The sequence below is a fragment of the Enhydra lutris genome, unplaced genomic scaffold (assembly GCF_002288905.1).
Source record: "Enhydra lutris kenyoni isolate GAN:26980312 unplaced genomic scaffold, ASM228890v2 scaffoldscaffold28, whole genome shotgun sequence".
NCBI lineage: Eukaryota > Metazoa > Chordata > Mammalia > Carnivora > Mustelidae > Enhydra > Enhydra lutris.
In genome coordinates, this window is record NW_019154112.1 from 13,775,963 (window position 1) to 13,848,051 (window position 72,089).

Here is a 72,089-nt window from a genome sequence, read left to right on the forward strand (position 1 = left end):
TGTGCTCAATGCAGAGTCTGCTTGGGATTGTCTTCCTCCCTCCACCTCTGCCTCTCCGCCCACTCTCTCTCTTTTTCTTTCTCTCTCTTGTATTTTCTTCCTCTCTTTTGGTAGTGGTTTTTCACTTCTGCCTAATACTGTTGACCTGTCAGTTCCATCTGTGCTACTGACCTCCAAAAGCTAGTGATACTGTGTTGGGTATTTTCTGGATTTCAGGAGACTCTTCAGACTCCACATCCATGCAGATACCTGATGTGAGGGATCCAGTCAAGCTGCAGCTTCACCTTCCATAGTAGCATCCCCAGTGTATGATCCCCCTCACATCATAGGCTCTAAACGCAATATTTTGCCCCTATAGTGGTTGGTCTTTTTGAACAATTGAAGATATTTTGATGTCTTGATATCTCTGATAGATTCTTCTCAATCTACATGAACTCATATAACTTTACTACAACAAATGAGATATTGCTTGCTTCATACATAAATGTTTCTGCTTTACTCTATATAACTTATCTTTATGTCTTATAGATATTGAGATGAGGGACCAAATAAACTGTAACTCAGAAGAGAGTAGGAAAACATTCCTATCCTCTGACAAGATGTCTTGCTCTTTTCTGGTTACATTTATATAGATGAGGGAACGAGGGCAGATAGTGAGAAGTCATCAGTTCTCCCAGACTGACACTGCTTTGAAATCTACTGAGACCATTGACAGTCTTTCATATTAGAAACTGAAGCCTATCCCATTTCATAGCTATGAACTAACTGCACACATGTTTCTATACTATTCTTTAGGAAGAAAAGTTAGGAATATTTACAAAGTAAGGAAGGCAATGATATATTCAAGTTTTTGAATACAACGTAACCCTTCCATCACCACATTGCAAAGGTCAACAAAATCTTTGTTCACCATGTTCTGAAGTAAACTGTAGACTTAAAATAGAGAATGAGTTTCTACTCATAAAATGTAATAGAAATTTATTTATGTATTTGAACATCTTAAGGACTGTTTTGACTACAGATTTTGAAGATACTGACTAAAGAAACAAAAACAGTGTTAGATTAGAACAAATTTACCCTTATAGGTGCACTTATAAGACATTCTGCAGTTCTTCAGATGACTCAGTTTTCAGGTGAATGAAGTTTGGTGCCCAAAGGACATTGAACAGACAGAAATCACATGGTATTTGAAGATACTGAGATTCAAAGATATTAGATACTAGATTCAAAAAGATCTTTAAATGCTGGATATATTTTAGCAAATTAATTGAAAAATATTGCCTAATTACATTCTCTGAGAGGTACTAGAATGAATTTTCTTCACCGAGATTTTAAGGAAGAGATTTCCAAGAGAAATATAGGTTTCAAAAAATGTGTCCATGAATGTTTTAGTAAGGAGTTCCAATTGAAATGGGCTGTCTGATTGTAGTATGGTTGGATAGATTACAGACATCAGAATCCAGGTATAAGAAACCAAGGAAAGTTTTAAAAAGAAGTAAATTTGATGTGATTAACATTTGGCTCTAAGGACAGACAAACTAATCCAATCTCCAAGAGTAATCTAACTTTAGAAATCTCTGAGAGTATTTAATTAATCACGAATCTATAAAAAATAAATTTTTAGGCCACCCCCTAAGGAATTAGTTGCCTTATATGTCAAATTAACAACTATAATAATTTTATTATTATGATTATTATTATATTTTATTATATAACATAGTTAAAGGCCTGATTTGATATATTACATTACAGAGTCACAGTGCTTCCCTCAATTCATGTATCTGAGTCATGGCATATTTCCAAGTCCTGAAATGAAGAGGAAATAACTGTTCTCAAAACCACATGTTATCCTTTCTTCAAGACTTTTCCAAAAGGACAGTGATCTTACATTTATTTACCTGCCTAATTAAGCTTTGGGGAAAGGAAACATAGGCAGAATTATTATGAATTATTAGACATTAAGTATAATCTAACATTAATTATTGGGGTTGAAGAACTACACTGAGGTCTACTGGTGTGAATGGAACTTATGAATCTCAAGAGATATACTGAATTTACATAAGTTCTACGTGATTGGCACAGGTGAATTCAAAGCTCCATGGTGGTAACGTTTCCAGATCTTAAGTTCGTAATTAAAATTGATATATTCTCAATTGGTAAAAGCTATAATAAGTTTCCTGATTTTTGGATAAGATTTATATTTATAGGAAGGGTCAAATGCTATTTATATTACTCTTCCTTAAAAATAGTTAACTGGGCTCCTGGGTTGGCTCAGTGGGTTGAGCATCTGCCTTCTGCTCAGGTCATGATCCCGGGGTCCCGGGATTGGGTCCAAATTGGGTTCCCTGCTCCACAGGGAGACTGTTCTCTCTCTGACCTTCCTCCTATTTATTCTCTCAATCCCTCTGTCTGTCAAATAAATAAATAAAATCTTTTAAAAATAAAAAATAAAAAAAATAGTTAACTAAAGACCATATTTCATTCCTAAAAGAATTGATCAAATATTCAACCATTAGAGCTATATGAAAGATTGATTCTGTCATACCACTTTTTTTTTTTTAAAGATTTTATTTATTTGACAGAGAGAGATCACAAGTAGGCAGAGAGGCAGGCAGAGAGAGAGAGGGGAGGAAACAGGCTCCCCGCGGAGCAGAGAGCCCGATGTGGGATCATGACCTGAACTGAAGGCAGAGGCTTTAACCCACTGAGCCACCCAGGTGCCCCCATACCACTTTTTTTTAATTCTGTTGTAGATCGAGTCAAAAAATCTGATAGTTTTGGGAAAATGGCGTGTGTTTATCATAAGCTTACTCAGATTTTGACCCTAGTTGGAATATGTGTTAAAGAAAAAAGTATTTTAGAGAAAAACTTATGAAAATATATTTTATCAAATTATTTTATTATCCTTCTGAGCACACAGAAAATTGGCTCTGCCCCATGTTGCTTGTATCCAGGTTGGACCATGTGGCTGAGTTTTGACCAACTGAGGGAATAAATGAAGCACAATATGATTAGGCCTGAATGTAAGATAATCATTACAGTCTGTCACATTATTTTCTTGGCATGACTAGAAGTAAAGTACTCCAAAAGTGGTGGGGTCACTTGATGAAAAACTCCAGATCCCCGAGTATGTCAGTGGGAATATAGCTACTCAATAAATCCACCAAATTTCTTGTTTGAGCAAGAAATATACCTTTATCATGTTAAGTCCCAGGAATTTGAGGGTGTTGATTGTATTAGCTTATGCTGACACATGTAGACCTACTTTCCATTTCCTTGCTGTAGTTACTCAGTTCCTCTCCTAGTGGCTTTTTGCTTCTATTAATTTTTCAGTCTATTCAACTGAAGATGGAAAATATTAGAAGTTTATAGTCTTTTATCAGAGACATTTTCATCTTGTCTGAAAGGTACATCAGCTCTCTGGTTTGTTACATACAATATATTCATCCACGAACATGGTCATCTTACAATTTTAGTGGGACATCACACTAGTCCACTGAAGAAGTCATGTTGACAGTTCATATAGATTGGGAAATAATAGATATTTTATATTTCTCAGTAAGACACAGAGCTTTCAGAAGGTAGGGGATAATCCTCCCCAACACACAGTCTCTGATACTTGCCACTTTAGTGGAGGGAGTTTCTCATACTGCAATTATGTGGAATTTTAAGAAAGTGCTACTGGATTGAGGAATTTTCTATAGTTTTGGACCTAAATTATTATATGGGGCACACTTGATGAAGTCGTTAGACACTGTAGAAAGCAAATGCACATTTTGATTTTCTTGTTTTATCTCTTTTATCAGACAAATTTAAAAAAAATTAAGTTTTGTACAACCAAACATAAGGGCTATGCTTTTGACAGGTTAGTGGATGTGTCTCTTGACTGGTTAGATCCAGGAGCCATGGTAAGAACTTAGAGAAAATTCTCATCACTTGTGCACTTTCTGCCTAGTAAAGCTTTATTTAGGTGTTCCTCTCCATGCTATCAGTTCTGCCTTGGCTGGCCTACTGTGGTGAAAGTTGCTCAGATTAACGCACCATTTTTTTCAAAGTACCAGCTTCAACACCAGAACTTGCATTTATTTCAGTGTGAGTCTACTTTACAACTACAGAGAAAATATAGGGAAAACAAGTACGTGGGAAGTTGTCTCACAGTCATGTTCCTTACTGTCAGTCTTGAAATGGTTTATATCTCAGGGAATGGGAATGTACATGAAGTAATATATTTGTGTTGCATAGTCTATTCCAAAGACTACATTATTGCTCATTAAATTTGAAAATACTAATGAAAGTTGTCACAATTTTCTTGTTATTTTTTTAGACCACATATTTGTATCTATAAAATATTCATGCTCTGGATGTATTCACTTATTCAATATCTACCTTCCCCAATGGAAAATAAAAACATTTGAAGAGCGTCCCAATTTGTCTTTTTTACAGTTTTGCTCACTGTCCCTAGAACTGTGCTATGGTATATGACATATAATAGGGACCAACTGATATTTGGTGAATGAAGATTAATTAATCTTCTGTGTTTCTGGAAGATATTTTTATAATTGACTACACATAAGAAATATGCTCCAATTTAAATGCTTTTGAGTGATTTTCTTTACTTTTCATATATTTTCTTTTTTTCCCTTTCATTCTTCCATCCTTCCTCTTTTCACATCTCCCCTGTGTATCCACTACTAATATGAAACTGTTCCCTACTTGCAGAGTATACTAATAAACATCCATACTAATTGATCATTACCCAAGATACACCAATGGCTAAATAATTTTTACATTCTTCCTATACAAAATCCAAACACTTTTACTCTACATTCACTATATGGAGGTTTGCATAGGCAGCTCAAAATTAGCATACCCTAACAGAACTCATCATAGTTCTTCCAGTAATCTCATTTGGCTTACATCCTCAAAAAATAACACTGTAGAAGTCCACACTTTTCAACTCTTTCACAACCAGCAATACTGAATATTCTATCCTCTTAAAGCACTTTCCTCTACTGCTGCATACTATCTAGCCATGGCTTCCTCTAAGTTTAGGCACTGACCCCTTCCTACCTGAAATATTCCAATAACATTCTGACTGGTTACCCTGTTCACTGTCCTACAGATGTTTAAACAAGCATTTCTCAATTGAGTTTTTCAGAACTATGTTCCTAGAAAATGGTCTAAAAAAAGAAAAAAAAATATCAGTGTATTAAAGACTGACATAAACTACAATGAAGAACATGTATAGAATAGGATTAAAGAATGGGTACTTTCTAGTCAGACCCTCCTGGATTCAAATTTTAGCATGTTCCAGTACCTAAAATGATGTTTGGTACATCTGTGGTAAATATATATTTTCAGAATTGAAAATAGATTCAAATTAATAGATAAATATTATGAGAATGTTAGTTAACATTCTCAAGTGTCATTTTCTAAACTTATAATCAACTAGCTCTGTGGTAGGTCTCCCCCAACAATTTCCCCCAACTCACTTCTCCTCTCCAACTCCCAATGTCCTCCTTGTTATTCCTTATGCTCCACAAGTAAGTGAAACCATATGATACTTGATTCTCTCTGCTTGACTTATTTCACTCAGCATAATCTCTTTCAGTCCCATCCATGTTGATACAAAAGTTGGGTATTCATCCTTTCTGATGGAAGCATAATACTCCATTGCATATATGGACCCCATTTTCTTTATCCATTCGTCCATTGAAGGGCATCTTGGTTCTTTCCACAGTTTGGCAACTGTGACCATTGCTGCTATGAACATTGGAGTACAGGTGGCCCTTCTTTTCATTACATCTGTATCTTTGGGATAAATACCCAATAGTACAATTGCAGGGTCATAGGGTGGCTCTATTTTTAATTTCTTAAGGAATCTTCACACTGTTTTCTAAAGTGGCTGCCCCAACTTGCATTCCTACCAACAGTGTAAGAGGCTTCCCCTTTCTCCACATCCTCTCCAACACTTGTTTACTTTCTTGTTAATTTTGGCCATTCTAACTGGTGTAAGGTGGTATCTCAACGTGGTTTTGATTTGAATCTCCCTGATTGTTAATGATGATGAACATTTTTTTATGTGCCTGTTAGCTATTTGTATGTCTTCTTTGGAAAAGTGTCTGGTCATGTCTTCTCCCACTTTTTGATGTGATTATCTGTTTTGTGTGTGTTGAGTTTGAGGAGTTCTTTATAGATCTTGGGTATCAGCCCTTTGAGGTGTCATTTGTGAGTAATCAAGATTAGAGCAGAGATCAATAAGATAGAAACTAGAGATACAGTGGACCATATCAATGAAACTAGAAGCTCGTTTTTTGAAAGAATAAATAAGATTGATAAACCATTGGCCAATCTAATCTAAAAGGAAAGAGAAAGGACTGAAATTAATAAAATTGTGAATGAAAAGGGAGATATCATGACTAACACCATGGAAATAGAAACAATCATCAGAAATTATTATCAACAGTTACATGCCAATAATTTAAGCAACCTAGATGAAATGGATGTATTCCTGGAAGCTTATAAACTTCCAAAACTGAATCAGGAAGAAATTGACAACCTGAATAGACCAATATCTACTAACGAGATGAAGCAGTGATCAAAAACCTCCCAAAAAACAAGAGCCAGGAACTGATGGATTTCCTGGAGAATTATATCAAACATTCAAAATAATAATAATAATAATAATAATAATAATAATAATGATAATGCCTATTCTCCTGAAGCTGTTTTAAAAAAAAAGAAAAAAAAAGAAACAGAAGGAAAACTTCCAGACTCTTTGTGAAGCCAGCATTACCCTGATCCCCAAACCAGGCAAAGACCCATCATAAAGGAGAATTTCAGACCAATATCCCCAATGAATATGGATTCTAAGATTCTCAACAAGATCCTAGCTAATAGGATCCAACAGTATATTAAAAAGGTTTTCCACCATAACCAGGTGGGATTTATTCATGGGGTGCGAGAGTGGTTCAACATTCACAAATCAATCCATGTGATAGAACAAATCAATGAGAGAAGAGAGAAGAACCACATGGTCCTCTCAATTGATGCAGAAAAAACATTTGACAAGATACAGCATCTGTTCCTGATTAAAACACTTCAAAGTATAGGGATAGAGGGAACATTCCTCAACTTCATAAAATCTATCTATGAAAAACCTACAGTGAATATCATCCTCAATGGGGAAAAGCTGACAGCCTTCCTTTGAGATCTGGTACACAACAAGTATGCCCACTCTAGCCACTCTTGTTCAGTCCTAGCAACAGCAATCAAACAACAAAAAGAAATAAAAGGTATTCAAATTGGCAAAGAAGTCAAACTCTCCTCTTCGCAGATGACATGATACTTTATATGGAAAACCCAAAAGACTCCACCCCCAAACTACTAGAACTCATACAGCACTTCAGTAATGTGGCAGAATACAAAATCAATGTACAGAAATCAGTGGCTTTCTTATACATTAACCATGAAAATATAGAAAGGGAAATTAGAGAATCCATTCCATTTACTAAAACCAAAAATTACCAAAAACTGTAAGATACCTAGGAATAAACCTAACCAAAGAGGTAAAGGATTTGTACTTGAGGAACTACAGAACACTCATGAAAGAAATTGAAGAAGGCATAAAAGGATGGAAGAGCATTCCACACTCATGGATCAGATGAATAAACATTATTAAAATCTATACCGCCTAGAGCAATCTATACTTTCACTGCCATCCCCATAAAAATTCCACCAGCATTTTTCAAAGAGCTGGAACAAACAATCCTAAAACTTGTATGAGAACCAGAAGGACCCTGAATTGCTAAGGAAATATTCAAAAAGAAAAACAAAATTCGGGGCATCACCTTGCCTGATTTCAAGCTTTACTACAAAGCAGTAATCACCAAGACAGCATGGTATTGGCACAAAAACAGACACGTAGACCAGTGGAACAGAGTAGAGAGCCCAGATATGGACCCTCAATTCTATGGTCAAATAATCTTCGACAAAGCAGGAAAAAATGTCCAGTGGAAAAAAGACAGTCTCTTCAATAAATGGTGCTGGGAAAATTGGACAGCTATGTGTAGAAGAATGAAGCTCAACCATTCTCTTATACTATACACAAAGATAAACTTCAAATGGATAAAAGACCTCAACATGAGGCAAGAATCCATCAGAATCCTAGAGGAGAACATAGGCAGTAACCTCTTTGATATCGGCCACAGCAACTTCTTTCAAGCTATGTCTCCAAAGGCAAAGGAAACAAAAGCAAAAATGAACTTTTGGGTCTTCATTAAGATCAAAAGCTTCTGCACAGCAAAGGAAACAGTCAATAAAACAAAGAAGCAACCCATGCAACGGGAGGAGATATTCACAAATGACACCACTTTTATCATGTTAAAAATTATTCTGGATGTAAACACTTTGAGGTTTGATATAACTGGGTAATCATAAAGACAAGCTTCTTCCTCTTTTCCCTCTTTTCTATCCAAAAACATGCAATATCTCATTTTTTTATGAGATCTTGGTTCATGTTCTGATGTATCATCTACTTCCCAGACAGAAAGAAGTCAGATGGAGAAAAGAATAAGACACATCCTTTTATACTAGGAAATCAATAACCTTCTTGGATTCCTTGCCTATTTATCTCTGTTTGTATCTTATAATTCAGATCTGGGGCAGTTAGCTATGCCCAAGTTTAAGGAATCAAGGGAAATAGTATTTTTAAAATATATGTTTGGATATTTTGCTACAAAATTGTTTTTTTGTAAGTTAGGAGAGAATATATATATATAGATATATCAGCTTTTTTAAATGATTAAATGAACCCAAACATTAGAAATTTACACAATAATCATTTATCGACTGCTCACATGTCTATGTGTCAGTTGAATTCTGCTTATCTGAAATAGGCACTGTTGAATTCTGATCATTTCATGTGTTCTGAGGCTTGGATGATCAGGCAAATGGCTCACTGTCACCTCTGATTGTGAGGGGTGAGGGTGATGTCTGGGCCACATATATCTTTTTATACAGCAGGCTAGCCTAGGCTTGTTCACAAGGAAGTTTGCAGCATGGTTCTAGGCATAGCAAGAAGGCAAGACCAATGTGCAATTCATTTTCACATCTTGGCTTACATAAGTTTGCTACTGTACCTTTGGCCAAATTGAGTCACAAAGTAAAACCCATAGTCAATGTAGAAATATATTACCAAACAGGACAGCTACAGAGAGGCAAGAACAGACTTGGACCATTGCTATAAGCAATTCAACACAGTGGCTACCTATGTCTACCTCTAGATAACCCATAAATTATCTAGAAAGAAAAATATTACTCATTTGGTATTTGGAAGAAATAAATAAGATTACTGAAAGTATTTAGCACAGTGTTTTTTTTTTTTTCTTTTTCTGGAAAAACAAGACATTTTAAAAATCAGCAATGTTTCAAACAAAAAGTAGTAATAATTATAATCATCATTAGTTCATTTAGTCCCATGTAGTTAGTTCTTGTTGATCTTGATCTCTCTCTTTTTTTTTCTAATTAAATTTTTTTCAGTGTTCCAAAATTCATTGTTTATACACCACATCCAGCGCTCCATGTAATATGTGCCCTCCATAATGCTCACCACCCAAGCACCCCACCCCCTGTAACCCCCTCCAAAATCTTCAGTTTGTTTCTCAGAGTTCACAGTCTCTCATGGTAGGTCTCCCCCTCCAATTTCCCCCAACACACCTTTCCTTGCCATCTCCTAATGTCTTCCGTGTTATTCCTTATGCTCCACAAGTGAAACCATGTGATACTTGACTCTCTCTGCTTGACTTATTTCACTCAGCATAATCTCTTTCAGTCATGTCCATGTTGATACAAAAGTTGGGTATCAATCCTTTCTGATGGAGGCATAATACTCCATTGCATATATGGACCCCATTTTCTTTATTTTCTTTGTCTATCTATCTATCTATCTATCTATATGTAATTCATTGAAATTATCTATAATTCTCCTGGTTAAATCTTTTATAATATATATTGATTATATTTATATAATTGGTTATATATTTGTTGATCATATTTATATAATTCATATTGATGACTGGACACTATTTTCATCCAATTTATACATGCTTTCTTCAGTCTTTCATAGTGAGCTATCTTAACCTAATAGCTATCTGTTTTGGAGAAGCACAAACACAGCATTCATGCAATAGTTCTTTGGACAAATGTTGAATATGTTCCACATTCAGCAGTCTCTTACCTACAACTTGAAAGTGAAAAATAACACAAGGAAAATGTATGTACATGCATATATGTCAAAGAAAATAAACATAAAAACTAGGATTATAGCATAACTGAAATAAATATGTGTTGACGTTTTTTACAAAGAAATTGTTTTATAATATATCTGACACAACTGTAAAAATTAACTAGATGGATTAAATTAAAAATAGCTAGATGAAACACTTAAAATTATTTCAAAATTAAACATTATGTTTACTATATAATTATCAATTTTTAGATATATTGTCATCTAAATCAACTAATGCAACCATGTATTCAGAAAAATGCAAGCATGTATTCAGAAAAAAAAAGTATAGTTAGGTTTGTTTTATTTTGGGTGGTATTTTGGCTAGGTGCAGAAATCTGGGGTTCTTTCAAATTATTCCTCTGCCTCATCTCTGAAGCCAATCTTAAATATTTAGTTTCAGTTCCAAATTTTCCTTTACATCACCTTAAATGAATCTAATAATATCCCACTCTAGACTTGTAAGAATGTTGAAATTGGTATCAGCTTTAGCCATCCACCATTTTCCACACATGTTCGTACATGCACATATAATATATATTATAATAGTATGAATTGTCTTTCTAGCAAGCATTTTAAATTAAATATCAAGTCTTTGCTTAAACCCATTCAATGGCATTACTTTGAATCTTAGTTAAAAAACAAACCTTATCCATAACATGGTCTTGGAATTAATAAGATAATGTAGCCACTATCTAAAAACACCACCACCACCACCCACCCACACACACACACACACACACACAGATTTTTGTGGTTTAATGTAGTAAAAATGTATTTATCATGTTCATAACTGAGGCCAGTGAAGGCCCAGATGGTTAATACTAGTAAGAAGGAGAAGTATATTCTTTTCCGCACTAGCATGTGGGGTACTGGTTGCAGGTGCCTCTTTCATCTTTAATACATGTGACTAAGACCCTAGAGCATTGACATCTAACATGGCAGGTATATAAAAGACATGGTGAATTAAGTGTGATTTTTTTTTATGATTTTATTTATTTATTTGACAGAGATCACAAGTAGGAAGAGAGGCAGACAGAGAGAGAGAGAGGGAAGCAGTCTCCCTGCTGAGCAGAGAACCCGATGCGGGGCTCGATCCCAGGACCCTGGGATCATGACAGGAGCTGAAAGCAGAGGCTTTAGCCCACTGAGCCACCCAGGCGCCCCTAAGTGTGATATTTTTATGTTCAGTCTTAAAAGTAGTACACATCACATTGCCATCTATTCATCCCCTACCCCCATATTTCATTGGACAGACTTCAATCACATGGTCACACCTAACTGCAAATGAGATCAGGAAATAATCTAGATGTGTTCTCAAAAGATGAAAACATGGTTGGGGTGAACAGCTAGGTGGTTTGTGTCACAGCAAAGACCTATATTATTTGGTCCCTGTCTATTTCTCCGTCATCAACTCACATTTTTTCTCTCTGTTTGCCCCTAGTTTCCAGCATTTTAGTGTTTAAATTTATCTTCTAGGCCCACTGTCACCATAGGTATTGGTACATTCTGTTGGTTGGGCCTTAACACATTTCCCTACCTTCCTCCCTTTAGCTCTTAAATCAAATAGTGTTTACTGAGGTAACTCAACCCTATCTATCAACAGATCAGTTCATTCTAAAACATGCTTGCATAGCACTTTATATTTTTATACCAATTGTTATTACAGTAGATAATCATATATTTTTTGTAATTGACTTATAGTATCCTTCTGCCTTTATTAGAGGATATTATCTTACTTGTGCTGCCATTAAAAAACACCACTAAGTAGGTTGCTTAAACAACAGAAATATATTTTCTCATAGCTCTGGAAGCTGGAATTCCAAGATCAAGGTGTTAGGAGGTTTGATTTCTTCTGGAGCCTCTTTCCTTGGCCTGCATATGACCACCTTCTTTCTTTGCATGTACACTCCTGGTTTGCTCTGTGTGTTCTAATTTTCTCTTCTGATAAGGACACCAGTCAGAGTAGAGTAGGGCCCACTCTTACAGCATCATTTTAACTTAATCATTTCTTTATGGCCCTATTTTCAAATACAGTCACATTCTGAGGTACTTGGAATCAGAACTTCAAAATATAAATTGGGGGGGGGCATAAGTCCATCCATATGAGATGGTAAACATCATGATTGTTGAATCTGACTGGCTTGCAATTATGTCTTCAGTACTAAGACAGAACTCATTATATAGTAGTTACTATAAATGTGTTGAATTAATGAATGATTTGCTAAATAAATATTTGTTCACCTTTTGTAATGTTGGCTTTTTTTTTCTTCTTATGTAGCCACCAAAGTCAATAACGAGAATTCCTATTACAGTGTACATAGAAAATAATGTTAATATGTTTTGCAAAGTGCAAAGAACATAAAATTTAGTCATTAAGTTGCTATGACAAGCCAGAATACATATAGATAAAATACTATATTGGGATACATAGATTATTTTCATTACAACTGATAGCATAAGAGCTCCTGGCAGAGTGGAAACTACAAGGGAAAATAAGAAGTTAGTGTGAGTAATGCAGTCTATGTGGCACAACTGTAGCCAGTAGGGGCAACAAATTTACTCCTGGAATACATGAAGAAAGCATCTATGAAAATTAAAATGTAATGTATGGAGGGTGCCTGGGTGCCTCAGTTGTTTGAACAACTGCCTTCAGTTCAGGTTATGATTCTGGAGTCCTGGGATCCAGTTCTGTACTGGGCTCCCTGCTCAGCAGGGGGGTTTGCTTCTCTCTCTGACCTTCCCCCTGTCATGCTCACTCTTTCTCATTCTCTCTCTCTCAAATAAATAAAAGAAATAAATTTTATGATATAGAAATATAAAATATATATAACGAGTTCCTGTATAATGAAGAACTGATGTATTGATAGTGGAAATTGCTCTTATTCCTGATCATGAGGATAATTTTCAATATTTACCACTTAGTATAATGTTTTTTGAAAGTTCTTTTTTTTTTCCCTTGTAGACAGTTTTATTTTTAAAAAGATACTTTTTCGAATTACTGACAATTTTTTGAAAATTTTTAAACCTTGAACAGATGTTTACTTTTAGCCAATGCTTTTCCAGGTAGGATGAATTTTTGTTTGTTTACTTTCATTCTGTTAATACAATGTATAACATTGTTTTTTATTTCCAATATTAGGCAAAATTGGATTCCTTGAGTAATCCTGACTTGGACTGGGACATTATCATGTTGGAAGGTATCTGAATCTGAGTTTTCCTTGGGTTAAACTGCTTAATGAAAACCCACTTAATATGTATAAGAATGCTCAAATTTTATTTCTTTCTAGTTCAATTTTTCTATAGTTGGTTAATAAAGGGATTTGTTCATTTAACGTGAAATGGTTTTGTTGATATCTTAAATATTATTTTTTGCTGTCTATAGAGACTTCCCTTCTTATTTTTTAATTTATAATTGATAATTGATATATTCTGACTTATTTTAGTAGTCATTCTTAGGGTGTATATAACACAAACACATGTATTTATAAATGTAAGGAAGAAAACTTTTAGTTTTCTTAAATTGCTTAATTGTATCTCTGTTTTCTATTTTATCATTATCCCTTTCATAATTACTTGACTTAATTTGTTCTCCATTGTCTAGGTTTTTCTTATTGTATTATCATTCCAAAGTATTTTTAAATTTAATTTTTAATTGACTTACAAGGTTTTTTTTTTAATAAATGCATGGGTTAATATCAAACATTTTGGGCATTTTAATTTGGGAATTTTATAATTAATTTTTACTTATTAACATACATATAACTACATAAGATTTTAATCAAATTGTTGAGACATATTGTTCAAGCTCATCTGTTGTTAATTTCATCACACTAGTGCACTTGAAAATATATATAAGCTTCAGCTGTTACATGTAATGTTTTATATGCATCATTTAAGTTAAGTTTATTAATTGGTTTTCCAAATTTTCAGTATTTCTGTTGATTTTGGTTTTTGCATTTGTAACTGAAATAACTCTTTCAAAATAACCCTCCACAGTTACTAAATTTGTCAATATGCAGTTTCTCTTACATGTATTTTGAGACTATGTTATTCAGTATGAAAACTAAGACTATTGCATCATTCTTTAGAATGACCTTTTTTTCATTATGAAATAGTCCTTTATAACTCTTATTCTTAATTTATTAAAGGCAACCTGGCACAATGATTTTTAGGACTGGTATTTGCTTGATATGGACCTCTCCATATTTTCTTTTCCTTTTTTTTTTCTAAGATTTTACTTATTTATGAATGTATGTATGTATGTATTTAGATTGAGAGAGAGAACATGAGCAGGGAGAGGGGAAGAAGGAGAAGAGGGAGAGAGAGATAGCATTTTAAGCAGACTCCACACTGAGTGTGGAGCCCATTTGGATGACCCACATGGCTCTATCTCAGGACCCTGGGATCATGACCTGAGCCAAAATCAAGAGTTGGACACTTAAGCAACTGAGTCACCCAGTCACTCCCATATTTTATCCTCCAATTTTCTCCATCTTTACATTCAAGGATTTTGTAATTTATAAGGAGAATGTATAATTTACTATTGATAACCAACACATCTTAGTAGCTGAAAGCAACACACATTTATTATCTCACACTTTCTGTGGGACATGAATCTAGATATGGCTCAGCTGATTTCTCTACTTAAGACTCACTAGACTGATGTTAAGATTTTTGCCTGGGCTATATTCTAAAGGTTCGACTGGGAAAGAATACACTGCCAAGCTCATTCAGGTTGTTGGCAGAATTCATTTCCTTGTAGCTGTAGGTTGCAGACCTTAGATACTACCTTGTTGGCTGAAGGCTACGATCAACTTCTTAAGGCCACCTGTACTTTCTAGAGGCTGTCCACAATTCCCTGCTACATTGGCTTTTCCAACATGCTTGCTTACTTCATAAGGCCAGTGAAAAGGTTGTCTAGAGTGAGTCTGATAGGACAATGGAGATTTATATAATGAATATAATGCAACCTGGGAATGATATTCATCAACTTTGTAATAATCTAATGTTTAGAAATAAAACAGGTCCTCACTGCACTTATAGGTAAGGATGTACTGGAAAGAATTACTTGAGAGAATAAAAATTAGAAGGTGTGGAACAGGAGAGACACATAACATCTGTCACATAACATATGATTCATTTTTCTTTTAAAACCTAGTTTGTTGATCGTTTGGATTTAATGCAATAATTGATACATTTAGAAAGTGATATGCCATGTTTCCAGTTTTTTAGGCCAAGTTACTTATTTTTTTCTTGTCATGTTTTATTTTAGTTCTACTTTTAAGTTATTCTAGTGTCCCCATCTTTATCTTGTTAACTGACCATTCTAAGTCCCTTAATAGATATTCTAAGGATTATAACAGGCATACTTGACTTACTAGAGTCTACCATATATTAGAACTTTTCTGCTACTTTGACAAATCAATGAACTTACAACATTTCAAATATATCATATTCTATTTTTGTGGATTTTTCAGTCATATTTTTATGTCTACATAAATCTTATATATCACAAAATGATATTATGCATGTTGATACTCCCTTTAATTTGCCCATATATTTATCTTTCCATTTCTGTTTTAAGGTGATTTTATCCAGATTACTTTCTTTCTGCATGGGCAGAATTATCCTTGGTATTTGCTTTTCTGCAAATTTTCTGGACATAAATTCTTTAGTTTGTGTGAATGTATATGCTTTTAAACGTGAAGTATATATACATATAAAAGGCCATGCAGGGGCACCTGGGTGGCTGAGTGGGTTAAAGCCTCTGCCTTCGGCTCAGGTCATGATCCCAGGGTCCTGGGATTGAGCCCCGCATCGGGCTCTTTGCTCCACAGGGAGCCTGCTTCCTCCTCTCTCTCTCTCTCTCTCTCTCTCTCTGCCTGCCTCTCTGCCTACTTGTAATCTCTGTCAGTCAAATAAATGGATAAAATCTTAAAAAAAAAAAAAGCCATGCAAATAATTTTATTTTTAACAAATTTTACTGTTTAAAGTTTATATCCTACATATGAAGAAGCCTGTTATTTCTTAAAATTATTATGGAAATAATTTTGCTTCTAGTTTTTACTAATGCAACAAAAATCATTTCTAAGATTTTATTTTATTTTATTTGGCTTATCTCTTGAGGGCCATTTTCGGTTTAGTAAACACTGCAAAATTATAGCCATGAACAGTCATCATAAAATTATACCAAGTAAGGAATAAGGGAAAAGAGTTAAGATGAGCCCTAGAGGCTATGATTTTTATTTAAAATAAATTTGGGAAGTCACTGCATTATTCAGGGAGCCCATGCAGAAAGGATGACAAAATGCAAAGTAGAATTAATCATTTTAACAAAAGAAATATTCTATTACAAAACTTTGACAAAAATAAAATAGGATAAGATTATCTTTCAAACTAAGAGCATGTTTAAGTAATTATCAAAATCACATGTGATGCTTTAATTTCACATTAGCTCTTCTGTTGAAACTAGGGTGTATATTGATATGGGATTATGAAATAGAAATGGTTTTCTGACTATGATTTTTTACTATGACTCCACCTTGATATTCATAAGGTTTCTCATGCAATTTTACTAAAAACTGGTGAATTTAGCAGATTGTTTTAAAAATCATACAGTAAGAATTAGCAGGATAAACAACGACCAGTAGCAAAATCATTATTGGTAAAATAAGTACTATTAATTAGTAGTTTATTATTTATAAAACATTGTATTGAAAGCTTTACATTAGTTAAATTTTTGTATCTTCACTAAATTTCTATCTAGTGAATATAATTACTTGATTTCATTTAAAAGATGAGAAATGATGGAATGAGTTCAACATCATAAGATGAACCTCCTTTTTGTTTCACAAACAAAAGTGCTTTTGTGATAGTTATAGGTTCCAGTGCCAGATACAAATGAAACTAGGAGGCGTCCTACCCACTTGTGCATCTGGAAATAGACACACAGATCATGGTTCAGACTATAAAACCAGTGGAGAAGTGAACTTGTCCCAACTCTTCTTGCTATGGTTGGGAAGAAACCTGGAGAATACTAACCTGGGAAGACACACAAGATCAGAAGAGAAATTTCAGAAGTCCTGTCTTCTGAAGGGAAGATTCCATTGAAGAAAAATAGAACTAAAAATAGAAGTATGGCACAGTGGAAACAAAAAACTTTACCATTCCTGCCCCATTCCCAAGGCAGCAATACTCATAACTATCACTCAACAAGGACCTCTCCCACAGGGGAAAAGGAAAACACTGTTTGAATATCCTGACATTCCAGTCCTGTGAAACTAGCTGGATTCTCTATGACTGACAGAATGGAGAAAATCAGGAAAGAGGCAGAAAAGAGTATATCAAAGGACATGAAAAGAACACTTACAATAATGGGGAAAGAAACTGAATCAGTGATCAAAGATCTCCCACCACAGAAAACTGAACCAACTGGCTTCACTGGATAATTTCTGCCAAATATTTAAAGAATGATTCATGTTAATTCTTCTCAAATTCTTCCAAAAAATTGAAGGGAATGGAACACTTTCAAATTCATTACACAAGGTGAGTGTTACCTTTGATACAAAAGTCAGATAAAGACACTAAAAGAAAACTATAGATTGATTTCTCTGATGAATATAAATGCAAACATTTTCAGTGAATTATTAGCATGCCAAATTAAATATATACATATATATGTGTATTATATATATATATATAGGAGTATACAACCTGATCAAGTGGAATTTATACATGGGATGCAAAGATGGGCTGAATATGCAAATCAATAAATGTGATACACTATATTAATACAGTAAAAAATAAAAATCATATGATCACCTTAATAGATATAGGAAAAGCATTTGACAAAATACAATGGCCTTTCATGATACAAAAATAAATAAATAAATACATAAAACAAAAAAACAAAACCCTCCATGAATTGGGTATAGAAGGGATATAACATAATGAGTCCATATGTAACAAACCCACAGCTAACATAATACTCCATGGTGAAAAATTGAAAGCTTTTCCACTAAGTTCAAGAACAGAATAAGGGTACCCACTCTCATCATTTTTATCCAACATAGTACTGGCAGTTCTAGCTAGAGCCATTAGGCAAGGTAAAGAAATAAAAAGCATCCAAATTCAAAAGGAGGAAGTAAAATAGTCATTATTTGCAGATGATATGATCTTATGCATAGAAAAACCTAGAGGCTCAACCAAAAAACTTGAAACTAATTAATGAATTCAGCAAAGTTGCAGATTATAAAATCAATTTACAAAAGTCAGTTGTACTTTTAGATACTAACAACAAACTTCTGAACAAGAAAAAAACAATACCATTCACAATATCACCAAAACTAATAAAATTGTGATGCCTGGATGGTGCAGTGGGTTAAGCATCCAACTCTTGTTTTCAGCTCAGGTCATGACTTACATTGTGAGATCAAGCCCTGTGTCTGTCTCCTTGCTCAGCATGGAGTCTGCTTGAATTCTCTCTCCCTCTCTCTCTGTCCCTCCTACTCCTGCTCTCTCTTGCTCCTCCACTCTAAATAAATAAATCAATAAGTAAAGCTTTTTTAAAAAATAACAAAGTAAATTTAATCAAGGAGGTGAAAGATCTTTACACTGAAAACTGTAAGACATAGATGAAAGAAATTGAACACACAAACAAGAGAAAAGATATCCCATGTTCATTAATTAGAAGATTTAATATTGTTAAAATGTCCATACTACTCAAAGCCATCTACAGCTTCAACATAATCTTTATGAAAATTCCAATGTTATTTTTCATAGAAATAGAAAAAAATCCTAAAATTTGTATGGAAATACAAAAGACTCCAGAATAGCCAGAATAATCATGAGAAAGAATAACAAAATCAAAGGCATCATACCTTCTGATTTCAAGCTTTACTACAAAGCTATAGTAATTAAAACTATAAAACAATATGGTACTGGCACAAAAATAGACACTTAAATCAATGGAACAGAATAGAAAGTCCAGAAATAATCTCCACAATTTATGTAAAATAAATTTACATTTATTTAAGGACAGTCTCCTCAACAAATGTTGGGAAAACTGGATAACCACATGTAGGAAAATGAAACAAACTCTTTTCTTATACCAGTCACAGAAATTAACTTGAATTAAAGACTTCAACATAAGACATGATGCTGTGAAATTCTTAGAATAAAACATAGCAAAGGAGCTCTTTGACATTGATCTTAGTAATGATTTTTTTAATATGATAAAATTTTTAATATGATATTTTTTATTATGACAAAAGCACAAGCAACAGGGGTGCCTAGGTGGCTTAGTTGGTTAAGCATTTGTCTTCAGCTCAGGTCATAATCCTAGGGTCCTGGGATTGAGCCCCGCATCGAGCTCCCTGTAGAGTAGGTAGTCTGCTTCTCTCTCTCTTTCTGCCCACCTCCCTTCAGCGTGATATCTCTCACTCTTTCCTTCTCTAAAATGAATAAATAAGTCTTTAAAAAGCACAAGCAACAGAAGCAAAAATCAAAAAGTGAGACTGTATCAAACTAAAGTGCTCTGTATAGCAAAAATAAAAGCAAAATGAAAAGGCAACCTGTGAAATGAAAGAAAATATTTGCAAACCATATATCAGATAAGGGGTTAATATACAAAATATATAGACTTTATACAACTCAATAACAAAGAAATAAAAAAATCTAGATTTATAAAAAGAAGTCAGGGTGCCTTGGTGGCTCAGTCAGTTAAGAGTCTGCCTTCGGCTCTGGTCATGATCCCAGGGTCCTGGAATCAAGCCCCCCTCAGGCTCCCTGCTCAGCACGGAGTCTGTTTCTCCCTCTAACCTTCTCCCTGTTCATCTCTCTCTCCCTCCCTCTCTCTTTCTACAATAAATCAATAAAATCTTAAAAAAAAGAAAATGTAAAGTGATGAGTAGATATTTTTCCAAAAGAGAATATATAGATGGCTAACAGATACATGAAAAGATATTCAACATTATTAATCCTCAGAGAAATGCAAATCAAAACCACAATAAGTTATCACCTCAGACCTGTCAAAATAGCTATTATCAAGAAGAGAAGAGATAACAAGTGTTAGTGAGGATATGGAGAAAATGGAACCTTGTACACTGTTGGTGGGAATGAAAATTGGTTTAACAATATGAAAACAATAATGATGTTCCTCAAAAACTTGAAAAAAAGAACTACCAGCTGATCCAGCAATCCCACTTTGGGGTACATATTCAAAGAAAGTGAAAATAGGATATTGAAGAGAGATACTACACTCCTATGTTTTTTGCAGCATTAGTCACAATAGCCAAATATTAAAAAAAAAAAAATCTAAGTGTTCACCAATGGATGAATGGATAAAGAATATATATAGGAATATTATCCAGTCATGAGGAAGAAGGGAATCCTCCCATTTGTGACAACATTGGTGGACCTTGAAGGCATCATACTAAGTGAGGTAAGTCAAAGAAAAACAAATACTATATGATATCACCTATATGTGAAATCTAAAAAAAGGGACTCATAAGAACAAAGAATAGAATGGTGGTTAACAGAGGCTGGGAGGTGGGGGAACTGGGAAGATGTTGTGTAAGGACAAAAACTTGCAACCAGTAGACAAATAAGTCCTGGAGATTGAATGCACAACTTAGTGATTATAGAGAACAAGGTGGTATTATAAATGTTAAAGTTTCTAAGAGTCTAAGTCTTAATTGTTCCCACTACCAAAAAGAAAGGATAATTATGTGATGTGATAGAGTTATCGCTATTGTTGTAATCATATTGCAATATATAAATGTATCAAATGAATACATTATATACCTTAAACTTATACAATGTCGTATGTCAATTATATCTCCATAAAAAAAGATAAGAAACAAAGCAGAGACATTGTAATTAACTTTCTAGGAATTGCATGGCTGGTAAATTTGGAGTTGGGATTGAATTTAGACAATATTTTATTTTTTTCCAAGTTTTTATTTAAATTACAGCTAGTTAATGTACAGTGCAACATTAGTTTCAGGTGTAGAGTTTAGTGATTCGTTGCTTACATACAACACGCAGTGCTCACCATGAAAAATGCCTTCTTTAATACCCATCACCTATTTAATCCATCTTCCCCTCCAGTAACATCAGTTCGTCCTCTATAGTTAAGTCTGTTTCTTGGTTTAGGTAATCTGATTTTAGAGACTTTCTATTCTAAATTATTGTGCCCAATATGTGGAAGAAATGCAAATAATAATCCCCAAAATCTGAAAGATCATTTCTTGAGAATATGATTAAAGAAGTTAAAGTATATTTAATATTTTATGTACTGGGCTATGTGTTATATTTTAAGGCTATGGAGATTAGTGAAGCAAAAATCTATGTCCTTCTTTGTTTGACTGTCCAGGAGAGGACATGGATATGTTACTGTACTATAATGTGAAGTACTAAAATATAGGTAGCTATAAATTAACATGGAGGAACAAGTGATTTTCTTGGAAATAAGATAGAATTTGGGGAAAAGGTACAGTTTCTTTTTTTTTTTTTACCCTTGGAAAATTATCAAAACTTTTGCAGGTGATTAAAAGGCAGATGACTGACTACCTTAGAAATGGGAACAGTCATGGTAGGTATGTGGCCTGAATGTGCATAGTGCTCAGGAACAAGCAGAGTGTTATATGTAACTAACACACAAAGAGACAAGCCTAATGGGACTGGAGAAAATGAGAATGAAAATTTGCTAGTTTGTAAATGACATGGTGTAACATGCTATGATTAGAGTATAGTTCCTTGGTATTAGTAAGCACTTCATTCAAAATATTCTGTGAGTTTTATTATGAATGAATGCCATTTCTTCATAGTCGGTGGAGTATAAGTAACATATTTGACTCAGGATCATTGATTAAGATTGCACGTTTAACTATCATGATTGAAGTATACACTTAATCCTCTGGGTATCTGAATTTGGTTAACTTTACTTTAGAAATTTAAAAAAAAAAAAATCACCAGTAGAGATTGTGAAAGCTTACCCATAACCTAAGAAAGATTGTTGAATCTAAACACTAACTCAGAAAAAGGTGTGGATACAATACTGGATTATGTGGAAGAAGCACATCCATATAGCACCAGCATAAGGGATACTCAAAACCAGCTTTTTTTTTTTTTTTAAGTAAATAGTATGTATTAAATAAACTATTCTCAAGAGCAACAGAATTGTTGCTTTCTTACATTTATTTTGTAACTTTGTATTGAGTAGATAGAGGTTAATTATAAAAGCCTTTCTGGATCCTCAGAGGAATGCTTTCCTTAGGTTTCTACAAAGAAATTTTACCAGCTTCTTTTCACAGTTGCATCTTGGGAGGTCACTGCAGCAATGTATCAGCTCCTACGGATCTCAGTAGGACACCACCAGAGGCCGTCTTACAAAGGGTGCCAAGAAATAAATGAGATAGGATTGTTGTTCCAGGCAATTTCAAGCTATAGGAAAACCTGCATGTGCAGATGCACTGGTTTATAAAGAATCCTACTGCTTTGGGGTGGAATTCTAAAACGCCAGGCTGCATTGGTCAGGACACTTGTTAGAAAGAGTCAGAAACAGATAAAGCCTAGTATCAAAAGCTGATCCTGGCTAGAACTGAGTGTAGAGAAGCAAAACAAGAAATCTAGATGTTTCAAAACCAGAATGCAAGACTTTAATCAGATCGAGAGATTAAGCAAGAGTCAGACAATAGGTAAATGCAAGATGCTCTAAGACGTGATTCATTCTGTCCCCATAGTATTTTAGGTGCATTATATTATGACCAAATAGTTTTATTCTAGTGTTCTGTCTAATAAAATCAATGGCAATCAAGTTTTTAAGAAACATAACTTTATAGTCTTTAGAACTGACTAATTTTAGTAAACATGGTGGGAGAAATATCAAGTTTTAACTAATATTATCATAGACTCATACTTGAAAAATAAAATTGTGTGATTGTATTATATTGAATATAAGTTCAAATGTTATTAATAGACCAAAAATTGTTTCTTACTCTAATATACGATTTCAATTTATCATTTCATGTAACTCTGTATTTTAGGTTAATATTTTACTAAACACGTTTATATGAATATCCTACTGAGAAAATATAATGCTATTTTAACCATTCAGATTACTCATTTGCACATTTATCATTTTCATTTCCTTAGTAGATCGATTTCCAATTCTTCAAATTGTTATAATTTTAGAAAACAGAACTATTCTTCATCACATGCATTGATTACTCGAAGTTAGCTGCAGTTCTTAAAAGAGTAAAGATAAATTTCCTATATGAATCAAACTTCTGTGGAAAAATTACCTGAAGATTTTTACCCTTCATTTAGTTGGCTGCCTACAAAACTGGTTCATAGGCATCTGTGAGGTTTTATTATGACAAGACACAATAAGCCAATTTAAGTGAAAATGAAGACAATGAAAGTGGTTTATTTTCGATCTTCTCCCTCTACCTGTAACACCAGGAGATCACTTTGTGTTCATCTGCATGATATATGTATATATATATCACGTCCATGCAAACAGGCCCAATAGAGGCCATTTTGCTCACACTGATGGAGATTCCATTCTCTTCTTTGTCTTTAGACACCTCCCTGGTTCCAGATTTTCTTAATCACAATCAAGGCATTAAAAACCCAGGAAAGATTTGAAGAACATAGCTGCAGCATAGGTGAAAAGAGTTGCAGGATATGTTTTTGAGCTCCTAATAGGTATAAAGCATTTTAACTGATAGAACAGAATCTACATTACCACAGATAATGTCCCTGAGTGTTGCAGAGTTCTTGATCTGGAGAGTTAAACCTAACTGGGACGAGAAAGTGGGTACTAAATATTCTCATTAATTCGTTAGTTTTTTCAATAAATAATTATTGAGCAGAGCACCTACTGAGACCACTCTTATATGCAACCTTGAAGTATTTTTTCTACCCCTAATTTGTAATACCCTATCGAGGGGCAATTGGGTGGTTTAGTCAGTTAAGCATCTGACTTTTGATTTCATGTCAAGTCAGGATCTCAGCAGGAAGTCTGCATGTCCCTTTCCCTCTGCTCCTCCCCTAGTCATGCACTCTCTCTCTCCTCTCTCTCTTTTTCTCAAATAAATAAATAAATAAATAATAAAATCTGTAATGTCCTATGTAGTCATGTTGAGATAATTCAAATGCCTTTTCCTAATATCAAAGTATTTGAAGTATTTATGGTCTCTTGTCCATATGTGCACATGCACCCATTCACACACATAATGATAATAAAAAGGCATATCAGATGATGTCAGAGCTCCACCCCCATCTCCTGAAATTCCTATTTCAGGAGATACTATTTTTGTGCACACTGGTCCTGGTTTGCTTTCACCCCAAACAGCCAGCAGCCGTGTTTCTGTTGGAGGTCATAGCCTGGAAGTGCTCATTTATCAAGACCAGATATGAGGCTCCTGGGTGGCTCAGTTAGATGAAGCCCTGCTACATGAGGATCCCTGCTCAGCTGGGAACCAGTTTCTTCCTCTCTTTTGCCCCTCCCCTGCTCCTGCTCTCTCTAGCTGTCTCTTAAGTAATAAATTAAAAAAAAAAAAAAAGGTCAAATATTATTTTTTCTGTTTTCAGATCAATGTCTAGTGAACTTTACTCTATGTCCCTTCTTCCTTGTAGGACTTTGCTGAATGTCTCTGAAAATGCCCACTACAAATTAATGTTCCCAATCTTTACCTTTATAGTCAAACCTTTGGTGAGTATAATTTTGAGCTCTACATTATAAGATATGACAAGTTAAAGATATAGTGGGAAGTATGTAACAAGTTTCCTCCAGCTCTGGACAGGGGACTTTTCATTGTTTACCTCTTCTACTCACTATATTAACATTTCAGTTTGTGTTAATCCATATAAGTTAAAATGGAGAGTTAACTAAAAGGATCTGTTATCTCACAAAGTAAGTGCAGGGGTAAATAAGCACTTAACAAATTTAGGTCTCTTAAGACCCCAACTTTCTCTTTCTAACTAATGAGCTACATATGAGCTCCTTTGTGTTTGACTAAAGGGTCTTCCACAAATTAAGTAGTAAGAAAGGCAAAAGAAGATCTAATAAGTTGAAAAATATTTGGTAAAGAGTGATTTTGTGATAGATGACTTTTGGCTATAATAGTAGCCAAGTTGTTATAAGAGAGTTTTTGTTTATTTTAAAGAAGTGAATCTTCTTATTTCTCAAGATATTTAACAAAATCTTATTCAACCCTTCCCAATGTCCATCATCTAGCCACCCCACCCCACCTAATCCCCTCCTCCAGCAACCCTGTTTGTTTCAGTCTCATCATATATTTGCTCTTGAACACTATCATGAAGGAGACTCATGCCCTCTAACATTTGCCTGAGTGACTCTAGAGTGACTCTACCCCAATATTCTATATGCAATTATTTTCTATTAAAGTAAAAAATTTCTGGAAAAAAAAATCTTATTCAATATTGTCAAGTTATAAAGGCTAAAAATATAGGGTGTTTTTAAAGGACTTCAGCAAAAAGCTATGACTGGTGAAGTTACAATAGATTATCATGAAAATCAGTAGTTAAATTTGTATTTAAAAATGCTTTTGAAAATTTAATTTCATGACAAGGATATTATGACACAGTCTATACCCATTTGTGCTAAATACAGGAAATCAAGCTGGAAAAATTAAGATCCAAAACTGATAAGAAAATTCACAAGTTCTTACTCTTCATATTTCCATTACTGTTATAGAAATTTTACCTTTACTGCCTCTTCTGATCTCTCTGTGATTATTTGATATTGAATCCTGACTGATTTTCTGCTAATACAACACAAAACGATCATGTGTCAGGAGATGTCTAAACTTCTAAAGTTTTCATTAAACACAAAATCATTGTCCACTTGTAAATCATACTGAGTTATTTTTGGGTTAGAAGGAAAAAAAATGTAGAATATTATAATACTTGAGCAGTTTTTAACTTGTCCCACAAGGGATGAAGACTTTGTAAGTTAACAGAACTTACCTATATCTTCATATACAAAGAAAGAAACAGAAGAAACATGGCTAAATATATATAACTTTTTAGGTCTAAAGCATTATAGCTTGTTTCATTCTTCCCTGTGGTAAATGTAATAAAGAAATAATTCCCTGTAATAAAGAAAGTACAATTGAGAAACCAAAAAGTGGCATTAATAAGAATCTTTAGTACTACGTTTACACTAAAGGAAACACATGAACAGAGATATTTCTTTTTTAAAAATGTGGACATGGATAGACTATAATGAATAATAAATGAATGTGTGTGTGTGTGTGTGTGTGTGTGTGTGTGTGTGTATAAAGGGGTAATAAAGATTATTCTTTGTCAGACCTGACAGACCTGAACTACACAATGCAGAATTTTAATTTTTAATATTTATCATTTTTAGTAAATAAATATACATTAAATTATTATAGAAAGGCATTTTGTCTTACCTCGAATTTCCTGTCTGCATATTAAAGGTATATTAAGTATGGGGTATTTTGTTATTTAACCATAATAATAGGGTAAATAAAGTCTTGGATTTTCATAAAAATGATTATAATTTTTGGTATGATTGTTTTCTCTAGTATTTACCTTTATTAGAGCAAAGAGTTTAACATGGCTCTATTATTTCATTCACTAACTTATTTGAAAAAAAAATTAAAAACATCTAAATAAGATCAAGATCTGGAATCTTGACACATTTGGTAAGGAATATTAACCTAAAAAATCACAAAACTTTGGTAGATTTTTTTCTCATGAAAATAATTACAAATGTAAATATTTATTTTTGGTATATAATGCCATGAATGTGAATAATGTTTTTTAGTTGATTGAAGACTTCTGATTTGGAGTGGAATGTGATAATTCATAATAGACTAACATTCTTTGTGCAAAAACTAAAAAGGGGGAGAAACTGAAAAATCACATTTTTAAAGATAATTTTTCAAGGAACCTGGAAGTATGAGACTAGAAGTTATTTCTGTAGAAGAGTCTTTCCTCCTTGAGCCATCACAGGCCATTTTCTCTCCTGTAACATTTAACAGCTTCTAAGCATGACCTGGTGCTCAAGTTTGGGTCAAATGAGACATTGGTGGGGAGGGAGAGAAGGGGGTGTCAGTGGAGTCTCTGTGGCCATACAGAGCTGGTGCAATTGGAGATTAGAAGCTAGAAGAACCTCAGACACACAACTGTTTTTTGCTGTGGAATATCCACTGAGGTTTACAGAGTTTTTTGCTGTGGAACATCCACTGAGGTTTACAGAGTTCAGGATACTGTGGTCTAGCCAGGAAATCAGAAAGAAATGTCCTACAGTCTCACCACATGGGACACAAAATGTCCCTAAAGAAAGGAATCCTGAGACAACAGCATTCTTGTTAGATCATTTGACAGGTTTTGAAATCAGGAAGGATTGGAGGATAAAGAAATAAGCTCAAAGACATCAAAAGACAGAATTTCCAGGACCAAGGAAATGCCAAGTTTAAATAGGATATCGATGATAATATGAATATTTAAGTGTTATAAAATAAATATTTGAAAATGGAATAAACAACAAGGGAGATTGGCTTCATGCCAACCAAATTTTGATTTAAGAAAAGTGAAAAATAATGGTATGCCTCTTTTTCATTAAAACAACCCATGAAAATAATTTAATAATACCTTATTGAACCTAGGCAATATGTTAACTCAGAATAGGGACATTTTTTATTATTTCATGACATCAGTTATGATACCAGCTGTGAAATGATTATAATAAAAATAATATGCTCATTTTTTCTTCAAAATTTTAAAATAATAACATTATTTTGCATCCCCCTCTTAGTCATAGGTCAAAAGGCAGATAGCCGAAAAAGACCGATAAATATGCCAGATCCTGGGTGAAGTATTTTATGTGCATTTGCCTCATTTGATCCTCAGAGCCACCTGATTGTTAACTCTTTATCTATTAATGATTTTCAAAACCATCAGCAAGGCTATTTTGTAGTCTCAATAAAAGTAATAATTGTTACCATTTATGAGCACTCATTATAGGCTGGAAAGTCTGCTTAGCATTTTACTTACATTATGTTATTTAAGCCTTAAAACAACTCAATAGTCTCATAAAAATTGAGAAAATAGACTCAGATAGGATAAGTAACTCTACCTAAGAGGAAACTAGGATTCATACCTAGGCTCGTTTGACTCAAAAGATTGCTCTTAGCCTCCATATGCCACTGCCTATCCCCAGTCTCAAAGTTAGTGGTAGCCATGATGAGGCATAGAGGTAAGAGGAATTGGTGATGAGTTACTTTGAGCATGCCAGAGCCATACTTAGTTTTCTTTTCAATTGAGCATGTTAAGTCACTCTGTGTGTGTGTGTGTGTGTGTGTGTGTGTAAGAGAGTTAAATTTTATAATATAAGAAATTCTTGTCAGAGTAACAGGCATTGAATGTGGAAGAGGGGGAGTGGGAAAATCCAAACCATCATAAATTACCACAGGAAAGTGTTGTCATTAATTAGAAGTTTTATCAAAGACCAAGCACACTAAGAGTTCTTCTCTATTTAAATATGTAATTTAAGATATATTTTGTCATTATTAGATTTTATGAGATACAGCATTTGAAGAAACTGAAGAAATAGGCATGCGTGTGTGCATGTGAGTGTACCACTTATTGAGCCCTCCTTGTGTGCCATATACCACACATACATGCACAGATACACACAGACATTCACATATACCTCAAAAGTTTCAGTAAATATGGAAATCAAACTTGTTACTTTCGTACTCTCAGGAAAAAGATTGGATGAGGAAAATGAAAATGTGAGTATGTGTAATATTGTCACTCTCAGAAAAATTCCCTAATTTTATTTTATTTATTTTCCCCAATTTTATTATTATAGAATTAGAGAAAATGAAAAGAGCTAAAATATACTAAAATCCCTGTTTGTAGTGTTATATTGCAAGCATCACCCTCATTTTCTCTTCATCTTGTACATAATGTACCTAAAATCACAGATTCTGCACTTATAGTTCATAGCAGTGGACAAGTTATTTTACCCCTCATTTGTCCTCTTATTTATAAAAAAATTCTATGATATTTCCTATTTATCTATTATAATTTTACTAAAGCAAAGTGTTGTGAGGATTCAGTGAAATAATGAGAGTAAAATGGATAAGACTATATTCTTAGAATGAGCACAGTATCTGTTATAGAACAGATCTATAATATTTCCTAGGTCAGTGATTATAAGATCTATGACATATGACTCCTTTCATTACTTTCTCTTCTTTTCAGGTGTTTTCCCTTTGACCCAGGATTGGGAACGGGGAGTTATATCTCTACAATCTCTCTTTTCATAATAAAGGTTAAAAGAAGTATTCAACATGTAATCTGGTTAAGAAGATTGCAAAGGCTTCAGAAATACAAACATTATTTGTAATTTTCTAAAATACGTATTTCATTATGAAACTTATGTGTTTCATTATGAAACTTCTTGTTTCATTATGAAACTTCTAGTTTCATATGTTTTAGAAATTTTCTCTTCTATAGATGACTAATGTAATTTATTATTTTATATAAATACAGTTTATTAGTTTAAATGCATTGTGTTGACTCAGAAAAGGAACTAAATGAAAGTAATCATCATAAGTATTCCTATTTTCTGCCACTGCCCTATTGGAAATGAGTGTAGAGAGAAAGAAAGAATGAATGTGATTATTCCTTCACAAATGGTCCCATTCCACAGTTGTGCATATGCAACAGAATCAGGAAGGGAGAAACACTTCATTTCTTCAATTAACTCTTCAAGGGATTACAGAATTTTCATATGAAAGGAGCAATTATTTCAACCCTTTGAAATGTTGTCTTTATAAATCATGCACTCTCTACCCACTTAACAGAACTAAAAAAATTCTTAATATAAAAGACCCCTGTATATGGGGCATAAGGTCAGAAATAGGGTGTGACATTTTTCAGTGTTTTTCTGTGATTTCCAGGGGCTAGGAGCAAATTTCACCCTTGGTCTAATCTTCAGTGATGGGGAAAGATAAATCAAGTATATGCCAAGTGAATATCTAGTTCCTTCTAGTAGATATTGTGTATTTGTTAGGGAGAAGAATAAGAAACAGCAATTTCACAATCTTTTACTTAAACTTTCTTGAATAAAGATGTACTTGGCTAATCATTAACCCTAGCATTTGCATATTTCAAAGGAAGGAAACTATCATAGTGATAGATTAATCACAATTTAACATTGAGCTCATTTTCATCTCACCAGAAACAAATATAATTTACACAGGCCAATATAATTCTTATAAAAACAAACTATGCATGTTGACCGTTATACACACAAATCTAACATTATACAAACTTGTTCTTCTTGGGTTAACTGATATGTCACAAACCATGAAACATGACATGTAGCTCAATGGTTTTATTTTACAAACAATCTATTTTAGGCACAAGTCAATATGTTACGTGTTGAAATTAGTATATCATATGCCAAGTTAAATTTCACTTAACCTAACCCCTGGAATTTTAGGTACTAAAATTACCAAAGAAAAGCTTTAAAATGCTTAGGTCTTGGTCTTTAAACAAACATATATTGGAAAATATGCCTAATCATAGTTTTGAAAATAAAGACATGTAAATTTTCATTGCATTTAAAGTCAATATTAAGAAGAGGTGGTAAGTAACATAGATCTTTTGCTATGGGGGATTTTCAATATGTTTGAGAAATGATCTGTGGTGGCAATATTTTCAAAATTCACTCACTGCAAATACATCCTAACACAGAAGAATTTAGTTTTAATAATAATAATTCACAAGAGTATGAGGCTTTTTCTAAATTTTAATTAATTTAATGAAAAAAAAGTTCTGCTGAATGAAAAAAGCTAGAACATTCAACAAATGGGAAAATAAAATGTTGAGATAGTATCCATGTTCATTTTTATTTCTGATTTGGGTTGTTTACATGCTGTCAATAGATATTTAAGCTATAAAAGAAGAAAACCCATTACTAAGTTATCTATAAAACATGTAGTAATTTGTTTTACCAAAATGTCGGAAGAACTTACCAGTCGAACACAATTCTAAAAGAAGTTGATTATTCTTAGCAAATGAGGATGTGATGTTATGAACTCAACAGGCATGAGTGCTCCTTGAATCTGCTATGGCTTTCGGATTATTTTATCTCACTAAAGTGCTTAAGGACTCATCTCACCTACAGGCATGGCGTTCTAGTTGGTAGTGTCTGCAGCCAGAGGAATCTTTCTACATCTCTCAACACCATTCAATGAACATGCCAATTCATTTTATGAAGCTGACTTACCTAAATCTAACAAACACACCTTGGAAAATAGAACATTCAGAACCATCTTGTTTGTGGATTTTAAAATCAAAAATCCTGGAAAACATAGTATCAAACTGAACTTATTACCCGGTAAAGAAGAATAACTATCAAGTTGGGGAGGGTGCAAAGCCACCTTATTAATGTTAGTTCACCTGAGAGCAGACAGCCCAGACTATGACTCCCACTTTGACCAGTTTGGACAGAACCATTTAAATGAAGGCAATGAGATTTCTTTCACTGAAGCCGAATCATAGAGAAAACTGATGGTAAGACATAGACATTAAAAGGATATTTTGTTCTCTCCTTCTAATATTACATGTAGATATAATAACAGCTATCTATTATCTTTCTATGTGTCTATCATTTATCTGTATGTGTACATATATATAATAATAAAATTTAAAACTAAAAGATGAGATACTAGAAATATCAAATTATATTTGACAACTAAAAGGTTAATATTTAAACCATGCTCCCAAGTTAGTAAAAAGTAGCGACATACTACAGAAGAAAAATGAACAGGGGTCATGAATGGTTAATTCACAAAAGAAATTAAATTGGCAAAAAAAATTAAGAGATATTCAAGGTCAAAATTAATCAAAGAAGTGCAAATTAAGAGCGGTAAGATGATATTCAGGGATAAAGATATATCCATGAAATAATGAGAAAACAAAATGAAAAATTGTACAGAATGTATGATCCAACATATACTTAAACATGTAACTACAAAAATTCGAAAAGATACCATTAATAATTTCATTTTAATATGCATATTTTAGTATTTATTTAATGATATTTTGATTAAAAATATTTGCACTTTCAGTGACTCCTAATGCCTTGTGTTAAAATGATGCATTTCAGCTTAAAATATTTATTAAATGAAGTTTTAGAAAATAAAGTTAGGCTTATAAATAGAATTTCCCAGAAGCTATCTATAGCCCCAAACCTCTTGGCCTGCCACACTGAAGAGCCGAGGATTTAAGGGTTTAGCATTTATTCTTTTCCAGTCTCATCTTTTGCCACTCTCCAAACCACTCTACATTATAAAAATATTCAACCGCTTACAGCTCCTACAATTGCTATGCTTTATCAGTACATGACAATTCCTTCCGCCTCGAAACTTCTCCACAATCTGCTAGATCACAACATCTGCTCCTTCATTTTCCCAGCTGAGCCGTCCCCAGATGTGTTTCTTAATTCCTTAGGGCTGAAGAAGGTGCCCTTCATGCCTCAAAGCATGAGCATCCTGCAAGTATCCATTGACCGCATACTGTGACTGTCTTATTTTTACTCCTTGTCTCTCTGACTGGAATGTAAACTTCCCAGCAGTTCTCTGACTGCGGGCTCTGAACCACTGGATGAAGCTCCTCCTAAAAATACTTTGTTCATTGCCAAATAAACATAGTTTAGATTTGATTTTCTTTCTTCTGAGGTAACTATTGCATCATTTCTTTTGCCAGATCATTTCTTTGTCTCCCTATATTGGCATGTCTCAGAGCTCAGTTTTCAGATTTCCTCTTTTCCATCACTACCAGTGGCTTTCAGCCTATACCAGGGGTCAATTAAGTCAGAAACTCTAGAATAGGTCCTGGGTTGGTATCATGTATAATATCCTAGGTGTAGCCAGGATTGGGAATCATTGGATCTATAGTCAATATCTGGTTCTATAGCTTCAAATATTATACATATGCTGATGATATCCACATTCGAATATCTAGCTCCTCTAATCCACATGTCCAACAACCTATTTGAAAAGTCTCTTGAGTATCTAATAAGACTCTTAGCATTGCTTGTCCAAAATAAAACCCTGATTTCCTCCTACACTGTCCCAAACTTGCATTTCTTTACTGTTCTCAGGCTTAATAATGAATACCTGCTATTCGAAGTTGTCCAAGCCCCAAACCCTGACATCATCTTCAACTTCTCTTTCTCATTCTTGTTTGATTTCCAGTCCATCAGTAACTTCTGTTGGCTTTTTAAAAACATATCTTAAAGTAAATCAAGAACTTCTAATTCTAAGCAAGAACTTCTGGTGACAGAATACTTGGATTGGGGGTGGTTGCAGATGTGCTAAGAAACTGATCCTTGCAGCCCATGTGGGCAGCTGGTAGGACCCAGTTAATTTGCAGCACCTAAGCTTGTCATATCAGGCTTAGAGAAGCTCCTGCTCCATGTCCCTGACTACTGCTGTACTCTCCCATGAAGTCCCTTGTTTTGATTTTCAGTTTTACAATATGTTCAAAACAGTAGATAAAATGATACCTTAAAAAAAACTAATTATGATATTTTCCTGCTCAAACTCTCTAGTGACCTCTCATCACCAAGGACCCTGACTATGTCTCCCAACTCCATGTCTCTGCTGCTCTCCCCCCATGACACTTCACTCCTTGCTGATTTTCAAAAAGGATCAAACTTGTTTCTTCCCCATATTCTTGCATTTGTTGGTACTCTAGACATGTGTACAGTCCATTCTTTCATTTCCTGTAGGTGTGTGCCTTATGAGATTATTAAGAGAGGTCTTTCTGTCCAGTTCTCTCCCCTTATCATTCATTTCTTTTTCATAGTAAGTCATTAATATGTGTTAAATATGCACTTATCTGCTCATGAAGTTCATTTGTCTCTTCCAACAGAATAGAAGCTCAATAAATACAAAGATGGTCACTGCTTTATCTCAGCAACTGGAACAGGTGTCAGCCATAGATATTTTGAACAAATGAGTGAATGGATCTGATTATGACACCATACTTCTCTCTCTTCTTCTAAATCTGTCCAGATAACCTCTCTGACTCCTTAGAAATAAAATTAGGATCTAGAAACCAATGCTTCATTGACTGTTGTTCTTTCATATTTAAAAATAAAATTTTAAATATTTATTTAAAATAAATTTAAAAATTCTCTGAAAATGGAAGAAAATTTGAAAAAATAAGGATCTTTTAAAATTAATCACTTGGAACTGAAAGTACATTTTAATGTTTTAAGACCATCTCAGCAACTAATTTTCCAAAAGACCAATTCTAAAACAATGGAGATTTCACAATAATCTACTACTCCAGAATGCTCACATTAGATTCTGGGAAAAAAAGGTATGGTGAATAATATCTAGCATTTAATATTTCTTGTATGCTTGCCACAAAAAATATTTTATAATTAAAATTTTGATGTGGTGGTACCATATTAATAAAGTTTTTATGGGCAAAAATACCATATCATCTTTATATTTCTGTTTGTTTACAAATATAACAAAGGCATTACCTAAAACAATATGTGAACAAATAGGCACATAAGAACAGAATAACAGAAGTTGAAAAGAATTAACAAAATGGATTAATCACATTTTAATTACAATGGACATTAGTATGGAAACAGAGTGGATGCTGCAATTATCTTTTTTAAAAATTAAAAATCAAGTAAGCCTTAGTAAATAATTAAACATTATTACTCTGGATTCATTTTAATTAATAGAAGGATAGTCGGTGATACCTCCAGAGTCCTACTATAATGTCTTGAGATTATGTTATAACTGAACTTTAATTATGCCAATAATTATTTACTCTCTTATTTGATTATCTGTCCATTTAAAAAAAGAAATTGTTAGCTAGTAGTGCTAATTGAATATATTAACTTCCATACCCATATTTTTAAAACACGAATACATCAATATGTTATTTAAACATAGTCTACATAATGAAATATCATTTGTTCTATCATTTCCTTACCAAACCCTGAATTGTTTCCAAAACAAAACTTTAATAGCAATATTTTGTTTTGAAAAGTTTAGTTCATTGGAAATTTTATCCCTAATTCCTTTATTCTTTTGTTATTTATGAATATTGTTGCTTTGGTCTCAGATTATAAATTAAAATTAGAGTGAGGACTACATCAATTTCACTTTTTGTACATATCTAATATACTTTTCCCCTATACTTAAGGTATTCAAAATGAATGTTTTTAATGTTAATTCCTATTGTTTCTGCTTTTAATAATTTGTTACTTTATTCCAATACACTGATTTCTCAGGTGGGAGATTTGGGAAGGCTATCTTATGAAGTGCTGGAAGAATGTATGTAGAAAATTAGGAATAGATACTTATTTGTGTTTATATAGCAGAAGTGGCATAAAGAAACATATATCAATATGTGTAAACATGAGTGTGCGTATACATGTATATATGTACCCTATACATCACACCCTAATACACTGAGAAGGTGTGAATTTTATAAACTGGTGCTGATGGAAATTAGTCTTGGGAAGTGGTTTCACAATAAATCTTGACAAGAATAAACAAGAAGATCATCACCAGATAACACTGGTTCTAAACCATATTGTGTGTGAAAAAAAAGGGCAACTGGTCACTGACAAAATTAATCAACTATAAAGTCTAGCCAAGGAAAATCACTGGATATTTATGAAAAGAAGTATCGGCAACTCTGTTGATGGACACCTATCTGTGAATGTCAGGTGGAGGAAAATATCGTAAAAGGAAAATTGACAATATTCAATAAAATATATATATGACTAGGTGCTTAATATTTTTGCAGATTAAACACTTATTTTAAAATTAAGAATTACATTTGTTTTGAAGTTAATATTCATGCTGTTGTATTTCTGTTATGAAGGAAATTGAAACTGTTAAGTACTGTGGTCCAACATAGAAGACCCAGTTCTTGAGAAATAGATTCTATCTATGATGAATTTTAAGTATGGTGATCTTTGAACAATAATTTTACTAACGAGTACAAATGAGTAGAAGCACATGGTACATGAACCTTCTCTGTTTTTACTGGGCAAAAATATATCATCTACCTTCCACTGGAATTAAATAAATTGTAGGAAACTTTTTTTAAAGATTTTATTTATTTATTTATTTATTTATTTATTTATTTTAGGGAGAGAGTGAGCAGGGGAAGGGAGAGCAGAGGGAAAGAGAAAGGGAGAATCTTAAGCAGACTCCATGCTGAACAAGGAGCATATGGGGCTGGACATGGGACTTGATTCCAGAACCACGAGATCATGATCTGAGCTGAAATCAAAAGTCTGATGCTTAACCAGTTGAGCCGCCCAGATGCCCCAATTGTAGGAAACTTTTAATATGCTTTTATAATGAGACAATTCATAAAAATGTTATCCAATTGTGTGAATGCATTTTTATGTACTGTTGTTTCAACATTGAAATCCTTTAGTAAAAATTTTGTATCATTATATCTTCAGATGGTTATTTTACTAGAAATGTAAAAAATGCCCGTTATTATAAATACAAAATATGAGGTGTTTTATGATACCATTGGTCTCTTTCATAAAATAGAAATATAAAATTAATTTTAAAATAATACCTGTATTATTTTACAAAATACTTATGGGGGCCTTTGAAAAATAAAATACTAGATATATTCAACTTCCATTTCATTGATTTCATGAAATTTAAATTTTAACCTTTTATTATAATTGCAATTGAGTAGGGAAAACTTTACATACTTGTATGGACCACTAGATCGTCTCTCCAAAATGGCCATCCTTTTTACATTCTACTGATACTCTGACTTAAAATATACAAGTTATACAAGGGAGAAAAAAAGAAAAAGGAGGTCAAATGGGGTTTATTTTAGATCAAAATAAAATTAAACTCTGTTGCAATAAAAAGGCCAGAATTATCTCATATTACTTTCACTACTTTTGTTTTTTTTTTTTCTTTTTAATAAACTAGGTGTCCAATGGAGAAACAACAATTAGGAAATATTTCCCAATGAATCTTTAACCTTCAGAAACATGTTGATTTTAGACTGAAGTTGAACTGGCTCAGAGATATTACACATCAAGCTTTGGACCTTGTTTTTGCCACTTAAGCTGCTCTGTGATCTTAACTTTGTAGTTGACACTTTCCCATAAAATGTTGATAACAAGGGTGATTCTTAAACAGTAAATTGAAAGATATCATCTAATTTAATGTGTGTTCACTGGTTTCCCATGCACTTAAAATGTAAATTCTTAACAAGGCCTCTGAGGCTAAAAATGTGCCCTTAATAGTGCTCCCTCTTTATCTTCTGTCTGTCCCTCAACGAAACATGTGCCAGTCAAATGGCATCTTCTAGTTTCTTGAACAGTATCAGCTCTCTTTCTTATCAATGTCCTTTAACATGATTTCTCCTCTACCTAGAGATTTCTTCTCTATGCAGTTGACATTTGCTATTTTCTTCCCATCATTTGCTTTTTATTCATTTTTAAAAATTTTTAAAGATTTTATTTATTTATTTGATAGAGAAAGATCACAAGTAGGCAGAGAGGCAGGCAGAGAGGAGGAAGCAGGCTCCCTGCTGAGCAGAGAGCCTGATGCGGGACTTGATCCCAGGACCCTGAGATCATGACCTGAGCCGAACGAAGGCAGAGGCTTTAACCCACTGAGCTACCCAGGCGCCCACATCATTTGCTTTTTAGATCAAATATTTCCAGGTGGGCTTTCTTTGATCCACCTTTTTAAAACTGGCTTCCTTATGTCCAGAATTATTTATCTTAGCCATTTTTGTCTCCTTAACAGGGATCTATTTACAGCTAAAATTTTTAATTTGTCTACTTACAAATTTATATTCCATTAATTCCTCTAGATTGTAAGTTCCACCAGGGCAGAAGCTAGGTCCATCTTATACACCATTCTCAGCGGCTAACACATGGTCTGTTCCTATTTGTAGGTGTTATTGAATGCCCACTGACATGCTTCCAGAGTGTGTGATTTCCTCAGAGATGGCTTTAAAAAATGAATAGATAAATATATTTAAATAATTTTTCACACAACAAATGTTCAAAAACCATTATGCAGAAAAAGTAGACCCATTAGAAAAATAAGAAGAGTAAAGGGAGAGGAAAGATCATATAATGGTTAGAAATGAGGGTTCAGATATAGAAGCTTTAGAGAGAGAGAGCATAACCAAATATTGCTTTTTACCTGCTTTTGGATATCGATGGTCACAACTTTGTGGATCTCATTCCTCATAGGTAATTATGGTTTGTAATAATAGTGATGCCTAGATGGAAGGATTGTTGAGAGAGGTAAATGAGACAAAAGCCATATATAAATTCCCTACTACAGGAACTTGCATATAATTACTACTTGATAAATGCTTAGTTCACTGTGATTTCATTATAATAATAATGATAATAAAATCAGAGCTCCATACTTCCTGTGTCAGGACATTTCTGTATTTGATGATGCAATATTTACAGAAAGTATGAATTCTTCTATGAAAACAAAATAAAAGAATGGGACGTTAAATGAAATATTTTGATGACCTGAATGTATATACTAAAGGAATAATAATGTGTATCAACCTGAGGCTAATGCAAAACCAAATTAAATTAAACAACAGTTAACTTGAAAACTTGTCTTTTAAGCAATCAATACAACAATAAAGTTTTTAAGTTCAAAATTATATTCTATATAATTTTATGAGAAAAAGTGTCCAAGTGCTTTTAACTATTGTTTTCCATAAATGAAACACTAATTTAATACAATATTTTTCACTGAAAAATGCATGACTATTGTATGACATAGTCATGAGAAACACCATGAGAATTTAAAATAAAATATAACATTCCTCAATGATGATGTAAATAATAATATTTGAAATTATCATTCATGGGGTTTTTTGTTTATTTTATTGAAAAAAACTTGAGTAATTTGAGCTCACAAATATTTTTGGATTTTTTTCACTTTTTTACTGAAGTATAATTTATGTAGAGTAGCATTCACCATTTTTAGTATGCAGTTCTGTGAGATTTGAAATAGTATTCTTTCAACTACCACTGCAGTCATGATATAGAATAGTTCAATTATCCCCCCAAATCTTGTGTGCTTCTTTGAGATTAACCCCTCCTCACACTATAAGCCCTGGGAACCACTAATATGGTTGCTGTCCCTATTGATTTTCATTTATCAGAATATTATATATAAATACAATTAGGGGACCTGGGTGGCTCAGGTGGTTTAGCATCTGACTCTTGATTTTGGCCCAGGTCCTGATCTTAGGGTGGTGAAATTGAGCCCTACATCAGGCTCCATGTTGTCCATGGAGCCCGCATTAGGATTCTTTCTTCTTCTTCCTCTGCACCTCCCCACTCTCTGTATCTAAGATAAATAAAATTAAAAAAAAATAGATAAATACAATCATGTAGCACTGCAGAATTTTGAGTCTGGTTTATTTTCTTTTTTTTAAAGATTTTATTTATTTTTTTGACAGAGAGAGAGATCACAAGTGGCAGAGAGGCAGGCAGAGGAGGAGGGGGAAGCAGACTCCCTGTTGATGTGGGATTCAATCCCAGGACCCTGAGATATGACCTGAGCCTAAGGCAGAGGTTTAAACCACTGAGCTACCCAGGCACATCAAGTCTGGTTTCTTTCACTAGCATAATATATATATGAGATTCATCTGTGTTTTTGTGAGCATCAGTAATTCATTCTTTTTATTGTTGAGTAGCATCCTATTATGTGGATGTATCATAGTTATATCTATTAACCTGCTGAGAGGCACTTGGAGTTTTGACAGGTTTTAACAATTACAAACTTCCATGTACATTGGAAAACTATTAAAACTTTTAAAACTATTAAAAACTTCCATGTACAAAAGTTCCTATAAGGAGAGCTTTTATTTTTCCCATTATGTTTTTAATAATTACCTGGATGTGGAATATCTGGGTTAAGCATAATGTATTATTTACAATAGTTTGGACAAAGCTATAACCTTTTTTCATTCTTACCAGCAAGGTATGAGAGTCAGTTATTCTCAATCTTAGTCAGAACCTAGTGTTTTCCGGGACACCTGGGTGGCTCAGTGGGTTAAAGCCTCTCCCTTCGGCTCAGGTCATGATCCCAGGGTCCTGGGATCGAGCCCTGCATTGGGCTCTCTGCTCAGCCGGGAGCCTGCTTCCACTCTCTCTCTCTGCATGCCTCTCCACCTACTTGAGATCTCTGCCTGTCAAATAAATAAATAAAATCTTAAAAAAAAAAGAACCTAGTGTTTTCCATTATTATTAATTTATTTTGCCCTTTTAATAGGTATTTGGTGGTATCTCACTGTATGTTAATTTACATTTTCCTAAGCTTATTTGTTATTTGTATGTCTTTTTTTTGAAGTGAATGTTGAAATCTTTTGCACACTTTTTGGGGGATTTTTTTCTTATTAGTGAATTTCAAGAGATGATTCTTTTTATTACTCTATGTAAACATATTTTAATTACAATGTGATAAACAACTTTTCACCCTAGTCTTTGGATTGTCTTTACATTCCCTCAACGGTGCGTTTAACAGAAGTGTCTGTTTTGATAATGCCCAGTTCATTTCTTTTTTTTTTTTCCCCATGAGTTTTTGGTGTTATTTTGGAACACTTTGTGCCTTCTCAGAGGTCACAAGATTTTCCTCTGCTCTCTCTTCTAGGAATTTTATCATTTCTGGGTTTCCTATGTAGTTCTAAATCATTTTGAATCTTTTTTTAGGATGACATTTATGGTTATGTATGTGTGTATGTATGTATGTATGTATCTATCAATCTATCTATTGCTAATATTCATTAAAGTTTTTTTGTGCATTGTCCTATAATTCTAGCACCATTTGTTGAAAAATTACTTTTTTTCTCTACTAAATTCACTTTGCATCTTTGTTGAAATTAAATTGATGATATTAGAATATTAGTGTGGATCTGATTCTGGACTTACCCTCTTTTTTCTCTGGCACCAGTTTCTACATTACTACTGCTTTATAGTGTATTTAAAAACCAGTTAATGTAAGTTCTCTAATTTTTTTTTCTATTTATAAGTTTTCTCTTACTTTTTGGAATTGTATTCCAATTCCTTCAAATTTCCCCATAATTTTTTAAAGAAATTCTATGGCAATTTTGATTGGAATTTCATTGAATAAATACATCAGTTGGGAGAGAAGACATCATAACAATATTGAGGCATCTTAACAATATTTTATAAACAGTATATCTCTTCATTCATTTATATATTTTTATTTCTTTCATCAGTTTTTACGGGTAGTATTGTTTTCTATAGCTACTGTAACAAAATGCTGCAAACCACTGTAAATTTATTCCCTCACAGTTTTGGAGGTCTGAAGTCTGAATCAGTATCACTGGGTTGAAGTCAAGGTGTGAGCCTTGCTACCTCCACAGGCTGCAGAGGAAAATCTATTCCTTGCCCCTTTTAGTTTCTAATGACTGCTGGCATTTCTTTGCATGTGGTACCAGCACTTCAGCATGATCACCTTGCTTTCTCCCCCTTCAAATCTCCATCTGCCTCCCTATTTTAAGGGCAATTGTTGTTGTATTTTAGGGTTTACCCACATAATCCAGGGTAATTTCCCCACTGGAGGATTGTTGAATTAATTATATCTGCAAAGTCATTGCCATATAAGATAACATACACAGGTTCCAGATACTAGGATGTGAGCATCACCCGGGCAGAATTATTCAGTCTATCACAGTGTATTGCTGCTGATTTTTTATCTGATTTACTTAATTCCTTTTAAAATTGATTGAAAGTATTTTTGCTGTGATTAAAATTGGAGGTTTATTTTTTCTTCTTTTATCTTTCTGTCCCTTATTTGTAACTTTATTATCTTTTGGCTTGCATAGTTTTTAAGAAATAGCCTGCAATTCTTATCTTTGTTACTCTGTAATTCATATTTTCTCTCTTGCTGCTTTTAGGAGTTTTATTAATTGATTTTTGGTTTCTAGCAGCTTAAAATAATATACTTAGAGGTACTTGTGTGTGCATACAACTCATGGGTTTGTGAGGATTATAAATAAGGAGATCATATACTTCTATATTCCAAACTCACGTACTTCTTAGAGGGAAAGTGGTGTTATCGAAATATGTTGAGAAATCAGGTGTACCCTCCTGGAATTGTCCTGGACAAATTACAAAGTATTTCATCTAACTATAATTGTCTACCTCCTCCTTGTGACTAATGAGACCCTTTGTAAGGGACATTCTACCCAGTATGGCCATGACTTATATCATTGAATGAAAAAGTGACTGGCTCTTGCTGGAAGCAGTCTTTATTACTTAGAATGGCTTCCAGTTAATACGCCAATTATAATTCATTTGCTGTGCTAAACGTTCCAGGCCTTGCTAAGTAGGAGTAAAACAAAAGGAGTCAATGTTCCTAACCTGTTTAATGCATTCACTGAATCCCCAGTCAACATTTCCCTCTGTCTGTCTGTCCATTTTGGGTAATTTCTGTGTTGTACTTGCTAGTCACTAATACCCTCTTATTAACTGACTAGCCATGATCTTTTCAGCTGCTGTAATGTGGTAGTTAAAAGTATGTTGGTTCCTTATTTCTAAACTGTTACTTAGTAGTTTTTATCTCATTGGAAAGGAGAATAGTAAAAAAATAAGTATTAACTTGTAAATGTTTTCATGTTCTTTATATTAAACGCCTAAGGTGAAATAAGGAATCAGTTAGCAGAGAAAGAAAAGGAGAAAAGACACATGTGCCATCTGCAATTTGGCATTGATGTTCAGAAGTATATAAAAGGAAAATACAATGTAATTCATGAAAAGTGGTTCACACTAAATTGTCACCCAAACCTATAATTCATTGGCCATCACAGTACTTTCAAAGCCTGTTATGATACTCATAAGTAATGAGCATAAATCATTCTAAAGACTCAGGAGAAGCATATTGTTTCCCAAATTATACAATAAAGTCATCACATATTACTAACTTCCTAGAATATGAACAGTAAGAAGTTTTGATGCCAAGCTTTTCAAATGGCTATGAGGTCTTTCCTACTAATAATTTATATTTTTAGTTTTCTAATAAACTGATATATTTCTTAATTTCAATTAAATACTGTCATTTGCTTTTATAAAAAAACAGAGCACATTATAAAATACTGAAAATTATTTTAAATGTATATTTCCACCATAGGTAAAGCAATCACTTTATTATAATCATATCATCTTCCTCTTCTAAGAAGTGGAATTTTTTCATATTCCATTGATGCCATTGGCTTGCATTGCTATTCTCAGAAAATCATTTAGGAGCTCTGGACCTTTGTTTCTTGATATGAAGTTGTGAGATTATCAAGTAATCTGTGATATATACTCTAGTCACCTGAAAGTATGATTATAAATTTTGCCATGTGCAGGGCATGACTTTGGTCAGAAGAATAAAAGCATTCTAACTTTGCAATTATCCATTGATTTTTAGCTTTCAGAAACTCCTGCTTTTGAAAATAGACAGAAATAAAAAACTAAGCTCTTTTTATGAACTTTATCAATAATCAATACTGAATAAATTACTTCTGACATAATTTTCTAAATAGGTAGCCATTAAGACCATTGAGAATCCCATTATCTTTATTCTAGGAGTATGATAAAATCATTTCCTATAATATTAGGCATTAATTTACTTGCTTATGGAAATATGACAAATTGAGAAAATGTTAGAATATAAGTTGTTAATGAATACTCTAATAATGGAAAAATGTATGTTTTAAGTTGTTGTAATTATTAAAGATTACGAATATAAGTTTAGCTATTAAGAGTTGTGTCATCTTAAAATGTTTGCCATCTTTTGAATGTACAAATAAGGAGCAACTATATATATATATATATATATATATATATATATATATGAGAATACAGTTTCATTTAATGCAGATAATAATTCTGTGATGTCAGTTTTATAGAACATAAGAAACATAATGAACTGACATAAATTACCAAAGTCACATCCGTAGAAATTCCTCAGCTGAAATGTGAACCCAAGTCTACATGATTTCACAGTATAGATCTTCCAGAAGTCAAAAGAATGTAGGAAGGTTAAAAATGTATAAATTCCATTTTAGAGTTGAAAAATCTGAATATGGCCTAAAGAGGTTATATGGATAGTTCAAGGTCACATGGTGAGTAATTACCGATTTAAGAGGAAAGACAATCACTGATGCAACCCATGTGCAATTTCATCTGCATAATGCTTCTTTCATTTTGTTTATGCATTGTAATTATATCATTAATCAGATTGATAAAGGAAAGCAATATCAATAATTCAAGCCAAAACTGCATAGAAACATTTTGAAATCATAACTTCCATATGGTTATTGAATTTTTTTTTATCTTGTCTCTGTAAGTACAAAGAAAAGTCATGTTCAAAGGACTGATGTAGCCAGAATATGTCCTATTGTTGTTACTTTGTTTCAACAACTTAATCTTATAAGCAATGAAGTTCAAATGTTATTAAACAAAGATGTTACTATTTCATTAGTCTGTACTATTATTAAATATTATAATATACTTGCTAAGCTGTCATTAATGTAAGATTTGGTTTGGGATATAACCACAATAGATTGTGTCTCATGGTCACTGTTCTCTCCCAATATCCTTATTTCCTTTAAAAAATCAATTTAATTCTATTTTCTCTTATCTACTGTCAACCACTACATCTATGTAATTTTTTTTTTTTACATCTATGTAATTTTTTAATCAAATCTTTATTTCTCACCATGTTCCTATTTTCAAATGAAAAGTTCAGTTTCTCCTTTCCTCCTTCCTTCCCTTCCTTCCTTCCTTCCTTCCTTCCTGCCTTCTCTCCTCCATCCCTCCCTGCTTTTCAGTCTTTACATTTCACAATAGAAAATTCATCTTTATCCTCATTTAAATATTCAGTCCTTTAAAATTTTCTTTCTTCTGTTATTGGCATTAAAACACTCTTAATCACTATTTTGGTTAAGTTTCTGTTACAAACAGTAACTAGTTTGAGTAGAAAAGAATTTCTACCTGACATTAGTTTGCTTACTACGTAATTGGAAGGGTAGAAATAATAATAGGTTATAGACAAAAATTCTAAAACAGCTCTCTGCCACCCAAATTACACTGCCTCTGCTAAGATTGTAAAAGCTACTCATTACTGTGTGAAACCATGAGTCAGAATCTTGACTATATTGGCTTTGCAAAGAAATATGAATGTTACCACTGCTAATGCAGGAAACCTCATCATAAAGCCAGGAACCACAGAACCACATTGCCTCTGCCAATATCTACACCAGCAAAATAGAAACCTGATACACTTATTTTTTTTCACTTAATCCAGTTTTGAGTGTAAATTGTGTAAGAATAAATCTGTTGAATAGAACCTAAATCATATTCAGAATTTTAACTGGAAGGGAAGCTGAGGTATGTAGTTGGTAGTTTTCAGGGATCTATTATAAAGAAAAAGCACACTAGTAAGAATTTGGGAGGAAAATTGAATAAGCCATTTATAGCATCCATCAAAGTTCTCCTTATTTCAGTGTTAGAATTGTTTCTGTCTGCTCCCTCCACTTGCTATAATTCTGTCCTACAAGGCATTAAATTCCACACATTCTTCTCTTACTGCATCTCACATATTTGTCAGTTTGTTCCATTTCTACTTCTCTTTAAGTCATTTTGAACTTAGTCACATCACAAAAGTATTCTTATAAGCCTTCTGTGACCTAGGATTTTTTAGATATAGTAATTTTACTAAAATGTTCCTAAACAGTCTTTAATGATTAGCCATTTTCGAAGAGCTCCAACTCGGAGAATGGCAATCTGACCGCATCCTTTCCATCATAGGCTCTAGCACTCCTAGGTTATAACACTTATATACCGAACTGCCAGAAGCTTCCAAATACCTAACACCCTAGATGGCGTCTTCTTTCTTAAGCCTAAGAAAGTACAGAGCTATGTACCGTTCTCTTTGATTTAATTAACTACACCTCTGAGAATCCTAAAAGCTCGAGTCATGAAGTTGTGAATCTTCACATTCATTTCTTTATTAGTGATATATTCAAAGTGTAGACAGAATGTCTGTAGACATAAAATACTTAACGCTGATGATCTTGCAATATTTCCCTATAAAGTGGCAGCAAATCTTAAACCATAAAATTTGTAAAGACCATATGCACATTAAATTTAGTGACCACTGAATAAAGAACTTTATGTCATTGTTCATTTGCCCCTTATACATTTTATTAAAAGATTATTTCATCAAGAGATAAATATAGAAATCATCTTTATTACCAAATAAATATCTTGGACTTTACAATTTAACAACTCTATACTATGTAGTGCCATTCCATGTAAACTGAACTTTTATTTCAGTCTACTCAGAAATCTCTGTCATAAAACTTCCCAGATAGTTTTTTTTTAAGATTTTATTTATTTATTTGACAGAGAGAGACAGTGAGAGAGAGAACACAAGCAGGGGAAGCAGGGGAGAAAGGAGCCCGGCATGGAACTCTATACCAGGACCCTGGGATCATGGTCTGAGCTGAAGGCAGGTGCTTAACCACTGAGCCACCCAGGCACACCCCCAGATAGGTTTTTAATAGATATATTTTAATTTTATAATTTTAATTATTTTAAATGAGCTTTATTATAATGTACTTTTCCTTTCCAGTGGATTGTGGTTTATGTTTCCAATAAAGTAGTTGACAAGTGAGTCGGAAGTTTTGATTGTCACAATAATGTTGTTGGTATACAGTGAATTCCTCTTACATTAGAGAGCTATATCAAATTACCATAGACTGGGTGACATTTACTTCTCACAGCTGTGGAACTGTGGAGTTGTGGAGAGTCCAAGATCAATGTGCTGGCCCATTCAGTCCCTAAGAGCCTTCCTTCTCCCTAACAAACGTTTCCCTTCTTGCTGTGTCTTCACATGGCTCTCTCCTCCCATGTGGGAGCTTTGGTCTTTTTTCTGCTTCTTACAAGGATAATAATCCCATTGATGGGGCCCCATCCCATACCCTCATCTAAACCTAATTATCTCTTAAAGTCCCCAATTCCAAATACTATCAGTCTGCAAGTTAAGACTTCAACGCATTAATTTTGGAGGGACACAAACATTCAGTCCATAAGACCTCTCCAGTTGATTTTTACTGGATGCAGAACATTCGCTCATGCTTGTGTTAGAAAGTACTGCAATAAAGAAGAGGATAGTTGTACAGATCATAACATCTACACTAATATTAATAAAAATACGCCTTTCATGCATCACTTTTCTGCCCTCAGAATAGCTGTTACTGGTCCCTCTTTTTCACTGCACTGTTTTACTTTACAACTCTGGTCACCATGGATTCCATTCTTCACACTCCAAATTACTGATGCCCTTGCACCTGCTGAATTCCACTGATCTTAACTTTCCTCTTTCCTTGTTTTTTTTTCCCCCCCTTTTTAAAAAGATTTTATTTACTTGAGAAAGAATGAGAACATGAGCAGGGAGGGAGGGGCAGAGGGAGGGGTAGAAGCAGACTCCCTGCTGAGCAGGGAGCCCTATGTGAGGCTCCATCCCAAGACCCTGGGATCGTGACCTGAGCCGAAGGCAAATGCTTAACTGACTGAGACACTCAGGTGGCCATGTCCATGTTTCTTCTTTTTGATCTATATTTGATTTGGGCACATCTTAGATTATGTTTTCTAAGTTTTTATATTTTGTATTCTATTGTCTTCTGTTTTAACTTCACTTTAAAAACATCTCGATAGTATTTCTGTCTTAAGTTTATTTTAGTGAATCCATGGAAATATGTTGACCTACAATATTTTGATTGTGTCCTAAATATCAGGAAAATACAAGAAATGTACAATCCTTTCCTCCAAGGGGTTTACAGATTGTCTTCAAAGCATAATCTGTGAATGAGTAATTACAAAAACAGTAAGTAGGTCCTCTGTGAATTAACTGTAAACAATGGAAGCATAAGGCACACCCACCTGTATCCCACCTGCGTGCAGGGGAAAGGGAGATTTTCTAAAGAAAATCTAACTGGAGAAAAGTTAAATGGTAGAGAAACGAAGATGGAGAAAACCTGAAACTTGAAGGAAGAGTCAGGGCTATGAAAGTGAGAAGCAAGAGTGTCGTAGGAGAACCAAAATAGAAAAGAATGAGAGCACACTAGATTCAGCGTATACAGTAACTTGTGCATGGGTGTCAGGATATGAGATTAAAAATTTAGGCAGATTGGTTATTAAAGGTACTTTCATGTTATTCTAATGTGTTTGTATTTATCCTGGTGGCTTAAGTACAAAGTTTTGAAGAATTTTCCCTAGGGGAATGACACAATCATATTTGTAGGTTTCCCTCAGGCAGATCAGGTCTAAAACGTCTTGTCAAAAGACATGGGTCCAATGGATAATTGAATGTATGGCTCTGGGATCTGAGGTCTTAGGGCTGGTGATATATGTTTACTATTTATTAGCATATTTTCTTTGTTGAAGGTAGAGATATCCATGTACTTATTCTGAAAAAAAAAAAAAAAAATGGTGCTTAGAATGAAAAAAGGACTGACGGCGTAAAATCTAGGGAAAAATCTCATCATGCCCAATTGTTCCAGAGCACAAAATGCAAAATTTTCCCCAAGAATTTACTCACACTATTATGTAATTGCTAGTTCTCTGTTTTGACTCCACAAGTAGAAAGTGACCTTTTCTTCAAGATAGTTTTTTTACATTCCTTTTCAAAAAAAAAAAAAAAAAAAAAAAGAACTTGTTAAGAAAATGTCAAAACTATGCCTGTCATAAAATTCTATCTTTTCTGTTTGTTGAAAATTTTCTTCATATGTCATCACATTTTGGTTTCTGGTTATTACACAATTTCTAAATTTGTCAGACCTCACAGTTCTGATACCAGAAAAATTTATTTCCTGTTCCAATCATTGGATGAGTTCTAATTCTCTTGTCTAAGAAGAAAACAGAAGACAAGCAGTCAAAATGATAAAAAAGGACCCAGAAGCCAGAGCTGTTTGATATAAAGGGTTGGCAAACAAAGCTGATCCTTCAGAAAGGTTAACTAAGGAAAAGGACAATTAAAAGATCCAAAGATAGGGTATTAGGAGATCACTGATGAAAATAGAGTATTAATGGACAAAGACTGTGGTAGCCTGAGACGTGAACTGGATAAGACAGTAAAGATATGTAATCTAGACAATCTTCTAATACATTTACTTGTGTGTGAAAGGATGGAGAAAGGGGCAGGGGAAAGGATTTTAAAGAGTAGTCATTCAAAATTTTGTTCGCCGTGTTTGGATTTAGGGGATTTTATTTCCTTGCTTGTTTACCCGTCCCACTGTTTCTTTAGATATAGAAATATATATGAAAACATTAGCAATATCCATTTGTTGTGAGTGGCTCAGAGAGAGATTATCTGTATTTCAAAATATTTGAGGGGATTTTTTTTGTGTGTTGGGTTTTTTTTTTTCAGTGTTGTTGTTGTTGGTTTTATTGTTTTTTTTGTTTGTTTGTTTGTTTGTTTTGGTAATTCTCAGTTCCATAAACTGTTTTTGGAAGCCCATGATCTATAGAATAAGGTCATCTTTAGACAATAGCTTAACTATATTTTTTTGTTGTTTTGTTTTCTGTAAGTTGTATCCTTTTTTCAGGCTGATGTTGTCTCTTTTGTTTGTTTGTTTTGCTTTATTTTATTTCAAGTTTTTATTTAAATTCCAGTTAGTTAACATGTAGTGTAATATTAGCTTCATGGGTAGAATTTAGTGACTAATCACTTACATATAATACCCAGTGCTCCTAATCTGTCTATAATCTTAGTTTTCAAACACAGATCAGTAATGTTAATAGCAGTGCTTCTAAAATAATTACAGCATCATGAAAAACAATTGCTGAAATACCTTTGGCGAAGAGTTGCCCATACACATTATACACATTATATGTTATTGTATAATAATATATACCTTTGAAATACATGTATAATAAAGGGTTATGAGCAAAGTTTGTGTAAATGACAATAGACATCTGCATGTAATATATACTTCTGAATCAATATATAAAATACCCAATTTAGCAACTTTGCAAAACATTTACAAAGAGAAAAAAATAACTAGTAACTTGAAATGTTCTTTTGAACATTATTAGATTATATAATTGTAGCAGTTGAACATTATGCATAGTAATTTGTTTCATTATTAAACACTGTCCTGATTTTATTGAACATGATAAAATATAGCAAATTAAAATGATCTTGCTTCTTTGAAAAAGATTTACTGATTAGTACTCATGTTCAGAATCTAAGTGCTTATCATTATTGTATTACTTGATGAACACAGATTTGAAATGCAAAGTGTTAGTTGGCTTGAAATAATGAAATGAGACAGGCACTTGTATTCATATTTACCAAAATGGTTTTGTATGTTATGCAACAAACAATTTTGCTATTTTGGCATTTTATCAGAGGTATTTTCAAGGTTTTGGTGTGGCTACTAATAATATTCTAGAAAATAGTATAATTAATTTATGAATTTTAGTAAATCTGCTTATCTCTATTGAGTATCAGCTATAATTAAGTTTGAAAATTGCCATTCTTCTTTCAGTTATGGTTACAAACAATTTAGTATTCATACATAGTCAATAAACATTGACAGAGACCTGGGAATAATCAGAAAAAATAGCATATGCTCTATTCTTTAGGAGAATTTGGTCTATTAGAAGAGACAGATTTCTAAGCAAGTAACTGGTCCTCTACCATGCTATGAACAAAGTACTGTAGAAGCCAAAAGAAGGAGAAAAGGTTGCCTTGGTCAGAATGTGGGAGGATTTCACAAGACAAGGATTTGTAAGGAGGAAATTTTTAATTTGGTTCTTGCAATGAATAGTAGGAATTTTCCTAGCATGAAAAGAAAGGAGGATATAAGACATTTGGAGGTAAATATGGACATTTATCCTAATCAAAAGAATAGAAATAAACCTTAGAGAAGACCTAACAGGCATTATTTTTTATCCTATTTTTTTAAGTGATGCAAACAAATCTAGATGGAGATGTTAAATCTAAACAAATATTTTTATTCTCTCTCTCTTTTTAACAGATGATTGTATTTTTGTTTTTATTGAAGTATAGTTAACATAAAATATTGTCAGTTTCCCATGTACAAAATAGTGAATCAGTACTTACATACTTTATTAAATGACTGTTGTGATATCTAGTTACTATCTGTTACCATACAAAGTTATTATTATTACCTTTTAAAATATTTTATTTATTTATTTATTATTTACTTATTTCTTGTGCATGTGAGCAGGGGGAGGGGCAGAGGGAGAGAGAGAATCCTAGGCAGACTCCAAGCTGAGTGTGAACCCCCGACACTGGGCTCAATCCACGACCCCAAGAATATAACCTCAGCCAAAAACAAGAGTCCAGTGCTCAACTGAGTCACCCAGGCACCCTAGTTATTACAATATTATTGACCGTATTCTCTATGCTATACTTTATATCCTTGTAACTCATTTGTTTCATAACTGGAAGACATTTGGACCTCATAATCCACATCACCTGTTTTGCCCATTCCTCCACCTTCCTTCCCTCTGGTAACTGCAAGTTCTGTGTATTTAGGAGTTGTTTTTGTTTTGTTTTGTGTGTTTGTTTTGTTTTGTTTTGTTTTAGATTCTACATTTAAGAAAAATCATATGGTATTTGTCTTTCTCTGACTTATTTCACTTAGTATATAATGCCTTCTAGGTTCATCCATGTTGTCACAATGATATTATATTTCCATGATAAATATATGTCACATCTCCCTTACTTATTCATCTACCAGTAGATACTTGTGGTGCTTCCATATCTTGTCTAGTATAAATAATGCCACAATGAACATAGGGTGCATATATCTTTCTGAATACTGTTTTGTTTTCTTCAGATAAATTCCCAGAGGTGGAATTGCTGGATCATATGGTATTTCTATTTTTAATTTTTTGTGGAACCTCCATACTCTTTTTCACAGTGGCTGCACCAGCTTACATTCCCACCAATAATGCACAAAAATTGCCTTTTCTCCATGTCCTCCTAGGCATGAGGAGAAAGGAAGGAAAGAAAAAAAGGAAGGAAAGGAGGAAGGAAATAAAACTGGTAGATATTATCTTCGCCTGAGTGGTGAAGTCAATGAAAGATGGTATAAACTAGTTCTCTATGAATTCAAAGCCAATACTCTCAGTCACTCTGTATGTGTATATTGAAATACATGCTGATATATATGTTATAAATTAACTACCAAGTGTTATTATTAGTAAGGATTAAATAAGACTTTCTCCATAGGTGAAATAATGAAATATGAATGATTTGAAGAACAAGTAATTTGACTAACTACCATAATTTGAAGGACGCAGAAAATATCTCCACAACCACAGGATATCTATATCAATAATCTGCCATGGTAATCAAAATTTCAAGATTGGGAAGACTATATCCCTTATAAAATACTCTTTTTGAAAACTTATGGTAAAAATTATGTGCCAGATGTTGAAAATATGTAATTCATCATTTCCTTTAATTATTTAGTGGGAGTGGCTTTATCAGCTTAATAAGAAATAAAAAGTGAAATTGATGACAGGCTTGATTTATCTAAGATGCTACCTCAATAAGGAAAAAATTGTAAAGGATGAAGATGTCTAATTATTTTGCAGGAATTCATCAACTACTATAAAAATATATTATTGTTACAAATCTAGAAATCTAAATTCATATTTAATTAAAATATCTGTACTAAACAAGTAGTTGCTTTTATTTTCAAAGTTAACTCTGAATGAAAAATTGTGACATTGTAACAAAAACCTAGTTTAAGTGAATGTTGAGTTACAGTAATATAAAATTATAGCTTCAACAGGTCTGTCATATGAAACATAAACATATGGTTCAAAGAAACATAATTCCAAGGTAGGTTGAGAAAAATAGATATAACCAACCTTTAAAAATGTGGCTCTTGGGGCACCTGGGTGACTCAGTTGTTGAACATTCAACTCTTGGTTTCAGCTCAGATGCATGATCTTGGAGTCCTGTGATTGAGCCCTGCATGGGCTCCACACTAAGCAGGGAGTCTACTTGAAGATTCTCTCCCTGTCCCCCTGCACCTGCTCATGCAAACATTGTCTCTCTCACTCTTTCTTTCTAAAATAAATAAATAAATCTTTTTAAAAAATGTAACACTGTATTATTAAAATCAATCTGTCATTTTTAAGTGAATCAGTGCTTATAAAATGAGCACTGCAAGCATAGAATCTGTAATTATTATATATGTATTTATCAAATATCTTATTTTTTTTAAAGATTTTATTTATTTATTTCACAGACAGAGATCACAAGTAGGCAGAGAGCAGGCAGAGAGGGGGGGGGAAGCAGGCTCCCCGCCGAGCGGAGAGCCCGATGTGGGGCTCAATCCCAGGACCCTGGGATCATGACCTGAGCCGAAGGCAGAGGCTTTAACCCACTGAGCCACCCAGGTGCCCCCAAATATCTTATTTTAAATCAACCTTAAATTACTAAATTGTATGTTTTTCCAAAATGACAACTTCCTCCCTAAACGTCAGAAGGATTTTCTTTTGCAATATATAGAAGAATGTGAGAAATACCATGCACAATTACACTATTCAGATGGGCTAATTACCCATATTCATAATCTTGAATATGACCTAAACAACATCCATATCATATTGTATCTCTTTTAATTACAATCTCAATTAGTGATATTCTATCAAGTGTATTATTTTCTTAGCAATATCCATCTCTCATTATTTTATATATTTTTATTTATAGTTATTGATATATGTATAAACATGGGTATAAAAATATGTAAATACAGGTATATAGCATTTAGAAATATAAGTTTATTATGCAACTCTAATTGTATAATAAATTATATATTCAAATCTGAAAACGTATTTGATAATGAAGAGTATGAGTAATTATGTCAGTTAAACTTAACAAGTTTGAAAAGGATGGTCTTAGCACTCTTATTAGTACTTAAATAGGAAATATTATGTATTATTAGACTAAAACTTTTCTATTTATTTGACAAATCTTAATATATATTTGTTAGGTAGAAGCTAGATATGAGCAGAGGAAGGAACACCCTGAGAAAACTTATCTCTTAACCTGGAAGTTTACAGAGTCCCAAGTCCTTAAGGGATAGTGTAGCCAGTTAGACATGAGCTGGAAGAAAGGACAATGATTAATAGATTACACATTAGAAGTCCAAGGGCACATCCTGACTTTATGGCTCCCAAGATCCTGGAACTAACAAACCAAGAGCCACAGGTAGAGAGCATGCCTCTCCTCTTCCACCTCTGCCCCAGGGTAGCCACTAGACTCATTATAAAACATGTGTATTGCCGTTGTAACCCCTGATGGAGAAAGTTGTCATGAAGGTTCTGGTACAAATCCTGTATGGTCAAAAGCTCCCCTTCCCAACATATGGGAGGTGTCCCCTAAATGATTAGAAGCAGCCTCCATTACAGACCACACTGTCTATGCCTCTAGACCCTGCTCCCAAAAAAGGACACCTGTAGCATCAAGGCATTTGTCTCCTCTAAAACCTGCTTACTCTGCCCTCTTGAAAGTGTACTGTCTTTAACAAAACTGCTTTCTGCTTTCACTTTTGGGTGCCTGTCTCTGTTTCTTTATTGCTTCAGTACCAAGAGCCGAGGCCCACCATTTTCATGCTGACATTTAGAGGCTTAGTAATGTAGAACTAGTGAGATCTGAGGTATACAATATGAAATTTGATAACATAAAATTAATTATTCCTAGTTTAACTAAAGACATAGAAAAAAATGATATAAAGCATGTTACAAAACTTAACTGGAAACCAGTAGAATAGTATTGTTGTTTATGAATACATTTTGAAATAGGTCATAGGTGTGATATCTATTGTATAGTTTCAGATATTATGAATCCAAGTGTGGGTGTATGTGTGTCTGTGTGTGTGCGTGCATATCTGTGTAATTACACACTTTGGCTAGGGTTATGGGAAAGAGAGGGAGAATCAGTGACCTCAAGTTGAAATGACTCGTGTTTATAGCATTCGTTTGTGGTCTTCTAGGAGCAGGCAGTTGAGTGTAGCACTACCAGCAAAACACTTAGCAACAAGTTTTATAAGATTAGGATTTCATGAGGACAGAAAGGTAAGCTTGACTTCTACTAATCTTGTCATATAAAAATCACCTTAGACACACAATGAAAGGCAGAGTGGTTGACTAAGTCCTTTTCAATTAAGGTAAATACATCATTTAGAAAAAAATGTTTTAAATATGGGTTATATAACCATGATCAAAACATTATCCAGAAGCCCCTGGAATGCATTAAGCAATCTTTCAGAAGAAACGTTCGCATAATTTCGGCTAATAGCCACTGTTTTTTTTTTTTTTTTTATTGTTTATTCCTTGAACTCTCCAAATTAGTTTTCACTTGGATCCTGAAAAATCAATTAAAAATGAGATCACAGTTTACACATTATGCTATACAATGTAGAAAGACATCAGAAAATTTACATGGCATGTTGTTGATTATAAAATTAAAAACAAACAGTTACAAATTATATAATCATATCTATATAAATTATATAAATAATTTTAATGTATAATAACTAATATTTAAATATTATATAAATTATATATATGATTATGTATAATTATATAATCTTCCTTGTCTTCTATTTCATTGAAGATATGATCCAGTATCTACCAAAGACAAACCCTCCTACTTGTGCCCTGGATCCCATTAGCTCTTGCACTTCCAAGAATGATTTCCTACTGTTATTCCCTCCTTCAATGGCAATGTCAACCTTTCCTTTCCTCTTACTCATTTCTATCAGTATACAAATGTACTTTAGAAGAAGCACTTGAAAAGATTACCTCCATTACATTTGCTCTTTCAGCTATCTGCCCATTTTCGGATTCTACTATTCTCCTAAAATTATTTCTGTTAGGGTCACTCACTACAATCTTGCACAACATTGTTAACGGCCTTTCTTTCACTCTCATTTGCTGTTTTCTCTTCTAACAAGCTTCTGACTTTCTAACACATGCATCTCTTTTCTGTTTGTAATTCCATTCAATCCAATAGTTTTAAATACCTATTTGCTAATGAATGTTAATTTGCAACTCCAGTGTTGATCTCTCTTTGATCTTGAGTTTCTCATACCCATGATCTAACTTAAAAAAAAAAAATCACTGTCAAAATCAAAAGGAATGTTAAGCATAATATATTCAAGTTAGAAGGCTTTTTTCCCTCCCACAACCTGTTCTTAACCTTCTTCCCAAGGGATGTTAACTCAAACTGAAGCCATTGACTAAGAGTCATTCTTGATTCAAACTTTTTCCTCACTAACGCCTTCCTGCAATTCATATTCAATCCAACAAAGAATACAGCTGCATATTCTAAATTTGTCCACTTTCTCTGTCTCCTCATTTCTCTAAGCCACCTCAACTCTCATCTGTACTGCTATAAGAGTACTGACACTTACTCCTGATTTTAATTTTGCCCTCACTACCAACTTATCAGCCCAAATTCAGTTTTACAATTATAAATATCATGTAATCCCTCTGTTTTAAAACAAACATATAAAACCAAAATGATTTCTCATGACCTTCATGACTATAAATATATGTCTGCGATCCACCTCTCCAAACTCCTTTAATGTTCTCCCTTGTTCAGTATGCCGTGGCCCCTAAAACTCTTCCCTCTATCTGCTCATTGGGTTTTCCATGGTCTGTGTTAGGACAATTCTTCCACAGTTCTTCCCATGACTGGTTTTTTCCTGTCTCATTTCAAAGAAGATATCTGAGAGGGTAGTTACATTCTCTGTGAACTTTCTACAACTTCCCACTCTGGTCACACTCTGGCACATAGTTATTTCCTATTTTCTCCTTAGTACTTGCACTAACATTGCTTATTTATTTGGCTTTATATATATTAACATAACTATTGTGTATTTCTTTTTCACACCAAAGTTTGTTCCATGAAAGTAAAAACTTGGTATCTAGTTCTTGTTCTATCCTTAGCTTCTAAAAGAGTGTGTCACATAGAGAAATGCTTTGAAGATGTTAACAAATTCAAAAAATTAAAAAACATAGCTCAAATCTAAATTTAATCTGATTAAATGTGTAAATGTCTAAACACTGGAATGATATAGGATATTTTATGAATTTTTATTTTTTTGTTTTCCCTAGACTTAAAATTTTACACAATATAATTACGGTAACTTTATGCAATTTAATAAAAGTATATATTAAAAGTTTATCCCAGAAAATATTTTTAATAAAAGAGTTAAATGATAAAGTCCTTTTCCAGGTCTGATATGATAGTGTAAAACTGATTTGGAAGACAATTTGACAGTTTTTATAAAAAGCCAAACCTATACTTACCATACTAATTAGACCTTCCATTCCAAGATAAATAAATAAAATTTATTTGTCTAGATAAATAAAATTATATGTCTGCACAAAAACTATACACAAATGTTCACAGAAATTTTATTTGTAATAATTAAAAACTGAAACAGACTAAATTTAAATTAACAAGTAAATGCATGAACAGATTATTGTATTGCCATAAGTAAAATCTTACTCAACAATAAAAGAATGAATCATAACAAGAGTACTAAATCATTATAATTTGTGGAAGTTATAGACAAAAAAGTATATTTAATGTTTAATTCCATTTATATAAATGTCTAAAAAATTCAGGCCAACCTACAATAATATAAAGCCAAAATCATTTGTTGCATAAAGACAGAATGAAAAAGCATGAGGGACTTTTTTGAGTGTGATAGAAATGTATTTTGACTGATATTTGTTCCATGACTGTATACATATATCAAAACTCATCTAGTTGTACCCTTAAAATATGTGCAGCCTTTTGTACACAAGGTGTTTTATAATAAAATTTCAAGAAATAGATTAATCTTATGGTGAAAACATTCTACTTTCCTGGACTTTCACTATGAAATTCTTGAACTGAAAGAAAACTTCAAGAGAAAACTATTCATCTTTGTGTTAACGCATGAATCAAAAGAATACGGTTGTAAGTATTTATGATCTAATACACTTTTGTGTGTGTGTGTTAGGTATATATTCCCACATTCATATGATGATGGTGGTTCTATTCCAAAAATATTTTTCACTGTTAAGTGGATTACACCTTAATGCCTTCATAGTAACTTGTTCTTTGGTGAGGAGAAAAGTATATTTCTATTTAAAGTATAGTTTTCCTGCCCTCTGAGCAATCTGCATTAATTCTTTTTGACAACTTCATTCCAGCCTCCATCATCAATCCCATAGAAAAATTATTAAGATATGAGAGCTCTAGACATATGATTATTTTTTAAAAATTTAATGATTTTAAAAATCTGATAAATCTGGATAAGCAAAAGAGATGTTTGATACTTTATCAAAACATTACAAATTTTTATAAAAGTATTTGCCTAATGCATGCTATTCTAGTATAATTCTTCATCTATGTGTGATTTTTCAATTAAATTTATTTTAACATTTTTCAATACCACATGGTAAACAAAAAAAAATAGAATCTTTACTATAAAAGAACTTGGAGTGAATAGTTAAAATAAAAACTATAAAATAATGAATATGTTAAAAAATACATAATATTCATATGTGAACTGCTTTACAAGGTCATATTTATTCATCTATTCATCAGATAGTACTCATGACTACTCTGTACTGAACACTATCCAAAACAATAGGAATAAAAAATGAAAAGGAAAGAGGCTTTGCATTTTTTGGTGAAAAAATACTAATATAAAATTAATTATTATAGTAATAAATGTGAAAAAACTACAGAGAAACTAATGATTAAAAATGCAGGGTTTTGGGGGCTAAGGGGTTGTGCTAAGAAAAATCTAGGCTTCTATACATACCCTAATATTTTGGGTAAGTTATTCAACATGTAGAGCATCAGTTTCCTATCTTAAAATGTGACTAGTAATGCCTTCCTCACAGCTAAGGACTAGTAAGGAAATATTTATTAGTCTTTACTCAGTTCTTTGCATATAGAAAATATATATATATATATATATATTATTTCTTATTGTCTTTAAGCTCTTGGAAAGGAAAAATGGTTTACTATTTTGTCCATAGTTCTTAGCACAGTGCCAACCCTATTGAATGTACTCAGTTATTACTACTAGCTTTTTTTTAATATTCTCTTTTTGGTTGAGGTATAATTTACACACAGTAATAATGTACACCAATATTAGCTATACAACATTATTTTTTAAAATAAAAATTGATGTACTTGGGGGCACTTGGGAAGCCCATTTGGTTAAGTGTCCGACTCTTGGTTTTGGCTCAGGTCATGATCTCAGGGTCCTGGGATCAAAACCCCAAATCCCCACTCAGCACAGTGTCCACTTTTCCTTCTACCTCTGTTCCTCCCATTGCTCTTGCACTTCCTCTCACTCTCTCAAATAAGTCATCTTTTAAAAAAATGATATACACGGGGCGCCTGGGTGGCTCAGTGGGTTAAAGCCTCTGCTTTTGGCTCGGGTCATGGTCCCAGGGTCCTGGGATCCAGCCCCGCATCAAGCTCTCTGCTCAGCAGGGAGCCTGCTTCCTCCTCTCTCTCTGCCTGCCTCTCTGCCTGCTTGTGATCTCTCTCTGTCAAATAAATAAAATCTTTTAAAAAATTATATACAAGTGTGGTGGTTGTAATTGACCTTAACTATGGAAATATTTATCAGATGGGAAGATTATTATGTGTGAAAAGAAGTATATATAAGGAATAAATAGATGGACTCTTAAAGAAATATGAACAATCTAGGTTGGCTGTTTGCAATTATATATTTAAAAAGGAACTTTGAATACTTAAATTGGAGTTTTATATTTAAGATCAGTGCAAAAATAGAATGTGGCACTTTTTCCGATTTGAGTAGAAATATGATTGAAGCTGTGCATTTGGGAATTTACATTGAAGATAATTTGCCATTGGGAATACAAAAGTTCAAACATTTTTGAAATATTCTGCCAGGGTGTTTTAAGTGTATAATCTAGGTAGTGATGATGAGAAGATAAATCAAGGGGCAAGTGTGATAGATTTTTTTTTAGGGAAAAGTGCATAGTCCTTGGGGGAAAAATACAAGGAGAAGATGAGCAAGAAAATGTGGCAGACCATGACCATTAAGCATAAAATATTTAGAACTGTGTTTAAGTATTAACAGAGCATCAGTGATTAAGATTATTTTGAAGAAAATTTATCATTTTGATTGTCATTTATTTGAGAGATGACTTGCATTCAAGTGGAGTTTTATAGAGAAAAATTGTAGTTATAGAATTGAGACCTGGTAAAGAATTGGAATTTAAGATATTGGTCTGTGATCCATCCACATAAAAGTTTGTAAAAGCCACTGGAATAGACATTATCCTTGAGAGCAGGTATGTAGAAAAAGAATAGGATACATCAAGAAGCAGAGTTTATTTAGAGAATGAGTGAAGAAATTAGGGAAGAGGATATACAAAGAAAAGTAAAAGAAATATATGACAGATTACAAGGTCAAAGCCAGTAATCAAGGGACAAAATTGTGAGAATTCCAAATAAACTAACCAATGTGAGTTACCTAATATTCCCCCAACCTCAGTGAGTTCTCAGACTTCACAATGAGGCTTGAATGGAAGACTACCAGGAGGCAATCATGACCCCATTTTTTGTACAAACTCTTCAGCTACCACCCAAAGTGCCATCAAGCTATCAGGCAAAGAATTTCTTTTTTTTTTTTTTTTTAAGATTTTATTTATTTATTTATCAGAGAGAGAGAGGGAGAGAGAGCAAGCACAGGCAGACAGAATGGCAGGCAGAGGCAGAGGGAGAAGCAGGCTCCCCGATGAGCAAGGAGCCCGATGTGGGACTTGATCCCAGGACGCTGGGATCATGACCTGAGCTGAAGGCAGCTGCTTAACCCACTGAGCCACCCAGGCGTCCCAAAGATTTTTATTTATTTATTTGACAGAGAGAGATCACAAGTAGACAGAGAGGCAGGCAGAGAAAGAGAGGGAAGCAGGCTCCCCGCTGAGCAGAAAGCCTGATGCAGGACTCGATCCTAGGACCCTGAGATCATGACCTGAGCTGACGCAGCGGCTTGACCCACTGAGCCACCCAGGCGCCCCTAAAGCAAAGAATTTCTTGAAGAAGAAAGCTGAAAAAATAATTTTGTCCCCACTTACTGCCACAACTAAGTACTCAAATTTTGTGAATCACCCAATGTAAAGTCTCAAATTTAGAGTTACTCAGACTATGGTGAGACAGAATAAAAATCAGTAACTGGTGTAGCACAAGTAGAACCACTTGTTGCTGTGCTTGCTCAGTGAAAAGAAGATTAAACTGAATGGAATATTGGTAGAAAATCAAGGAATTCTACATTGGCCACTACTAGAGGAAAATGAGTCTTGTGTATACAAACACGTGTCTGTAGTCAAGAAAATTGACCTGAGGTTTTTTTCAGGAAATGAATTCTTCTATCTCAGGACAATGCATTTGTGGTCTGTGTAAGTTTCTTACTCATGTACAAACCTTCATAAGAATCTTCTTCATGGAGAACATCAACAACTGAATAGTCTTTTAGATGCCCTGAGCTACAAGAATCTATATCTATCTTTCACTTTTTTTTTTTAAAGATTCCACATAGAAATGACACTGAAAAATTTGTCTGTATCTGGCTTATTTCATGTAACATAATCCCTCCAGGTTCATCCATGTTGTTTCAAATGACAAGATTTCCCTTCTTTTTAAAACTTATTAAGATAAAATATATCGTATCCATTCACTTAAATTGTTTTCATATCTTGGCTATTACAAACAATGCTGCATGGGAGTACATGGTAGTACAGGTAACACTCCAAAATGGTGATTCCATTTTCTTTTGATATATATACCCAGAAGTGGGATTGCTTGAGCATATTTTAATTTTTTTGAGAGACCTCCATACATTTTCCCTAATGGCTGTACCAATTTACATCCTTGCCAACAGTATAAAGAGTTCTTTCTTTTCCACATCCTTGCCAATATTTGTTTTCTCTTATCTTTTTGATAATAGAAATTCTAATAGATGTGAGGTAATATCTCATTGTGGTTTTGATTTGTATTTCCCTACAATTAAGTGATATTGAGTATCTTTTTGTATACCTTTTCATGTACCCATTTCCTATACTTGTTGGCCATTAATGTTTGTTTTTAAAGATTTATTTATTTGAGAGAGAGAGAGAGAGAGAGAGCATGATCAAGGGGAGGGGCAGAGGGAGAGAGAAGCTCCTCAATCAGATCCACACTGAGCACAGAGCCCTTTGTGGGGCTGAATCCCAGGACTTGGAGATCATGAGCTGAGCTGAAATCAAGAGTGTTGCTTAACCAACAGAGCCATGCAGGCACCTCTATGTCTTCTTTGGAAAAAAATATCTATTCAGGTTTTTTTGCCCTTTTTAATCATATTATTTTTTATTATCAAGTTTTAAAATTCAATTATATATTTTGGATCTTAAAACTCTTTCCTAGAAGAAAACAGGGTAAAACTTGACATTGTTCGTGGAATTGATTTTTTTTTTTAACTTTACATCAAAGGCAAAGGAAACAAGGGAAGAATAAACACATGGGGCCATCTCAAACTAAAAAGCTTCTATACAGCAAAGGAAAAAAAATCAACAAAAGAAAACTACGAATTGGAAGAAAATATTTGCAAATCATATGTCCAGTAATAATAAAATATAAAAGGAAGACTTATATATAAAATTTTCTATCTTTCTTTTCCATTATAAGAGATGCCTGGAGAAGTGTTATATTTCAGGTGTCTCCAAATCAAATCAATTTTTTAAGGTCTGCTGGAGTTGGGGCATTATGAGAAAGTAGCTACCTAAAGTTTTTAGTGACCCATAATGGCAAAACAAACAAGCAAAACATTTAATGAAGGAAGATGCTGTTGAGGTTTTCATGTTGTATAAGATCACTTCAAAATTATGTTAAAGATGTAAATGTGTATTTAAAGAGATTGGAGAAGAATTTTTGATTCCCAAACTTTGTGTCTCAACAGTTAGCACAAAGGCATGTTTTTGGGTGTTGGCTGTTTTTCACCTGGTACTTATAAAAACAATTTAAATAGAAAAGTGAGTATTTCTCACTTTCATGTTTTTGTGAGAATATTCTAGGCTCTGTTCACCTTTCTTAATTTAATTATCCTCAGTACATTTTCCTCATGTTGTAGTAAATCATAATTCACAGTGAATCTTAAATGAGCTTTTGTGGGCAGAGTTAAATCCTACATTAGTGATTAAGACCATTGAGAAGTTTATACCAATAGATAAGAAAATAGCTGGAAGTCAATATTCTTTATGGAACCACTCTCACTCTGAACTTGGGTCTCTATTTATGGGCAATTAGTCATTCAAAGGAACAATGCCATAATGGAGTAGAGATGGTTTTTGAAGTGAGATGTCATTGAACTCTTTATCCCTAGAAGGTATACCAGTTCTTTCTGTAAAGCTCATCAACTCTTCTGTGGACATGAAAAAACTTTGCTGCCTAGTCAAAATCTTAATGACCCCTGACTCTTCCCATGCTCATTATAATGGTGTAGTTGGTTTCACAAGGGACATCATTATACTACTTCAGTAAAGGACACCTGCTGCCTTTTATCAAACTCTCCATTTCGTTTAAAATTTGATCCCACTTCCTTCCTGGTGTACTGACATCTCTTCAGAAATATTGTCAGCCAAAACCATTTTCTTTTGTGTACACTATAAAGATTATCTAAACAGTTACATTACCCAAAACTGAAAATGTTCCCCATGTAAACATCATAGTTTTGACATAAGTGTTGTATTAATACAAATAATCTTTAGGATTGAGATAAGCTTGGATATGTACACACACATTTTCACTGTAACTGTGGTGTCTCAGAATGGAACAGAAGGCAAGATGAAGTATTTGCCAATCAATAAAGGAAGATGATCCTCAGTGATGGGCAAGTACACACACCATGTTTGTCTCCAGTGGTGTTGAACAACTAGTATCCATGGATCTCTTATCGAAATGGATTTATTGGATTGAAACATTGTTATATATCTGATGATTCAGATACTGAAGGCCAATAGGTTAAAAAAAACAACTATTTTATGCAACAAGAACACAAAATTTCCCAACCATTACACAAAATAATCTTAAATTCTGCTTCTAGACTCTATGCCATTATTCTTCCCCAAGATCTTATGTCACTTTCTCCCCAAAGAAGAAACCAAACAAGTTACACATTAAAGTGATGATTTTTCTGAAGGTTTTAAATAGTTTGTATGTAATATATCCTATAGTAAAAATTAAAAATTTTTAAGGTTGTATTAAATTTTAGTTGGATAATTTAACTGGTTAAGTGAGTACACCAAACTAAACTAAATGAAACAATAACTAAATAAATCTTTAAAAAATAAAAAAAAAAAACTTATGTAGAGACATCTAGTTGGCATTAATGATTTTTGGCCCATACCATACTGTAGATTTGATTCCAGAGAGAATCTGAAATGGTATAAATATTGGCCAATGAATGTAAACAGAAATAGTATGTGATACCTCATGATGAGAAGGTTAAACATTATATATACATATTTATATATATAGGTAGACATATATGATATATACATCATACCTTTCTTTCTCTTGTTTAGTTATCCTGAAGAACATATGTTGAATAGAGTAGCATGGTAAGCTGGAAAGGGTCTAGATCTCTGACTCAGAGCTTGTGAGAAAGCTGCCCAGGAAAGTCACTCAATTAGCAATATCTATATTGGATTTTCCCATGAGTAATAAAGAAATTTGTACTTAGCAATGAAGATTTTGAAATTGCCTTTAAGTATCAAGTGTTATAATTTTTATTAATGAAAGAAAGAGAAGAATTGTAGAGAGAGATAACCAAAGAGATATATTAGTTTCTAGGTATTGTTCAAGAGGATTGGTGGGGAATGTTTCAAAAAATTTGAGGAAAATGAGTGTAATTAAAACTCTATGAGCCTCAAAATTAAGAATTTATTGGAAACCTGTGATAAATGGGGCAGAATTTAAATTTGATAGTTTTTCAATGAGTGTGTGTGTGCGTGTGCATGTGTGCGTGTGTGAGAGAGAGAGATTGAGAGGAAGAGAGAGGGAGAATAAGGAGAGAGAAAGGGAGAGAGGGAGAGAATTGATTCAGAATGAATGGATGCATGGTGAATAGGAGAATTTATAGGCACTTATGGAATAATAAGCCTTGAGAGAAACTTAGGTAGAAGATCCCAGAGAAATAGAGGGGTAGGGAAGAAAATTAATGAAGTCATAAAAGAGGAAGCTGACAATAATGGAATTCAGAATAAAACTGGATAGTTAGGATATTAGAATTAAGGGTATGTCACTTTCTTTTTAATATTTTGGGGATGCTGTATTCCTTTGGGAGATTTATTTAAATTCAACTTCTCACTCTTAAATGAAGAATGAGAGGATTAAAAATCTGTGTTCTTAACTTCTTAATATTCTATAGCTTAAAAGTTGTGAAGCTTCTAAATACACACATATAATTATAACTAAGGAGTTGCATTTGCCATGATAAAACAGTTCTTGAAATCCTGTATTATTTTTTCTCACTATATTAAATAAGTTTCCACACATTATAATGTGCAAATCTCCAGTCAGAACAGAAGTATTACCTCAGCTTCTGTCTTAGACTTTTGGAGTGATTGCAGTTCAGCACCTTTTATGAGAGAAAGCAGAAAAACCAAGCTTAAGGTTTCATTTTGAAAATGCAAAAATAAAGATCTTTATCTTCTGCCATTTATTTCTGTAGGAAGAAGAAAATATTATCACACTTCCTTGATGAAAATAGAAGGAATGTCACTAAAGGAGACCTATGATCAAATTATTGACACTATGACTTTCCCAATTGAGGAAGATTTAGATATGTATCATCATAATTCATACCAGAATTGTTGCAGTTTCTATCCTTGAGTCGTGAAAATGTACTAATATGAGTAGAGATGCTTTCATTTCTAAGACATTGAATTCTTTCTTATCTTTTTCAAACCATGTCTGCCATGAATTCCTTCAAGTTATAAACTTCCAATTCCAAAAACTATGTTATTATTGCCTTACCTTGGGTACTCCAGAAGCAGGTCTTGGGACAAAGATTCTATTAAGAGTAGTTTATTTGGAAGGTAAAGGGTAAAACTACAGGGGTATAGGAAAATGAGACAAGGAAAGGAACTGATATAGATAAATTATCAAGTCAGTTACAGTGATGGCTATTGAAAGTCAACATCACAGGAAAAATCTGCATGGAGTCAGACCATGATGGGCAAGTGGACAGAGATATTTAAACACCAACCCAAGCCCTATCAAGTATTACTTGAAGGTTGAACTTGAGCATTAAATATTCCCAGCATTCCAATCTGCTGCACATGTGAGAAAATGACTTCAGCAGCAGAGAAAGCTCTTAAAGAGGTGAGCAAACTGGTGAGTGAGACCAGTGCGTGCTGATTTCAAAACACCATGGGCACACTGCACACTGTAATAAATCCTTCCAAACCTATGATGCTTTTTGAAAAGTTACTTTCTTAATAGCAGGGTTTTAGGACACAGTGCCTTCAATTTCCTCCCAGATATTTTAGGAGATATTACAAAGTGGTATGGAGGAAGTGGCCAGTATTTCTCAAGTTTGGTGATTCTACAAATTTTCTACGAAGATAAGCCCATAGCTGTCACAGAAAAAGTGTAGAATTTGGATCATCCATCTTCTCAAGTGGTAATCCAATAGGTAAAGCTGTTAATTCATGTAATATAACATCAATTGCTTTATAACTATTTATTGAATAGATGGGTGAGTTAATGCTTTAGAAAATAATGGTAATTTCATCAGAGAAATGAAAAGCAGAAAGATGTTGGAGGTCAAGTGGAGGGAGAATGATGTGTACTTTATCAACTCCTTGATTTTGTGGTTTGATTCACTTATCTCTAAGAAAACTTTCATAGACTTCTAATTAGGTTTACACATTAAAATATTAATTATGTGGAATAGTACGGTGCTGCACAGCCATTTTATAACCATTTGTTCATAATAACAATAATTTATTTCCAAACATAAAGAAAAATGGAATTTTGCCATCCAGATATTGAACCCAGATAACAAATATTACTTGTTTATAAGTATTTTAGTAGGAAAAAAATGCATTTATTTTTTAAATATGAGAAAAAAACATATTTAGGTACACAAAAGTCTAGTGTAGAAATGATAATTCTTGATTTCTCCATGATTCTGCAAAGATTTCAGTTGATATACCACATATGTACATCAATGATCCCAAAGCCTTTTCTCTTGGAACACTATTAACTGCTCCAACTGAGGCTGAGGAATCTGGCTTGCCTTTACTGCATGCTGTTCTGTCAGCATGTGCCAGAATCACTGCTGTTAGATTACCAGAAGTATTTTTACCATTTGGCTAAGCAGCTCAGCCACATTCGTTAGGAAGAGTACCAACAGGTGTTTTGCACGCTAAACTGTGCTTTTACTGCCATGTAGTAATTCAGGCTGTAGGGCACCACTGAGAAAGGTGGGAATGTAATCTATGCAGATGTTCTATATGGTTTCAGTGGTGAGGTTACAGGTGCTTCAAAATTAAGATATAGGTATCTCAGAAGAAGCCAAAAGACAATGAACTGCCTAGGAACTGGTATAAAATGGATGAGTTCCTATGGGCTTATATAACATATGGAGACATCAGAACATTGGAGGATCATTAACAGAATATTTAGACACCATCTTAATTATACACTTCAATAAGTATGTATAAGTAAATAGGTAGGTGGAAGATTAAAATATCAAATTGGCAAACATAGAAAGTTTTTTTTTTTTTTTTTTAAACTAACCTATGGTCTTCCTTCCGTGGGATATTTAGATAGTTGTCGGATTTGGAACAGTTAAAAAATTGAGAACTTTTCTGGTAATGACTTCAACAGGAGGAGTCACTAAAACCTAGAAGTAATTCACACCATCTAGAATCTAGACATTAATGTTATATCTGCAGTGACAGAGAAGACAGTTCATACACACACACATATATATTTTGTGTGTGTGTGTGTATATATATATATCTATATAGATATATATAGATATATATATATACACACACACACATACATACATACTTCCACCTGTTTCCAAAATTTGTTAGGCAAAATTTCTCAATTGAATGCAAGTGTTTTCTCCATTGAATACATTTTCTATTTATTATTTAGCAATTATTGAATACCAACAATGTTCTAAGCTCTAGAAATAAAAGAAACACGCTATTCCTGCTCTTTTGAGGCTGTATCAGTAGATTAAGAGGAAAGAAAGCCATTAAAATTTTTAGTTTAATCAGTCTAGTTGTGACTAACATTCCAAACATCAGTATTGAGCACACGAGAAGCTTCAGCAGAGTCCCATTTTAATCTGTGAGTTTCTACAAGTCTTCCATAAAAATATGACATTTAAATCATCTGATAAGGATTGCTAGCTAGTGAGGTGAAGAGAAAGGGAATGGTTAGAAACTATTACACACTGAATCCCTAAAAAGGGAAAATTGCTAGTTTATTCCAAGAATCTCCAAAGAAGATAGATTCGACTATATGACCGTCAATCCAAGAGTCTAAAAGTGGTGAAAGATGCAGAAGAGTTAGGCATACAGCTAATAATGTAGCCCTATAAGTTTCATTAAGAAATTTGCACATTTTCCTAAGGATTATTTTTTAAAATCCACTGGATAATTTTGACCTAGAACCATGATTCTTGATTGGGGGGACAATTTTGTCCTCAGGAGACATTTAGCAATGACTAGAGACATTTTAGTCATCTTATGGGGGAAGCAGACGACTGGCATCTGGTGGCTAATACACTGGATGTTGCTAAGCATCTTGTGATGACAGGACACAGCCCCCGCAAAAATGGATTACCTTGCTCGAAACGTTAATAGTGCCAAAGCTGAGAAACAATGACTTTCTAGAAAATTTCACAGTTGAATTTAAAATCATGATGATGGTTTGGAAGACGTTGAATTTAAGGGGAATAACAAAAGATGTGAGATGAACAGTTGGGAAGCTATTACAGTGTGTAAGCAAGAGGTCATTGTAGCTTGGATTGAGTCTGTGAGACAATTGTGAAATTTAAATATATTAGAAAAAATAGAGTAGTTAACAGGTGAGACTAGACACTATTGCTGCTCATGCACTTTATCAGGGACTCTTTGGCTTACCTTTTTGATGGAAGACAGCAACTGGGCCCATGGCTCCTCCAGGTCTTCCTTTAGCTTCTCCATTTATTGGGGCAGAGATAGTTTTAGCTCCATGATGAAGGTTACCATTTTTTTTTTCCAGTTAGCCATTCTATCATTGAAGTTAGAGATATGCCAGTGATGAGAACAATGTGAGGTCTAGTTTATCCTTGTGAACTCCAGCTCATTTTCACAAGTTCTAGTTCTGTGTTCTCTTCCTTACTGTACATCCTTCTGTTTTTTGTTTTGTTTTGTTTCCTGATATCCTACCTTGTTGCCTGCATATCCAAAACCAGATGCAAGTTAATAGCTTTGTATAAACTATCTCCTCATACTGTGTAATGTCAAATTCCACAGTTTTTCTGTACTGCTCTTAATAGCTACACATTCTTAATCAAATCCTGGCTGCTACATTTGAGAGACTTCAACTCAAATTTCAAAAGGTTAGACAAAATTTGGAATTCAGAACCAACAAAGGAGTGAAGACCTGACTTGAAGTTAGGATACTAGAATGGTCAGCAGTTGTAGTAGTGGTAGACTAGAAAGAGAGATGTTTTTACAGAGACTGAAACAGAGTTTTGAATAAATCCATTTTGGCTTGTATCAATGTGGCCTGCTCCTACCCTAGCTGGATTCTAGTAAGGAAAACAACTCTTCTCTTGGAAAAAAAAAAAAAAAACAATATCATACAGAATCTCAAATGATTTAAGAACTTTAAAACTTGTGTTTGTTCATAGCAACCTTTCTTGGCAGAACTTTCATTCTGTTTAAATTTTATTTTTTTAAATTTTTCTTCAAAAAATTTTTGCTTGTTCTTGAGTTCTTCTCTTTTATGTGAAATGTAGGATGAACATTCTGATGAACTATTTTATTATGATTATTAATGAAGTTCCATTAAATTTACATAGATCAATGTATAGATAATGAAATTTAAATTATGGTACTCCCAACTTCATAGGGTTCTATCAGTCTATATACCTATATACTTGAATTTTTATTTATGTCTTTCAAAATATATTTGTATTTTTACAATTATATAGCACATGTTTTATGATATATGTTGCACATTTTAATAGAATATCTATAGTTATATAGATTTTGCCATTGTGAAGAGTATTTTATTACATTTTATAGCTAATTACTTTTTTTAAGATTTTATTTATTTATTTGACAGAGAGAGATCACAAGTAGGCAGAGAGGCAGGCAGAGAGAGGGGGAAGCAGGCTCCCTGCTGAGCAGAGAGCCTGATGCGGGGCTCAATCCCAAGACCCTGGGATCATGACCCAAGCTGAAGGCAAAGGCTTTAAACTACTGAGCCACCCAGGCACCCCAGCTAATTACCTTTTAGATTTTATAGTTTTTAAAAATTTTTAAAATATTTATTTATTTATTTTTTAAAAAGAGAGAGTAGAAGGAGTGACAGAGGGAAAGAATCCCCAAGCAGACGCCTTGCTGAGCATGGAGCCTAAAAAGAGGCTCAATCTCCCAATCCATGAGATCATGACTTGAGCAGAAACCAAGAGTTGGTTGCTTAATGGACTAAGCCACCCATGTGCCCCCTTTCTAGATTTTAGAATTGCTATTTTCTGAATCTGAGAGCAAATATTGGCAGATTCTTGTTCCCAGCAGGGTGATAAATATGAAAATTATTTTAAGATGGTGGACAAAATATAGATCCCATCTTAAAGCCCAGGGCTATGTAGATTTCAACTCAAGCTGGATTTATATTTAAAAGAAAAAACGTGACTCAAACATGGGAATAAGGCATTTTTTTCTGGGGAGCTTCAGAATTATAGAGACAGAAAACACAAATAATCACAAATTTCATTTAGTGAAATATAGTATCTAGAGGTGGGAAATAATATTTCAGTTTATTCTTCACTTTTTAGATTACATTATCTTAAAATAATTGCATCTGTGCATCATAAATGAATATTAATTACCAGATTGCAGCAACAAACAAACAGAATTCTAGGAGACAAGAAACCATGGCTTTTTTTCCTAATTAACAATATTGAAATTAGGCCAATTAATAACAATGACTTCTAAGTATAAAACAAAGAGTCACACATCTCTCACTTCAAATCAAAAACTAGAAATGATTAAGCTTAGTGGGAAGGCATGTAGAAAGCTGAGATAGGCCTAAAGCCAGGCCTCTTGCACCAATTAGCCAAATTGTGAATGCAAAGGAAAAGTTCTTGAAGAAATTTAAAAAGTGTTACTCCAATGAATACATTAATGATAAGAAAGCAAAATGACTTTTGCTCATAGAAAAAGTTTGAGTGGTCTGGACAGAAGACCAATGCAGACACAACAGGCCCTTAAACCAAAGCCAAATCCAGCAAGTTCTTAGCTCTCCTCGATTCTGTGAAGGCTGAGAGAGATAAAGAAGCTGTGGAAGAAGAGTCTGTAGCTAGCAGAGGTTAGTTCATG